The 72,089-nt window shown below is 42.8% G+C and overlaps 1 protein-coding gene across 1 annotated transcript; it reads right to left on the reverse strand.

Moving 5' to 3' along the window:
• Positions 1 to 17,411: 17,411 nt before the first annotated feature.
• LOC142759419 (retinoic acid receptor responder protein 1-like) lies at positions 17,412 to 44,249 on the reverse strand. Its single transcript, XM_075861551.1, has 6 exons — positions 43,961 to 44,249; positions 20,730 to 20,792; positions 20,336 to 20,510; positions 20,077 to 20,213; positions 17,673 to 17,735; positions 17,412 to 17,590 (listed from the first exon to the last, which is right to left on the reverse strand). The coding sequence occupies exons 1-6, from the start codon at positions 44,174 to 44,176 to the stop codon at positions 17,450 to 17,452; spliced, it is 795 nt and encodes a 264-aa protein (XP_075717666.1). The 5' UTR covers positions 44,177 to 44,249; the 3' UTR covers positions 17,412 to 17,449.
• Positions 44,250 to 72,089: the final 27,840 nt, after the last annotated feature.

A 72,089-nucleotide genomic window follows, 5' to 3' on the forward strand; every position in this document is an offset into this window, starting at 1 on the left:
GTCATAAATGGTTTTTCATTAGAAAGTAATTAACCCTTTCTGGAGTGATCCATTTTTTTCTTTTCCTTCTTAGTTTTTTCCTCCCCGCGTTCCAAGAGCCACAACGTTTTTATTTTTCAGTCAATAGAGCGGTATGAGGGCTTATTTATTGAGGGACGAGCGGTCGTTTTTATTGGTGCAACTTTTTGGTACATACAACTTTTTGAGCACTTTTTATTAAATTTTTAGGTAGAGCCAAGGTGACCAAAAAAACTGCGATTTTGCCGTTCTAAATTCTTTATTTTTTACGTGAGACGCTCCAAACATCACCCCCCACACTACGACATGCTATGTCATGGTGCGCGCAGGGGTTAATGCGCAGCGCATGGTGCGGAGTGAAAATTACAATTTTCCACTCATATGCAATTTTAGTGCACTACATGTTATGCCCAGTTTGTGCCACTGAAGACAAATAACTCAAAATAATAACCGGGTTCTCCCGGGTATGGCGATGCCATATCTGTGGACGTAAATTGGTGTTTAGGCACGCTGCAGGGCTCAGAAGGGAGGGACGCCATTTGGTTTTTGGGGCGCAGAGTTTGCTTGGTAGTTCTGTTTGGGGTTTTACTGGTGTTTCAGTTTATAATGTGGGGGCATATGTTATCTGTGCGGGGTACATCAGGGTACATGTTATCTGTGCGGGGTACATCAGGGTATATGTAATCTGTGCGGGGTACATGAGGGTATAATAATGCAGTAAATAAATAATAATCTGCAGATGTGTGGCTGGTGTCGCACTGATAAATGGCGCCCGATCTTATCTGCTTTTGGACACTCTGCACATTTTGCATCGCCATATTCTGGGAGCCAGAACTTTATTTTTTCACCACCGGAGCCGTGTGAGGGTTTATTCTTTGCGGGACAATCTGTAGTTTTCATTGGTACCATTTTGGGGTACCAGAAATTTTTTTGATCACGTTTTATTCCATTTTTTGGCAAGCAAGGTGACCAAAAACCATCAATTCTGACAATGTTTTTTATTTGTTTTTTTTATGGCCTTCACCCTGGGCTATAAATGACCATTATACTTTATTCTGCGGGTCGATACGATTACAGCGATACCAGATGTATATAATTTTTTTATGTTTTGCAGCGTTTGTGCAATAAAATCACTTATTTATAAAATAAATTAATTTTTGTGTCACCATATTCTTAGAGCCATAACGTTTTTATTTTTCAGTCAAAAAAGCGGTGTAAGGGCTTGTTTTTTGCGGGACGGGATGTAGTTTGTATTGGTACCATTTTGGCGTACATGCGACTTTTTGATCACTTTTTATTGTATATTTTGGGAGGGTTGGTAACCAAAAAATTGTGATTCGGGCACTGTTTTTCGTTTATTTTTTTCGCTGTGTTCACCGTGCGGGAAAAATAATATTACAGTTTTATAGTTGGGGTCGTTACGAACGCGGCGATACCAAATATGTGTACTTTTTTTAACGTGTTAATTTTTTTCCTATAATAAAAGTCTTATTATAGGAAAAAAAGCATTCTTTGTTTATGTCACTTCTAACTTTGATTTTTACACTTTTTCAAAACCTTTTTATTATCTTTTTTTTACTTTTTTTACTTGTCCCACTAGGGGACACTTAGACTTGCAGCTCTGATCGCTGCTGGAACACATTACACTACACACGTAGTGTAATGTGTTCTAACGGTCATTGTGACATAACTGTCACACTGACAGGAAGCAGAGGAGGAACGGCCGGAGGCTGATCCTCCGAGGCTTCCGTACATAACAACCCGGAGGTCATTGTCTGGCCTCTGGTTGCCATGATAAGGATCGCCAGCCCCCGCAATTACATGTGGGGGGCTGCCGCATCGAAGGGGTTAATTGCCGATTTCAGCGGCGACAGGCCGCTGATCGGCAACGGGGAGAGCAGGGCTGACACCCTGCACAGTTAACCGCCGCTGCGGTGTAGCGCCGCGCGGCGGTTAACTTTTAAAGCGCGGACGTAACTGTACGCCCAGGTGCGCGAAGTTACTGCTTATCTGGACGTACAGTTACGCCAAGGTGCGGGAAGGGGTTAACCTTATGCTGTCTGAAGTTGAACATCTGGTTGAAAGCTAGCTATATAGAATGAAAAAAGAATGATATAGCAGATTCATTATCTCGTTGTCAGTGGCGGAGGTTCAGAACACTGGCGCCAGAAGCGGAGCTTTGTGGAATTCCGTGTCCTCCTCATTTATAGAATCTGATTTGGGACTAATCTATGTTAATATTCAGAGATCCTTGGCTCCGAGAACATGGGCTGATTATTCAGCTGCTTGGAAGGAGTGGGTTAATTTCTGTGTTAATGAGAACTGTAATTTCTTTCATAATGAAGTAGGTCTAGTTTTGAAATTTGTATGTAGCCTGATTAGTAGGAGGCTGTCATTTGCCTCCATTTCTAAGTCTCTTGCAGGCATCTCTTTCTTTCTTAAATTAAACAGTTGTGCGGCTATTTCTTCGCTCTTCCCAGTTAAAGAGGCTCTGTCACCAGATTTTGCAACCCCTATCTGCTATTGCAGCAGATAGGCGCTGCAATGTAGATAAGAGTAACGTTTTTATTTTTTAAAAACGAGCATTTTTGGCCAAGTTATGACCATTTTTGTATTTATGCAAATGAGGCTTGCAAAAGTACAACTGGGCGTGTTTACAGTAAAAGTCCAAGTGGGCGTGTATTATGTGCGTACATCGGGGCGTGTTTACTACTTTTACTAGCTGGGCTTTCTGACGAGAAGTATCATCCACTTCTCTTCAGAACGCCCAGCTTCTGGCAGTGCAGACACAGCCGTGTTCTCGAGAGATCACGCTGTGACGTCACTTCCCCAGGTCCTGCATCGTGTCAGACGAGCGAGGACACATCGGCACCAGAGGCTACAGATGATTCTGCAGCAGCATCGGCGTTTGCAGGTAAGTCGATGTAGCTACTTACCCGCAAACGCTGATGCTGCTGCAGAATCAACTGTAGCCTCTGGTGCCGATGTGGCCGACACGATGCAGGACCTGTGAGTGACGTCACAGATCTGCACTGCCAGAAGCTGGGCGTTCTGAAGAGAAGTGGATGATACTTCTCATCAGAACGCCCAGCTAGTAAAAGTAGTAAACACGCCCCGATGTACGCACATAATACACGCCCAGTTGTACTTTTACTTTTCAACACGCCCAGTTGTACTTTTGCAAGCCTCATTTGCATAAATACAAAAATGGCCATAACTTGGCCAAAAATGCTCGTTTTTTAAAAATAAAAACGTTACTGTAATCTACATTGCAGCGCCGATCTGCTGCAATAGCAGATAGGGGTTGCAAAATCTGGTGACAGAGCCTCTTTAAGCAGCTTTTGAAAGGTTACCATAGGTCAGCACCGGTTGTGGAAAGGAGAAGGCCTATTTCATTAGATTTGTTGTTAAAATTATTCAATGTGTTTACATTTAGTTTGTTTTGATAATTTTGAAGTGTGTTTGTTTAGAACAGCATTTGTGTTAATGTTCTTTGCAGCCTTGAGAATAAGCGAACTGGTGGCAGAGAGTAAAGTTTCAGTCTCGGGCCTCCCATTTCAGGATGTTAGTTGCAAAGTTGACCATGTTTTGTTATTGTTAAAAAAATCTAAGACAGATCAATTAGGAAAAGGTCGTTTGGTTAGAATTAATCCGTTTTCGGGTTCTGTTCTTTGCCCAGTTTCTAATGTTAAACATTGGTTGTCAATCAGGCCGAGTCTTGGGGTTGCTTTTCTGATCCATCAGAATGGGGATCAGCTGTCCAGATTTCAGTTTAACTCTGTTTTGAAGAAATGTTTGAAGTCCCTGAAGTTGGAGCATTTAAAAATATCCTCCCATTCATTTAGAATAGGTGCAGCTACGGAAGCTGCACAGTTAGGAATTGATGAAGGGATTATAAAAAGAATTGGTAGGTGGGAGTCTAATAGATTTAAACTATGTTCGACCAGACTTGTTAGTAGTGTAATTATATATCCACAGGTAAGCGTTTGGTTGTTTGGATCCTTGGCCACTCTTTTATATTTTGGGCACAGAAGAGAGCCGCGAGAAGGTCCTATACAGAAAATTTGTCTATGGAGCCGCTAGTTTTTTCTGTTTTTTGGCATGGGGTAAGGGGTTTGCAATGGAAAAACGTGTTTTCTTTAGTTAAATCTCTGAGTTCTTATTGTCCGGATCCAAATTTAATTATCATCCATGCTGGAGGTAATGACCTAGGTAAAGAAAAGACTTTGGACCTACTTTGGGAAATGAGAAGGGATATAGCCTTGATAAAATGTTTTTTCCCTGACGCTACTATTTCCTTTTCAGAGATTATTCCAAGACTGCTATGGTCCTCTGGAAATTATAAGTTTTTGAATCGAATCCGTAAAAGGATTAATAGAGCCATGTCTAAATACATGTCGGTCCTCGGTGGTCTTTCTTATAGACACAGTGACCTTGAAGACCTCTCAGACGGGCTGTTCAGAAATGATTGTATACATCTTTCTGATGTGGGTATCAATTTTCAATTTGGGCCTGCAGAATTTAATTGAAGAATGGCTGCGGTGTTTTGGGGGGGGGCCATGTCTTGGTAATGTCATGGCTTGTGGGGTTTGTCACCCAGCTAATGCTGGGCAGACTTGGTTTTTATTGGTCAAAATATTTATATTTTATTATTTATTCGATTTATTTATGGTTATTCTCTTCTAATTATTTTATCTTAGGTTACCCTTAATAAACACCGTGGCCATTTTTATCCAAAGAAACTGTTGTCATGTGTTATTTCAGTTTGATTGAGTATTGTGGGGTTTGTGCTACCATGCCAGGGGCCCCCCAGGCTATTGCCTGGGGGACACATGGTCGCACGGCCCCCATAAGTTGTTAATAAAATGTGTTTTTTGCTTGGTATGTTTTTTTCTCTCCCCCTTTCCCTCTTTTCTCCATTATTATTTTTATATTAGAATGGTACTTACCATCCTGGTGTCCCCCGGGTAAGCTGTGCTGGTGGCACGAGCCGGTTTCCAGATGTTTCTGTCTCTGGGCAGTTTTGAGTTGGTCCCAGCTGATTGGACCTAGGTCAGCTGTGCAATTGCATGAGCAGGTTCTGGCAGATTCTATCTCCAGGCAGATTTGTTGAAGGCCAGCTGATTGGTCATTGATAAAATCCTAAAGGCGGGAAAATTGGACATAAAAGGAGCAGTTCATCGTGGTCAAGCAGCCAGTTTTGAAGATTGGACCGTCGCCCTCCCTCCTTATTGTTTTTTTTAATTCCTTCATGTCACGTTGTTTGTTAGAGGGGTTTGTCACCCAGCTAATGCTGTGCGGACTTGGTTTTTATTGGTCAAAATATTAATATTTTATTATTTATTCGATTATTTATGGTTATTCTCTTCTAATTATTTTATCTTAGGTTACCCTTAATAAACACCGTGGCCATTTTTATCCAAAGAAACTGTCATGTTTTATTTCAGTTTGATTGAGTATTGTGGGGTTTGTGCTACCATGCACTTTACATAACATGATAATTTTTCTTGTATTTAAAACCAGAATTGAAGGACCTATTAGGTGTACTTCCCATTGGCATACATTTTTTTTCCAGAAATCTGCGCCTGCTCGTCACTGGTGTAGATTTTACATGGTGGCGCACAGACCAGCTAAGATTTGTCAAACAAAGGCGTACACTCCTTAACCCCTTCACGTCCACCCCATGTAGATTAACGGGTTGCAAAGCTGGTCGTTGTGCCTGCAGCCCGTTAATCCACGTGTGCTCCTAACAGAGCACACAGACGCTCCCCGCAGCCCGGCATCTCCCAGTCCAGGCTGCTACTAGCAGCCTTAGTACTGGGGGAAAACATCGGGTCGGATCACAGCGGTGATCCGAACCGATTAACCCCTTAATTGCGGCAGTCAATAGTGACCGCCGCATTTAAGTTCTTATAGCAACATCGGCACCCCGCTACGCGATTGCGGGGGCCGATTGTTGCGGGGGGCGATTGCTATGGCAAATGGAAGCCTAACAAAGGCTTCCTATCTGCCATTACGTTAGCCGATTAGGCCCCGCCCGGAGGCGGAGCCTGATCGGCTTGCTGTCAGTGAACAACTGAAAGTTCTAATACATTGCACTACATGGGTAGTGCAATGTATTAGAACATCAAACAAACAGTTGGACCTTCAAGTCCCCTAGTGGGACTAAAGAAAAGTGTAAAAATAAGTTGTAAAAATACAATAAAAGTTTCAAATATTAACACAAAACACAATCGCCCTTTTTACTTTATCAAGTCATTTATTATTGAAAAAAATAATAAAGCCATACATATTTGGTATCGTAACGACCGTAACTATAAAAATATTATGTTATTTATTCCGCACAGTGAACGCCGTAAAAAAAATAAAAAAAAATACTGACATAATTGCTATTTTTTGGTCACTTTGTCTTCCAAAAATTGAAATAAAAAGTGATCAAAAAGTCGCATGTACCCAAAAATGGTACCTATAAAAACTATAACTCGTCTCGCTAAAAATAAGCCCTCATACAGCTCCGTCAACGAAAAAATTAAAACCGTTATGGCTCTCACATCTAACTTGGTGACAGAAAAAATCCATTCTCTTTACAAAGGTTATTTTATTGTGCAAAAAGTTGTAAAACATAAAAAAGTGCTATAAATTAGGTATCACCGGAATCGGACTGACCCGCAGAATAAAGCTAACACGTAATTTATAATGCGTGGTGAACGCTGTATAAAAAGAATTTAAAAAATAATGTCAGGATGGCTGTTTTTTGGTCACCTTGCCTCCCAAAAAAAAAAGGATAACAAGTGATCAAAAAGTCGCATGTACCCCAAAATGGTACCAATAAAAGCTACAGCTCGTCCTGCAAAAAAAAAACAGCCCTCATACCGCTACGTCTATGAAAAAATAAAATTAGTTAAGGCTCCAATAAGCCAGGAAATAAAAATATGCAGTTGTGCCGGCCCGAGGGAAACATTTCTTCTGTTTCAAGAGGCGATTTATCAAGGCCCTAAAATTAGGGATCCAGGAAGGGGAGGGCCCAAACATATCCGCTGGAAGCGACGGTGCCCGTATTATACCAGGACAATACTTCTCAGCAAAATTCCTCAAACTGCAAAGGTGCGGAGTGTGGACCAAAAGGGGGATAAGAAAGGACACCGTTTATCAGTGCGACACCGGCCTGTGCAGAAAGGATTGTGTCACAGCGTAACACACATCTATGGATTATTTTATTGTTTTTGTTTACCCCATTATTATACCACCTGACTATGCCCCTTATATACTCCGCCCGGCTTACATGTACCCCCACATTATAAACGGAAACACCAGTAAGACTCAATACAAGACTACTACAAGCAAAATCCACACTCCAAAAGCCAAATGGCGCCACCTCCCTTCTGAACCCTACAGTGCGCCCAAACAGCAGTTTACTTCCACATATATGGCATCGCCATACCCGGGAGAACCCTTTTAACAATTTTTGGGGTGTGTGTCTCCAGTGGCACAAGCTGGGCGCCTCATATTGGCATATCTATAGAAAAAAATCCCATTTTCACTCTGCAACATCGAGTGCACACCAATTTCTGCCAATCACCTGTGGTGTTAATATGCTCACTACACCCCTTAGTGAATACCTTGAGGGGTGTAGTTTCAAAAAATGGGGTCACTTCTGGGGGGATCCACTGTTTTGGTCCCACAGGGACTTTGAAAATGCGACATAGCGCCCAGAAACCAATCCAGCAAAATCTGTACTCCAAAAGCCAAATGGCGCTCCTTCCCTTCTGAGCCCTACTGTGTGCCCAAACAGCAGTTTATGACCACATATGTGGTATTGCCGTACACAGGAGAAGTTGCTTTACAAGTGTTGTGGTGCTTTTTTTCATTTATTTGTTGAGAAAATGAAACATTTTCAGCTAAAACTACGTCTTATTGAAGAAAAAGGATTTTTTTTAATTTTCACTGCCCAATTCTAATAAAATCTATGAAACACCTGTGGGGTCAAAATGCTCACTACACCCCTAGATGAATTCCTCAAGGGGTGTAGTTTTGTGAATGGAATCACTTTTGGGGAGTTTCGACTGTACTGACACCTTAGGAGCTTTGCAATAGTGACATGGTGTCAAGAAACCAATCCAGCAAAATCCGTGCTCCAAAAGCCAAATGGCGCTCCTTCTCTTCAGATCCTTGCCGTGTGCCCAAACAGCAGTTTATGACCACAAATGGGGTATTGCCGTACTCCAGAGAAGTTGCTTTACAAATGTTGGGGTTCTTTTATTCCTTTATTTGTTGAGAAAATGAAAAATTTAGAGCTAAAGCTACGTCTTATTGGAAAAAAAGTATTTTTTTTATCTTCACTGCCCAATTCTAATAAAATCTATGAAACCCCTGTGGGTTCAAAATGCTCACTACACCCCTAGATGGATTCTTCAAGGGGTGTAGTTTCCTAAATGGAGTCACTTTTTTGGTGTTTTCACTGTTTTGGTCCCTTAGGGGCTTTGCAAATGCGACGTGGTCTCCGCAAACCATTCCTGCTAAATTTCAGCTGCAAAAACCAAATGTCGCTCTTTCCCTTCTAAGCCCTGCCGTGTGTCCAAACAACTGTTTATTACCACATGTGGGGTACTGTTTTAATCGGGAGAAATTAATTTACAAATGTAGTGGTGCATTTTCTCCTTTTAGCCCTTGTGGAAATTAGAAAAAATTAGCTAAACCTACATTTTCTTTGAAAGAATGTAGATTTTCATTTTCACGGCCTACTTCCAATAATTTCTCCAAAAAACCTGCGGGGTCAAAATGCCCACTATACCCCTAGATAATTTCGTCAAGGGGTATAGTTTCCGAAATGGGGTCACTTTTGGGGGATTTCCACTGTTTTGGCGCCGCAAGAGCCTTTCAGACCCGACATGGTGCCTAAAATATTTTCTAATAAAAAAGGAGGCCCCAAAATCCTCTAGGTGTTCCTTTGCTTCTGAGGCCGGTGCTGCAGTCAATAAGTGCACTAGGGCCACATGTGGGGTATTTCTAAAAACTGCAGAATCTGGGCAATAGATATTGAGTTGCGTTTCTCTAGTAAAACTTTGTGTTACAAACAAAATAGATGAAAAATTAATTTCTGCAAAAAAAATAAAAATTTGAAAATTTCACATATACTTTGCCTTAATTCCTGTGAAACATCTAACGGGTTAAGAAACGTTCTAAATGCTGTTTTGAATACTTTGAGGGGTGAAGTTTTTAAAATGGGGTGACTTATCGAGGGTTTCTAATATATAAGGCCCTAAAATCCACTTCACAACTGAACTGGCCCCTGTAAAAATGGCCTTTTTAAATTTTCTTGAAAATGTGAGAAATTGCTGCTAAAGTTCTAAGCCTTGTGATGTCATAGAAAAATAAAAGGATGTTCAAAAAACAATGCCAATCTAAAGTAGACATTTGGGGAATGTTAATTAGCAACAATTTTGTGTGGTATTACTATCTGTCTTACAAGCAGATACATATAAATTTAGAAAAATTCTAATTTTTGCAATTTTTCGCTAAATTTTGGTGTTTTTCACAATTAAATACTTAATGTATCGAGCAAATTTTGCCAGTATCATAAAGTCCAATGTCTCACGAGAAAACAATCTCAGAATCGCTTGGATAGGTAAAAGCATTCCGAAGTTATTACCACATAAAGTGAAACATGTCAGATTTGAAAAAATTGGCTGCGTCCTGAAGGCCAAAACAGGCTGTGTCCTGAAGGGGTTAATAAATGCGTTGCATCTTACTCTAGCAGCCATCAGGCTAAAACTGGTGTATAAAAATGGCAGTCTTCGTAAACTGGGTTCAAATGGTTTTCATATTCTGATCACACTTGCTGCTGATGGTGGATTGGGGTCTGATGCTTACGCTCATGTTTTAGACCTAACTCTATTTACGTGTAAATCTTAATCTGTATACATTTTTTCTTCGTCACTGACATAACAGTTATTATTAGTAGCCCCAAGGAAATACATTTGGCAGCTGTAGGAGAGGTAAACATTTTATTACACAGTCAGCCTCCTCGGCATGTAGTGGTACCACAGTAAGGGGCCATTACTACGGGGGGGGGGGGGGGGGGGCTTCACATCCGTGTGCTACACAACCACAGAAGGTAAGTGTGATGACTGTTTGTTTATGGACCCAACAGCAGTTGCCTATACTAAACCTACCCTTTATTTATCTTACTATTGCCAACATATTCTGCAGCGCTGTACAGAATTTGTTATCCAGTGTGGATAACCATCTAAATTCCTTGTGTATGGGTTTGTTGTTTTTTTTTTGAGTGTGGGAGGAAACACACAGTGAACATACAAATGCCAATTACAGATGTTGTCCTTGGTTGGATTTGAACCCAGGACCCCAGTGCTGCAGGAGTTCTAAACACTGAGCCATCGTGCTGCCTGACACCCGTCAAGGGGGGGTGGGATAAGTTAGGCAGCAAGTAAACCGGAAAAGTGGATGAGTGTAAGGATCTGAGCGACAAGGGCCGAATTGTTATGGCTAGACTGGGTCATAGCATCTCCAAAACGGCAGGTCTTGTGGGGTATTCCTCATATGTACTGGTTAACATTTACCAAAAGTGGTCCAAGAACAGGTGAAAGGGTCATGGGCACACAGTGATCATTAATGTGCGTGAGGAGCAGTGGCGTATCTACCGCTATAGCAGCCGTAGCGGCTGCTACGGGCCCCGCGGCATGAGGGCGCCAGTGTCGCCCGCCGGCACGGGCCCCCACCATGGCCGGAGGCTCCGCTAGCAGCCGCTATGGCTGCTACAGCGGGACGCCACTGAACACTACGGCAGAGCAGGGAGGTATCTCCCCGCTCTGCCATTAAACAAAAGACATGTATCCCCTATCCACAGGACAGGGGATACATGTGTGATCGCTGGCATTGATCGGGAGAACGGGGGACTGAAAGTCCCCTGAAGTTCTCCATCACAAACCTCGGACTTCCGGGGTCTGTCGGCAGCTCCGTAGAAATGAATGGAGCGCCGGTCGCGCTTGTGCGCATGCGTGACCAGCGCTCCTTTCATTTTTATTGAGCTGCGCAGACGCCGGAAGTCAGAGGTTAGTCATGGAGAACTTGGGGGGACTTTCAGTCCCCCGTTCTCCATATCGCTGCCAGCGATCACACATGTATCCCCTATCCTGTCACAGGGGATACATGTCTTTTGTATAATGGCAGAGTGGGGAGATACCTCCCTGCTCTGCCGTAGTGTTCAGTGGCGTCGTGCTGTAGCAGCCATAGCGGCTGCTAGCGGAGCCTCCTGCCATGGTGGGGGCCCGTGCCGGCAGGCGACACGGGCGCCCTCATGCCGCGGGCCCCCTAGCATAGTGACAGAGTTAGGTGCCATTAAATACTTTAAAACAGAAAAACACCCAGAGCTAGCCTTGCTGTGATTTTGCACGTTTGTAGTTTTAGGTCTCCCCATTGAATTCAAGCTAGAAACTGTCCGCAGCAAAAGTGGTGTATTTCCATCCTAAACAATGTATAGTATAGGTGGAGGTCCTGATGTAGCTGCCCCTTTGCATGGTAATCCGGTACAGACGCCATCTACGGAGGGTGCACAGTATCCATTTGCTATAAAGACACAGACAATTTTACATATATAAAAGGACGACTTTATTTAAAATAGTAGACTTTTTATTTTGATATTTTTCCAGTCGCAGGTTTTACATGAATGGAAGCATCTGGGCAAAGAAACAGAAAATCAGGATATTGTGATAAAACGCTGTAATCTGACATTAAGTGCAAAACTACAGCTGGTTTTCGAAACACACATGCTGGTCTGTCGATATATATAAAGATTTCTGAATGTACAATATGCTCAGTCTAGGGGTAGCGCAGAATAACCGAATAGGTCAGATGGGGTTTGCTGCCATATTTCTCTCCAGGATATACAGCTACATGTAACCCTTATAAGTCTTCATCAATCTTTAGTACTTGTATCAGCATTCACGAGAGGTTTTGGTGCTGCCTGTACTTCTTGATTGAAATTCCAAGCTTTATAAGTCCAGGGCTATTATATGTGCCCAATAAACACCTGTGCAGGGGCCAGGAAAATGCATTGCGATATTGAATATAATGTATTCCTATGAGATCGCATGATGTCACATGTGCACAAACCAATCGATAATTGCACACAACCAATACTCCCCCCCCTTACTTATTACTGTCATGGATAGCAGATCATGCGAGATCACAGTGCAAAGCGGATGAGATATGGCGCTGTGGAGCTCCAGCCTTAGGCGTCTTTACATTCTGATCTTTTCCAGTTTGTGAATATTTGAGCTTTAATGAATCGGGGTGATTTCTGGAAGCGCCAACCGTAACTAAATAGTGTATCAGCTTATGCGAAATTTGCAGATAACACATGATGTCCAAAATTGCTTGTATGTATTGGCCAGTGTCAAAAAAGTTCATATCTGTAATATTATACTATTTTTAAACTGACATACAATTCCTAGGCTTTTTATGCAAGTAAAGTTGTGCTTGTATTCTGTGAGCTAGTCTCTACCATGGATAGGCAGGCTCAATATCACCAGCTTATTGCCCACATTCAGATACATTGACATTTTATATACAGTAGTGTTAAAAAAATTTTTGCAGTCCAACATCATTAACCTGAGAAATCAATGCTTTTGGTAGGAGTGATATTTCTACATCGCAAATAATTTACTTGTAAGGGTATGTTCACACGAGGTGTTTTCAGACGGAATTCGGGCCATTTACGCCTTGAATCACACCTGAAAAAATGGCACCATTACGCCTCCAAACATCTGCCCACTGCTTGCAATGGGGTTTACGGTGTTCTGTTCCCACGAGGTGTAATTTTTCACGTTTTCAAAATACAGCGCGTAAAAAGAAGTCCAGGTCATTTCTTGGGACGTTTTTGGAGCAGTTTTTCATTGACTCCATTGAAAAACAGCTCCAAAGACGGCCGTAAAATACGCCGCGAAAAACACGAGTTGCTACAAAAAGTCTGAAAATCAGGAGCGGTTTTCGCTTGAAAACAGCGCCGTATTTTCAGACGTATTGAACAGGCGTGTGAACATACCCTAAGTGTAGTAGAAAAAAACAGACCTAACAATTAGGACATGTGTGCTGCTCATTCTGTGGAATTGAATCATTAATTGAGGAGTTAAAAAGACTGTCATCAGTTTATAACTGCCCTATCTCCTACCTCATCTACTAGGTGCTTTCATGTAGAGAAGTTATGGTTTTTTTTTTGTTTTTTTTTGAAAATCATTTGTTTTTGACAAAGTTATGAAGATTTATGCAAATTTGTTCTTAATGCCCAACAGGGCGTTTTTTACTTTTGACCCAGTGGGCGTTGTAAAGAAAAGTGTATGACGCTGACCAATCAGTGTCATACACTTCTCTCCATTCATGTCCAGCTGTACTCACAGCACAGCATGCTCTCGCGAGGTCACGCTGTGCCGTCACTTACTCTCACAGTAACTTTACCGGCGTGTCGGGAGAACTCCAGCCAGGAGAAACAAATTTGCATAAATCTTCATAGCTTTGTCAAAAATAAAAGTTTAAAAAAAATATATCAAAGCGCCTATTACATTAGGTAGGAGATAGGGCAGTTAGAAACTGGTGACAGTCTTTAAATTGGTAAAGTCAATCATTCTGTGGAATAAGAGCTGTCAATTTTGGCCCTTATTTAAGGTAGTAGGGTGGTAAATGTTTCACATGTTGGTTATAGTGCATTTCCCTCTGAAATATGGGAAAATTGGTCGTTCTAGACATTGTCGTGGGGAAAAATATATAGAAGTGCAGCAAATTATAGGCTGCTCAGCTAAAATGATCTCAAATGCCTTGAAGTGGCAACCAAAACATGAAAGACACGGAAGGAAGCGGGAAACTACTGTTCAAATGGATTGAAGAATAGCCAAAATGGCAAAGGCTCAGCCAATTATCACCTCCAGAAAGACCAAAGAAGATCTGAAGTTACCAGTGAGTACTGCTACAATCAGAAGACGATTAAGTGAAGCCAAGTTACCAGCAAGAACTGTGCAAAGTTCGGTTATTGAGAGAAGAAAAAAAAAAAGCCACATCCTGAATAGGTTAAAATTTGCCAAGGAACACATTGACTGGTCCAAAGAGAAATGGTGCAACATTTTGTGGACTGATGAAAGCAAAATTGTTCTTTTTGTGTCTAGTGGCCACAAACCATATGTCAGATGACCCCCGAGCACTGACTTCAAGCCACAGTACGCTGTGAAGACAGTAAAGCATAGTGCTGCAAAAATCATGATATAGGGATGTTTCTCATACCGTGGTGTTGGGCCTATTTATCGCATACATGGGATCATGGATCAGTTTGAATATATCAAAGTACTTGCTCATGTTGCCCTGTGCCGAAGAAGAAATGACCTTGAAATGGGTGTTTCAACACGAAAATGACCCAAAACACATCAGTAAGTGAAAAACATCTTGGTTACAGGCAAACGGGATGGCAAGCCCAAACCCCTGACCTCAATCCCATAGAAAACTTGTGGGGTGACGTAAAAAATGTGGTTTGAGGCAAAACCCAAAAATGCGGAAGAACTGTGGAATGTCGTCCAATGTTCCTGGACTGGAATACCTGTTCAGAAGTGCCAGAAGTTGGTCGATCCATGTAACACAGATGTCCAGCAGTTCTCAGGAACAATGGTTGTGTCACTAAGATTTCACTTTACTGAACTAATATTTAACTTTTTTTTCAGTTTAAAAACTCAAAAATGTGATGTATAAAGAAAAATGGCGGCACTGCTATTTTTTTGAACAGCCTAATCAATTTTCTTTACTTTCTGTAAAGGATTAACACAAACTGGATATATTTTGTTATTGTTTTGATTTGGAATTGAATGTGTTGTATTTCCAGTGCATTTACATTTAGGAAATAAAAGTTGTTATGATTTTGCTCTTTATTTGCTTTTTTTAAACTCAATCCTTTTTTCTTTTTGAACAGTACTGATATATAAGCATCTCCAGTGTGCCCAAAAAAAAAAGAGGCAGAAACAGGATCTACAAATATGCCCACTGGCAGAGTGTTCCCGTTACCTACATGAAGTGGGGTCACATCATATTTAGAGGCCAAGCATTATGCATTCTTCTGAAGGTACACAATATGGCTTCTTGTACCACAAGTAATTGCCGGTTATGCTTTAAAGGGGTTGTCCAGTCCCTAAAAATCGATGGCCTATTCTCAGGATAGGCCATCAATACCTGATCAGTCAGGAATCCACTCCCGTTTTTGAGGGGGCACAGCGCTCATAGGATAAGCCATATGTTTTCAGGGACTGGACAACCTCTAACTATTTTTTATTTGGTTATTTACCCGAATACTTAAATGTAGCAATGGGTTGTGATAAAAGTAACAAGCATAAAAGGCAACTACTGAGGTAAAACCTAACTACATAAAAAAGGAGATGTGTCTACCCCAGTAGTTGCCGCTTTTTTTTTTCCTTCATGTGGAGATTTGGAGATACAATTTAAAGGCGGTGTCCAGCCTAACGAGGGCCATCTTCACTCCGATGAGGGGTGGGGTGGGGGGGGGAACGGACGGAGGGGAGACCACAATAATCCTAAGCTTTTCATTTCCCAATAGGGAAAGATTTTCGTATGGGTTTTGGATTAGATCTTGGAATGGGCCCTATGGATACTGGTTACACCCCTGGGTAAATATATATTACGCTTAGGGCTTATTCATACGAACGTATAATACATCCGTGCAACGCGCATGATTTTCGCACGGACCTATGTTAGTTAATGGGGCCATTTAGATGGTCCATGATTTTCACACAGCGTATGTCCGCTGCGTAAAACTCACGACATGTCCTATATTTGCCAGTTTTTCGCACATCACGCACGGAAGCACTTCCGTGTGATGCACGCTACAGTAGTCAAAACTATCAATGAAAACAGAAAAGCACCACATGCTTTTCGGTTTACAAACATACAACCAGAGTGTCATAATGATGGCGGCTGCACGAAACTCACGCAGCCGCGCATCATAGGCTGCTGACACACGGAGCTGTTATGGACCTTTTGCGCGTACAAAACGCCACTTTTTTGCACACGCTCGTGTGAATCCAGCCTTAGACTAATTTTTCCTTGAGGCCAGATTCACACGAGCGTGTGCGTTTTGCGCGTGCAAAAAATGCAGCCCTTTCCGCACGCAAAAGTACTGCTGTGTGATGCGTGGCTGCGTGATTTTCATGCAGCCCTCATTAGGACACTGTATACAGAAAAGCATGTGGTGCTTTTCTGTTTACATTCATAGTTTTTACTGCTGTTGCGCGAATCATGCGCGTCACACGGAAGTGCTTCCGTGTGCTGCGTGAAAAATGCACAAATATAGGACATGTCGTGAGTTTTACGCAGCAGACACACACTGCGTGAAACTCACGGACTGTTTGAACGGCCCCATTGACTAACGTAGGTCCGTGCAAGGCACGTGAAATTCACGGACGTATATCACGTTTGTCTGAATAAGCCCGGTGTTTTTTTTTTTTTTTTTTTTTACTGCTACTATCAAGCCTCCTTGGAGTAGTGATGTTCTAATACCAGTGACAATTAACAAGGTTGTTTTTTGCCCAGGACAGATAGAATTGTAGACAGCTGTTTACAGCAAATAGGCAGTGTCCATTTACAACCAATTATACCATGTTGCCTACCTAACACATTAATACAGCTAAAAAGACTGTCGAGAACATGGCAGGAGCCGCCGCGCCGACCCTGTATGTCACCCTAAAGCTGAAGTGTATGACATAATTCTCCTGGAAGTCTGAGCTGAGCAGTAGTAGCGGTCTTCATGGTGTACCTGACTAGTGTGGACTACATCATGGCCTGGCTGATATGAAGAGATTTTCCTACCTAAGGCCACTGTCACATGGCAGTATTCTGTCAGTATTTGGAAGCCAAAACCAGGAGTGCAACCTACACAGAGAAAAAGTCTAATGGAAAGATTTGCACCTCTTGCATCTGGCTCACAAATACTGACCAAAATACTGCTGTGTGAAAGTGGCCTAGGGGGTGCAGCCACACGCAGAAAATTTGTTTCATTCATCTGACTGGAACATGCGGTAATCCATACGCCTTCTACAGAAGAAACCCCATTCAGATAAATAGAACAAATTTTCTGCAGCAAAATCTGCCACGTGTGAATCCACCCTAACTATAATGCCATAGTCATAAACCTAAACCCAAATTTTTGTGACCAAATCCCATTATGCAGTTTTCATTTTATGGTTAGGTTATTGATTTTTCTAAAGACAAGAATATGAAAGGCAATATAATCTATATCTAATATTCAACTTGTTAAAAAAAAAAAAAGAGTAAATTACAGTGACGTGTGTAGTTTCCCAAAAAGGGAGCAGCCCTACCTTACACAATATAAATTCTCATAAATCAACCCTTTATTTTAGATAAAGTATTCTTATTTAAAATTCCCCAGGAAGGCAGATCCATCTTCTGATTTGTTTCCAGATCCATTTTCTGAATCTTCTGTACAACTATAGTCCACTTTGGGTGGCTTTCCAGGCATCCAGACAACATGGACACTACAGGACACCATTTCCTGGAAATAGCAGTAAAAGGTTAAATAACAGTGCAATGGAACACCTGACGTTTTATGCATTCTTCCAGTAGATGTCACATACCTCTGATGGTCTTTCATGAAGATACAGATCATAGTCAAAGGCAATTAAATTGTCCTTTCGGAGCTAAAAAACAAAACAAAAATTAAATACATTTTAGATTTTATTTATTTAGGACAACAGCGTTGTTCATCATTTCCATACTAATATTAGGATCTAACAGATTGCAAGCTTTCATGCCTCAACGCCCTCCTACTATTTAGAATTCTATAGCCTACAAGAAAGGTGCCCATTATAATCCACCATAGTGTGCTATTCTTGTACTAGCTGTATAGTAAAGACAATGACATTCCATCAGGTCTGCTAAAATTTCAGTGAAACCCATTGACCTGTGAAATATTCAAAAAGTTGAAAGAATCTCACTCAAGGAATGTGGCCAAAACACAAGTTGTGACCAGTCTATAGATTTAGAAAAATGCTCAAAAGACCCAAAAAGGCATGTGTACCATAGAGGCAGCCTAAGCAGATTCTCTGGGGCCAAGCAGATCCCACGGGGCCCAGGTTGGAGCCATCTCCTTTGCAATTAGGTGGTAATAGCCTGTGTAGGACACCCTTCTATAGGGGAACTGCATTGTTACCGAACAAGGGAGTGGGTAATCGGAGAAATGGTTACGAAAAGGTTGTGGAGGCGGAAATAAAAAACCAGGCTCTTCTGTCCTGGGTGGCAAAACCAGGCTTGATCACTATGTACACCATGGTAGGGGTAGGGAGGGGGACACACACACTAGACTATCAAAAAGTTAATATATTTCAGTAATGCAATTCAAAAACTTAAACTCATATATAGGATGCATTACACACAGAGTGATTTCCAGCATTTTTTCCTTTTAATGTTGATGATTATGGCAAACAGTTAATGAAAACCCAAAATTTAGTCTCATAAAATTTGAATAATATATAAGCCCAATTTAAAAAATTATTTTTAATACCAAAATGTAGGCCTACTGATAAGCATGTTCAGTATATGCCCTCAATACTTGGTCGGGGGTCCGACTCTGCATGAATTACTGCATCAATGCGATCAGCCTGTGGCACTGCTGAGGTGTTATGGAAGGCCAGGTTGCTTTGATATTGGCCTTCAGCTCGTCTGCATTGATGGGTCTGGTGTCTCTCATCTTCCCCTTGACAATACCCCATAGATGGTTATTAAACCAGGTATTGGTACTTTTGGCAGTGTGAGCAGGTGCCAAGTCCTGCTGGCAAATTAAATCAGCATCTCCATAAAGCTTGTCGGCAGAGGGAAGCATGAAGTGCTCGAAAAGGTGCTGGTAGACGCTGCGCTGACTCTGGACTTGATATAACACACTGGACCAATACTGTTGCTCAGTGGTCCAAAGTCCTGTATTCAGATGAAAGTAAATTTTGCATTTCATTTGGAAATCTCGGTCCCAGAGTCTGGAGGAAGAGTGGAGAGGCATCAATCCAAGCTGCTTGCGGTCCAGTGTGAGGTTTCCACAGTCAGTGATGGTTTGGGGAGTCATGTCATCTGCTGGTGTTGGTCCACTGTGTTATATCAAGTCCAGAGTCAATGCAGCAGTCTAGCAGGAAATTTTAGAGCACTTCATAAAGCTTATCAGCAGAGGGAAGCATGGAGATGCGGATTTCATTTTCCAGCAGGACTTGGCACCTGCTCACACTGCCAAAAGTACCAATACCTGGTTTAATAACCCCAGTATCACTGCGCTTGATTGGCCAGCAAACTCGCCTGCCCTAAACCCCGTGGAAAATCTATGGTGTATTGCCAAGAGGAAGATGAGACACCAGACCCAACATTGCAGACGAGCTGAAGGCCGCTATCAAAGCAACCTGGGCTTCCATAACACCTCAGCAGTGCCACAGGCTGATCGCCCCCATGCCACGCCGCATTGATGCAGGAATTCATGCAAAAGGACCCCCGACCAAGTATTGAGGGCAGATACTGGACATACTTTTCAGTAGGCAAAAACATTTCAGTATTAAAAATCATTTTTGAAATTGGGCTTATATAATATTCTCATTTTCTGAGACACTAAATTTGGGGTTTTCATTATCTGTTACCATAATCATCAACATTAAAATAAAATAATGCTGGAAATAGATCAGTGTGTGTAATGAATCTATATAATAAGAGTTTTACTTTTTGGATTGAATTACTGAAATAAAATTTACTTTTTGATGATATTCTAATTCATTGAGAAGGACTTGTTTTTTCCCCACTTGGTCCCAAGTTGGCATAATTGGTTGAATGTGTCAAAGACAAGTTGTCACCCATGCACAATAACAAAATGGTCACAAAAACATAAAAAGATTGTGATCATCTAAAATGGTAGAGAGTAGGTCAGTCACCACCCTATACTACAGTCAGCATGAACAACCCTTTTTGTCAAACCTTAATTTTTTTGAATAGTACATGTTATATTTTTCTTACCACTTGTTTTACAGATTTGATTTGTGCCATATTGTATTCATGGCCATCTGTGGTCTTATCCCATATAACATAGCTGCTTCCCAAATGTGCCAGATTCCACACAGGTTCTAGTTGTGGTTCAATGTAGCCAAAGCTGTCTGAGAAAGTAGAGAAGAGAAACATGGATTTATAATATGCCAATCCCATGTTACAATATGACCACACTGGAAGAACTGTGCCATACCAGACTGATGTTCCCACAACCCCACAATGGTCTCACCAGGAATGTTTTCTCCGGTTATAGGTGTCGTCTGTGACTTCATGAGCTTGTAGAAGTTGTAGTCATCATTACTTGCTTGCTTCTGGATCTTGGTGCTAGAACAGTTGACATTAATGGCTGGTCGCGGTTTCTCTTCTTGGAAAAAAACGGTTGCTGTGCATAGTCCGATATTTTCCTAAAGAAAAAGGTTGAACTATCGATTTCAGGCATCGCCATTCCCAAATCTGTAGCTATTGTGAAAGTACAAGTAATAGTAAGACTGTTCGTTCTACAATATTAAAACACCTGTGGTTGTCGGACAGTACTAAAACACAGAACAGTGGACACTAAACTGTGCCCGAGCTGTCGCAAAACTACAACTTCCAGCATCCCAGTAATAAGTATACTAGCTCACCATAGTTTGAGAGACTCGAGCAGTAAATTCCACATAGTATTTATGTCCAATTTCAGGAACTACCTGGGGGGGGGGGGGGGGAAATAAAAATAAATTATGTACAAACAGCAGGAGAAAAGATGTACATTTTTTAGTAATATATAATTACACTCAAATTGCATGGTGATAGAATTGCTCTACATTAAATAGTTGAGAGCCTTTGTATATACATTATGGGTGAAATTAATTAAGCACCCTGTGCAACTTTTGCATTTTTACTGCACCTCCTGTACTTTGAGAAAAATGGGTGGTGCTTAGTGAAAGGGGGCGTGGTATGTGATAAGCCAGCAAATGTACTATTAATTTGCACCCAAAAAAATGGCTCAAATTATAGTGAAAATCTATGTCAGCTCGTAGCTGGTGTAGATCTCCCTTTCAGATGCAGATGCGCCTAATTTATAACGAGAGAGGCTGATGGCCAGCATGTGCCTATTAAAAAAAGAGTAAGGCCCCATGCACACGAACGTGTTTTTGCGTCCGCAATTCCCCCGAAAAAACACGGGAGAATTGCGGACCCATTCATTTCTATGGGCCCATAACACGGATAGTGTGTTTCACGGGTCCCCGCATGTCCGCAAATCCGTGCCGCACAAACTCAGGACATGTCTTATTACGGCCCGCAAATTCGATGCGGACATGCCCATAAAAGTCAATGGGCCCGTGGAAAATGCGGGTACACCTCCGTGTGTCAACCGCAGTTTGCGGAAGTGTTGCTAGGCGACGACCGGGAAGGAGTTCTGTAGTCATCCTGTTTTACCTAGGCTTTTTTTTTTATCCGCATTTTGCAGATTACATACGGATGAACTGCAGATGACATTTCACGGAACACGGTCCTGGAATTTGCGGACCAGAAAAACACTACGGTCGTGTGCATGAGGCCTAACTAAACTTTCAGATGTCAGTGACATGTCAGGTTTTTTTTTTTAAATCGGTGAGGGTCAGAGCACTGAGACCCCCACCGATCGCTAAAACTAAGCAGCTGAAGCGGTCGGGTGAGTGCCGTACCGCTTCGTTTCTGATCAGCTTTTCTCAGAAAGCCGAGCAGTTGGTGTACGCGCTCACTGACTTTCTATTGAGTCCGTACACCATTACCTCGGCTTTCCGAGAAAAGCAGATCAGAAACCAAGCGACTCAGTGCTCGCCCGACCGCTTCAGCTGCTTAGTTTTAGCGATCAGTGGAGGTTCTCAGTGCTCGGACCCTCACCAATAAAAACTTCTGACATGTCACTATGACGTTAGAAGTTTGTTACGCTTTAATAAATTAGGCCCATTTTATTCCAGCGCTCTTGATTAATAAAACGCCAGTCTTAATAAATCTGCTCATGTATCGCTTGTTGTACTGATCCGAAGTTACAGCCTATTATAATCCTGAGCTGCATTCAAAATTCTGCTTCAGAGAGGAGAGATCCCCCGGCATTACTTACAGGCTCAGTGTCTGCAAAGAGGTTGATCTGGTGATTTGCATTCTGAATAGAGTAGCAGGCGGTCACGGTCCCAGTGCATTATAAAAGCTCAGCTGTTAGGGATGTGCCTGACAACAAACTGTCATCTGTTTCCAATGGCAACAAGCAGAACTGTGAACATAGCGTTGAGATATATAATAGGCTGTAATTCTGGATCAGTAGAATATATGCAATGCATTTACAAGGTTACGCCACATTTTCTACTGGCTATATTTAGAACTAAAAACGGTGGTAAAAAAAATATTCATATGTATGATGTACAGAGAAAGCTCTGAACTGAACTGCTTACCGACATATCCAGACTATTTAATAACATAAGGTCTACGATATAGTATATACTTGCTCTAAGGCCTTATTCACACGAGCGTATTTCACGTCCGTATTACGCGCGTTAAAACAACGGACGTCACACAGCCCTATGCAATTCAATGGGGCCATTCAGACATTGTGTTTTTCACGCAGTGTGTCCGCTGCATGTCCTATTCTTGTGCGTTTTTTGCGCGTCACACACCCACTGAAGTCAATAGGTGCGTGAAAATCACTGGCAGCACACGGATGTCATCAGTGTGCGGTCCGTGTTTTTCACGCACCAGTTGCTAAAGAGATGAGGGGAAAAAAACTCATTTTTTTTTGCTGACGTAAAAAAAACGCGTGAGATATGGATGACATACGCGCGTAAAACCGCAGACACGCTCCGTACACGGATGCCACACGGAACTGCAACGCAGGAAACACGCCGCATTTTTTTACGCACGCAAAACGGACACGCTCGTGTGAATGAGGCTTAAAGGGAAACGGTCACCAGCATTTCAGCTATTAAACCAGCAATACCAGGGGGTAGTGGGTGAGAAATCATTTCTATATAACCTATAATTGTCTTAGTCGGCTCTGTAGCTTTAGTGTTCTGATTTTTAGTGTTCCCACACCGTATGCTAATGAGTAGAAAAGTCATATCTTCATTCCTCAAGTCTTTCTGAGTTAACCCCTCCTCCTTACTTTTGATTGACAGCTCCTCGCCTTCCCCCAGCAAACAAGATCCCGCGCTTGTGCATTGATGTCCTCTTCTGGTGTGTGCGCATAAAGGGACACCGGATTATTACGATAAAAGGTGCGAAATGTTTGCAGACCGTTATTTACAGTCGGAGGAGGAGTTTAGGAGCGGGGATAACGGCAATGAACTTTTGATAGCAGCGGCCAGTGAGAGATAAGTAAAGATCAATAGGTGAAATGGTGGTGACAGGTTCCCTTTAAGGGCTAGCATCGGAGTCCGGGTACTACCACTAAGTGAAATAGTTCCCTGCTGACCACCCTACCTGGCATACAGACGTATGCTATTCTTTTAACGGTTATGGCAAGTACAACTAGTGTTGTAGTAGAACATTGTAATCGCAACTCAATATTCAAATACACGGTGCTCTGATAAAGGAGGCATCTGTAATATTGAAAGTATCATTTTCATTTACAACATTCACGCTTTTGTTTCAGCTCTTTTAGTGAGCAGGGGGTGCTGGCAGATATGTGGAATGTAATAAGCTCGGTTTCATTCTGGTTACCGTCTACGCAAGAAAAAGAACAATGACCGGTAGTGTTACGGTCCATTATACAGTGTATGTTACTACGCAGGTAACTGATGCAGCATCTAATGATCAGGTACAGTACCGGTCACTCTTCACACTGCATAGTGTATACAAGGGTTCTTTAATATTGCATTCTGGTGTCAGTCAGACAGTATTAGTAAATCTGCCCCAATGACTGAATTTGGCTCAGTATAAAACAAACTTTTACACAGAGTAAACTTCGACAAGGCAGTCAAAGTGGCGTATACTGTATAATAAATGTGGTGCATTTTGCTACACACTGAACTCTCCCTTATACCACCTATTAGTTGACTTAGTTCGTGTTTTTTAGCCCCAATTTTGGCGTATTCTTGGTGCACATTTTAAGCCACTCCTCTTCCCACAAGGAAACATCCCTTTCCTGCTAAGCCACACCCCCTTGTGGGCAGCACAACATGTTTGCCAGAATTCTGGCGGATTTTGAATAGTAAATCTGCCTACTAGGCTCCAAGTCATTGTAGAAATGTATGTCACTAAGATATGCCAGCACTTCATGATCGATGGGCGTCCCCCGCGGATCATGAGACGGAACGGGCAGAAGCCCTTCAACCATTTCTTCGCACACTGCTAGTCTCATCCACCCACATATGCAATACAGCACCATACAAGTAAATCCGACTTTGTTTCCCTGCACAGTGAGTGTATGGGAGTGCAGATAAGCAGGGACTCCCTCACAAGTGCTGCACCTCCTTTATTAGGAGAATCTGTCTGTGGGGGTCCCAGCTGTAGGACTCTCACTAATAAAGTAGTGATGGCATATCCTAGTGATATGCCATCACTTCTAAAAGGTGGGAAAACATTATATATATATAATTTTCGCCCAGTACAAACCAATTTGTCTTATATTAGTCAGAAGTTTGAGCAATGGCCAGTTTGGTTATTGTTTATTTAACTTAGAGACATTTTTTTTTTTTTTTTGCACAAGTCACTTTTGCAAGTGAAAATAGGAAGTGCAGCCCTATTGGTTTTCTATTTTGAGTTAATTTCTCAGCCATTGATGGTAAAATTGTTCCTCTGTTATTGGCAAACAACATTTTGTCAGCATTTTCCGTTTCTGAAAAGCCAAATTTAAAGTCACAAGCAATATGTCTGCACTTCCGGTTGTCACTATAGCAAAGATATCTGATGTGTCAGAGATATTGACATTTTTCTAAGTAAAAGAAACAAAAATGACCAAACCGTAGTTAAAGTTAGAGCTATAGCTAATTTACTAACATGGTATTTTTAGATTTTGGGTGGAAATCCACTTAAAGAGGCTCTGTCACCAGATTATCAAATCCCTATCTCCTATTGCATGTGATCGGCGCTGCAATGTAGATAACAGTAACGTTTTGGTTTTTTTGTCAGCATCATACACTTCTATTCACAACGCCCAGCTAGTAAAACAAGTAAAAACGCCCAGATGTACACACACAATACACGCCCAGTTGGCCATTAGAAAGGCTCATTTGCATAAATACAAAATTGCTCATAACTTGGCCAAAAATGATCGTTTTTCAAAAAAAACAAAAACGTTACTGTTATCTACATTGCAGCGCCGATCACATGCAATAGGAGATAGGGGTTTGAGAATCTGGTGACAGAGCCTCTTTGAAAAAGGGGTTTTTCCATCAGATCCATATACCCTTTACAGCATATGGATCTCAGAGCCGTTCCCCTGCTCATGTTCCCCCTCTATTAGCCAGAGTGGAGAGCCGCTGCAAAAAGTAGCTCTTACTCTGGAGGAATCTGCGTGACCAAATACTACAAGAATTGCGTAGGTAGTAGCATGCTCAGTAAACGATAGTCCGAGGGCTAAAGCAACAGTAAACCATTATACGAATTACTATTATTAACGCCTGTACAGACATGCATTAAAAACCACCCAAAACTCAACTTTTTCTTATGAATGGAATCAGTCAATACTCGAACGCATACTCCAAAGTGAATAGAATTGGATGGTTCTGTGGTGAGGAATGTCCATTGATGGTTTCCAAAACAGATGAATCAGACTATGATTGGTGGTGACCTGTGAGGACCACCAATCATAAAGAGCTCTTAGAACAAAAAAATAAATAAAAATTATATATATTTTTGTAATAAGAATAAATATATATATTTTATTACTGTAAAATGAATTGAGTAGGAAGGAGCTTATGTGTACACATGTGGTCTCGCCGTATATGTAGAGCAAGAGTCAGAAAGGTTGTAGGGAGCTCAGGAGTGGAGACTCCACATGCAGCGGGTGTTGGCTATAGATTGCAGCCGGACCGGCTCTAACGGCCAGGTTGAGAGACCGCTTTGATCCTAGGAGTAGGAGAAGGCTCAGCGTATTGCAGTATATTGTACAAACTATGAAAAGATTACATGTGCAAGTCCCCCAGTGGGACAAAAAAAAAAAAGCAGAATTGCTATTTTTCTAGGGTCATTTCGCCACCCAAATAAACACACACACACAGTTCGTTTTATAAATAAGAGAAGAAGTTTTATATATGTCCATGTCTAACCCTTGATCCTTTCTGACAATCAGTATATTAATAGCCAGAAACCTTGGCATCATTTCAGAACGTACATAGACTGGGACATTCGGTTTTGCTTTTCTCGAAGACTATTTAGACCGGTCTTGTTATACAGACACATTTCCAGCATTCTGCACAGTGACCTCTCCTCTTCTGCATTAGAGAGTGGATTGTAGGAAATAAGAATACAGAAACCACCATATCCAAGATACAGTGCCACTCTAGTCCATAGGATGTGCATTGCATTGTAACGTCCATCGTAGACCCAATTCACTTGATATGTTTATAGAGTTGGATCCCCCACTCCATAACAAAGGGCAGTGAGCCGCTTTAAAGAGCCTCTCATATTTGTATGACTTAAACATTGGCAGCCTCCCCCTTAAATGACCTCTTATTACCAAGGGGAAGCCCCTGATGTTTAAACATTTCCCCTGCAGTGGCAGCTTAAAGAAGCCACCAAATCAAGACCTGTAAAGTGTCAGTTCCTGTTTTTAGAAAATAGAAGCCATGTTTTTCTAATACTGCAGAACCCCTTTAAACTGCAATCTCTGATGTACCTCCCCTACACTGTCCACCTAAGGCCGCATTCACATGGGCGCGCGTCAAATGGGCCATGAAAAACTGTTGTTTTTCACAGCTGATTTGCATATGTGCGGGACCCGTTTTTCACAGATCCCTCATGGACTGGAGTCTATTGAGGAATCGGTGAAAACGGGCAAAAATAGAATATGTCCTATTTTTTCACGGGTCGTTCACACGGTCCGTTACAAAAAGAAAACAATCGGTGTGAATAGCCCCATATAAATACATAGATTTTTATGCAGCCGTGTGACGGCCGTTAAAAAAAATAATAATACAAGGTTTGCGTGAAAAAGGCCTAATACGTCTCAATTTTTTTTTTAGTCAACCCTAATTTCTCTAAATCTATTAAATGAAGGGGGAAGAGTTTCCTATGAACTGAGTTTTCCCCACCAGCCTTAATAGCATTATCATTTTTATACTATCGCTAATAGGATAAATAGGTGCATATTTCCTGAATAAACTATACCTGATGTTTGGTTCCCAGACCAACCGCTCCAAGTTTCTACTCAGTGGGTGGGCAATGCCCATGTGGTCTCATAACTGCATCTTCTGTGCGTGTACCCTGGCCCTTCATCTAAATGTATAACACAGTGTTCCAACGTGACAGCTCTGTGTTCTCACTTCTAGTGCAAAAGTTTGGCTGTATATTCATTACAGATAGTGACTGTGTCAAAGGATGTATCCCTAGTGACATATTAATACTACAAATGACATTAACCTTAACCCCTTCCCCCTGCTTGCATTCTGGGCCCTAATGACCAAGCCATTTTTTACGTTTTTCCATCGTCACAGTCGAAGAGCGATAACTTTTTTATTTTTGCATTGACATAGCTGTATAAGGTCTTGTTTTTTGCGGGACAAGTTGCATTTTTTAATAGCACCATTTTGGGGTTACATATGATTTATTTATTAGCTTTTATTAAAAAAAATTTTTTTTTGGGGGGGGGGGGGGGGGGGAATAGAAGAAAACCTGAAATTTCGCCACTCTTTTTTGCGTCCTAAATCTACGCCGTTTACCGTGTGGTATAAACAACAATAACTTTATTCAACGGGTTGTTACTTTTGCAAAGTTACCAAATTTGTATGTTTTACTACTTACACAGTAAAAACACTTTTTTTCAAAATTATTTGTTTTTGTGTCTCCATATTTGAAGAGCCATAACTTTATTGTTCCGCCAATGCAGTTGTATGTGGGAATACTTCTGTAACTGCAGCATATTACTGCCTGTCCGTTTAAAACGGACAGGCATCTGCTAGGCCATGCCTCTGGAATGACCTATCAGGCATTCACTACAGGCAGACCTGGGGCCTTTATTAGGCCCCCAGCTGCCATCGGAGACACAGACACTCGGCAATGTTATCGCTGGGTGCCGGTGGGATGAGAGGGAGCTCCCTCTCTCTCTCCAAAACCACTCAGATGCGGCGCTCGCTATTGAGCACCGCATCTGAGGGGTTAAAACGGGTGAGATCGATACGAATATCGATCTCACTTGTACGAGCAGGGATGCCCCCAGCCCTCAGCAACCTCTGATAGTGGAGAGAAGAGACATTTAACGGCTCCCTGCTCTGTTTATTTATCCTGATACAGCGCCGTGAAACGGCTATTGCATCAGAATAAAGCCCACTAATGACTGCCGTGAAAAGGCTGATCGGCGTTCATTAAGGGGTTAAAGAAGGGGTAGACAATCTTAGCGTGGTGAAGGTCTACTGTAGTAATTTGGGAGGGTCTTTAGATCTACTTGGTACAGAGCTGTAACAGGACCATGGGGTGTGTAAGATATCAGGGGCATTGCTAGGGTCTTAAGACATGGTACCTGGATAGATATTACTTTTTCAATTACGGTAAATGTAACGCTACAGAACATACAGGAGAATCCAGCACTAATCAGACAGTCACACTATACAAAAATTACATGTAGTGACTCACAGGTGATGTCTTCTCTGAATGGTGACATTTTCTCTTTTCTTAGCCGGCCAAGACTACAATGAACACTTCTTCCAGGCACAACTCGTCTCCACAGCATTTGTTCTCCGACAGCTTAGGCTGAGTTCACATGGCATTTGGAATTTTGAGGCAGATTTTGATCTGCCTGCACGCCATTTGCTGCATTTTGTTTTTCGCTCGCGCCCATTGAGCGCCACGGCCAAAAACGCCACGAAATACACTTTCTCTGCCATCCATTGAGGTCACTGGGAGGTCAGAGGCGTAAACGCCCGAAGATAGCGACAGGTTGCTTGTTTTTCCCACAAGCGTTTTTTAACCCTCGCGGGGAAAAAAAACGAGTCCGCCTCCTACTGAAATCAATGGGAGCCATTTTCTGATGTTTTTGGCGCATTTTAGGACACGGTTTCCGCATAAAAAAAACAAACAACTCTGTGTGAACTGGGCCTTGGTTTCCTCACTTTTCCATCATATTTCCCAACACAAACTCCCCATCCTGGTGTTCTAAGGCCCTGTTCACACGGAGTTTTGACACGTTTTTTGACGCGGAAAACGCGTCTGAAAACGCGCCAAAAACGACCCAAAATGACTCCCATTGATTTCAATGGGAGACGGAGGCGTTTTTTTACCGCGAGTAAAAAAAACGCCTCGCGGCAAAAAGAAGGGACATGACCCTTCTTGATGCGGTTTCCGCGTCCAAAACCACATTGAAAGCAATGGGGACACGTCAAAAAACACCTCGAACTAGTGAGGTGTTTTCTGACGAGTATATTGCCGAGTGTTTTGGAGGAGTTTCTTGCAGGAGTCGTCTCCTGCTGCTAGTCCAGTCCAGCAAGGGGCTGTCATTTCCAGTCTGCTCGTGGAGCCTGAAAAACATCGTGGACAGAACTCAGGGATACAGAAAACCGAAGTCCTGCATCCAAATCGAATACAAGTGCAATTGCTCCTATGCTCCATACATGCTATACATGTATGGAGCTGTGCATTTTTTTTTTTTAGATTTTTTTTTTTATTTTTTATTTTGTTATGCAGTTGTTCATGTATGTCATCTCTTTTTTATTTTTTTTTTTAACATTTCAGGAACAGAAATGACGACAGCAGAGGTGTACCACCGAATGGACATTGATGTTGGGAAATTGATTCAAGTAGTAAAGTATACTTTTTTTTTTTTTAATGTGGGCCTGTTCACATCAGCGTGGTTTCCGCTGAGGGGTTCCGTCGGTGCTTTTAGTCAGGGGAACCCCTCAACGGAAAGGCAAGTGTGAAGTGGTGACAGATCCGTTGCTAATGGTTTCTGTTTGTCCCCGTTGTGCAAAGGGTTCTGTCGTTTCGACTGAACCAATACCGCAGTGTAGGGAATCCCATTAGCAACGGATCCATCAGCATTGACGTCAATGATGATGCAAACTGAAAACAATGTTTTTTTTAAATGTGGGCCTGTTCACATCAGCGTGGTTTCTGCTGAGGGGTTCCGTCGGTGCTTTCAGTCAGGGGAACCCCTCAACGGAAAGGCAAGTGTGAAGTAAGTTCCGTTTGCATCACCATTCATTTAAATGGTGACAGATCCGTTGACAGAAGGATGTCAGGCTGGGTTCACACAACCATGTTACGTCCGTAATGTACGGAACGTATTTCAGCCGGAAGACCCGGACCGAAGACAGTGCAGGGAGCCGGGCTCCTAGCATCATAGTGATGTACGACGCTAGGAGTCCCTGCCTCGCTGCAGGACAACTGTCCCGTACTGTAATCATGATTACAGTACGGGACAGTAGTTCCACGCAGAGGCAGGGACTCCTAGCGTCGTACATCACTATGATGCTAGGAGCCCGGCTCCCTGCACTGTCTTCGGTCCGGGTCTTCCGGCCGAAATACGTTCCGTACATTATGGACGTAACATGGTTGTGTGAACCCAGCCTCATGCGTGTGAAAACCTCGGCAAAAACAGCCTGAAAAACCGCCTGGAAAACCGCCTCAAAAACCACATCAAACATGAAAACCTCCAGGGTCAGTTTTTACAGGAGGAATTTTCCTCCTGCAAAAAACTCTGTGTGAACAGGGCCTTACAGTGTCACTCTGCTGCTACCCTTGACACTGTTCTGCCGAGTGCCCCCAAATACTGTACTGCAGAAATAGTTGTGCCATACGGATATAGATAATGCCCCTGGCAGTAATAGTGCTCTAGCAGTACTTCCAAAAATCATCATGCTAGCAGATTCCCCCATTAGGAATAATGCTACCCCAGAGAGCCTCATTAGTAATTATTGCCCAATAGTAATAATGCTATGCCACAGTGCCCTCAATAGTACTCCCACATAGTAATACATTTTCCGCCACAATGCCCCCTTTGTAATACTGCTCCCCCCAGTGCCCCAAATTGTAATAATGCTTTACCAGAGTGCCCTTACTACTAGTGTTCGCCCATAGTAATAATGCTCCTCCACAGTGCCCCATTAGGAATAGTGCCCGCCCAGTGTCCCCATCAATAAAAGTGGTCACCCATTGTAGTAATGCTTCTGCAGAGTGCCCCCATAAGTGCAAATGCTACCCCATGGTGCCCCCCACAATTAGTCTAGCAAAGGGCTAGGAATAAAAAATAAATAAAAAAAATCCAGTACTCACCTAACACCCGTTTCATATTGATTTTCAGCGGTATAGACATCTATGGAGCCGTGTGATCCACACTGATGCTACAGCAGGGTAGCCCGCTTTCTTTCCACGCTCCTATGCTGCGGTGTCAGTGCGGCGATGCAGAAGTTTGCACCATCAGCTCCATGGACAGTCTAGTCAATACTGCAGACAAATTATTATTCTGAAGTACTGACTGATTCCTGGTCGCAATCCACTCAGCACCCATGGGCGATCAACCTGTGGATCACGATCGACGGGTTTGCCGATCGCTGCCTTAGAGATTCCAATGTTTGAGTCAGTTCTGAGCAGATCAATGTACCAACAATATTTTCTTAAGAGATTAGCAGCAGAAATGGAGAGTGATTTCAGAATATACTTTAGAAGACTACAGTGCTGCATTCTATAATACAGAACACCGATCCACTGTTTAGGTAAACTTAGTCGTATCCAGCTGTATGCAGATCCAACCCATAGTAATGGAGCAGCCAAACTTTTACACGTATTTATGTGGCGGAACAATTATCTGTACTAAATAAACTGGGCACTGTAGCCTTACCAAGTATATTAGGAAAGTGCCTCAAATCATTTATCCTGCTGGTTTCCTACAAAGAAAAATGTAACAGTAGGTGCACTTTAATTCTACCATGACAAATATCGCCTGTTACAGGATAAAAAGCACAGTGTTCAGAACGGGCAGAGCGTTCTCTGCCATGACGACTGGAACAGATAAATCCCAAACCTAAAATCACCAGCTGAAATCGGATTCCGAGAACCCAGGAGACTGAAACCCATAGTAACACCTTGCTGTACTCACTTAGGACTAAGCCATGTCAAAGTCTATAGATTTACAGAAAAATATGGTAATTGTTACTGCTCAAGAGATTTGTTTTTATTGTAGATACATTATAAAGAAAAACGTTGTTCATTTGTCAACAGATGCTGGTTTATCAAATATTCGGAATGATCAGAAGGTCTTGGGGGAAACAGTGGATAGGTGCATGGTACCTTACTGTCAGACTGGAAAACTTGTGGCATGCTCCACCGGATGCTGTAGGTACAGAGGGAGCCGCTGTACATTTCCACACAGACTCCATGAGGCCTACGTGTAAAAGACGAGATGGTAACCAAGTTACGGTACATACCGGTCTAGAAATCTGAATGGGTTACAAGTAGGAGCTATCCTAATATCCCGGTGTTGATAAAGGGGTCCTATACAGGAACGAAATGTCGCATATGGATTAAACAAACCACTTTTTTAATTTGAAGTGCTGCCTTTCCTTGATCACAAGATCCTTGGCCTGAATCTTGGGATTTGCACCCGCTGAGTGTATTTTTCAGAACTGCTTTGGACTTTTCTAGACTTCTGTTAAAAAGATACAATGGTTTTATAGTTATATCAAACGTCCAGCTGCATATTCCCCCCTCCTCCAGATGACCCTGGCTGCTCAAGCAATACACCCCCCCCCCCCCCACATGTCCAGTGAGAACATTACTGAAAAACCTCTTTAACACTTTCAGGACAAGACTAATTTTAGTCTTTATGCTTTTCTTTTTTCCTCCCCACCTTCAAAAAGTCATAACTTTATTTTTTCGTTGACACAGCCATATGAGCGCTTAATTTTTTACGGGACATGTTGTACTTTCTATTGGAACTATTTAATATTATGTGCGGTGCACTGGGAAGCTGAAAAAAAAATAAAAAATAAATAAAGGGGGGTTGAATTGGGGAAAAAAAAAAAAAAAAAAAAAAAGGCAGCAGTTCTGCCATTTTCTTATAGGTTTCTTTTTTACGGTGTTCAATGAAAAGGGAAAATGACACATCACCTTATTCTGCGGGTCAGTACGACCACGGTGATACCAAGTTTATATATAGTTTTTGTTATATTTTATTACCTTCTAAATTATTACTTTTTTTTTTAAAGTTTGAAAGAAACAAAAAATGTTTTTGCACCACCATATTGTGACCCCCATTACTTTTTTATATTTTTTGTGTACAGAGCGGTGTAAGGCATCCTTTTGTACGTGGAAAGATGTTGTTTTTATTAATACCATTTGGTCACTTTTTACTCAAATTTTTGTGGGTGTTGAAATGGCAAAATAAAACAAATCTGTGATTCGGCCATTTTAACCTTTTATTTCCCCCGCTACGACGCTCACGGATGGATATTTTTAGAGTTCAGGCATTTTTGGACGCAGGGTTACCTATATCTGATATAGGAAAAGGGGATTTGAATTTTTATATTTTTTACTTTTATTTAGGCCCCCTTAGAGGCCTTGAACCTGCGATCATTAGATCACTTATGCCATAGACTACAATATCACGATACTGCAGTCTATGGCAAAATTAGTGCATTTCTACTGAGACCCCCTACAGGTCTCAATAGCAATAGGCATATTAGCGATGGGAAAGGGTTAAGCCAACTCCCAAAATTGCACAGAAATATGTATATTTTTTTATATGGGTGGTCACCTCAAGGAAAAAAGTACAGGTTAAAATGTGTAACGCAGTCAGCAAACATGTACAGCACACAAATAAACAGGTCTCCCACTCTTAGTCCCAAGCATGTCTCCCCCGTCTTATTCCTGGTCCCCAGCATGGCAACTATCTAATGCTAAAGTCCCCAGCATGACTGCCTTCTCATTCCTGGTCCCCATTAGTGCCACACTGTCATAAACAGTCCCCAGCATGGCTCCACCTCCTATTCTTATAGAATGCAGTACACCAGTATAGATCCCCTCATTCTTAGACCCCCAATCTTTTACAGAAAAATTCTGTCTGGATTGCGGAGGCAGTCTTTTCACAGGGGAGGCCTTCTAGGAAGGTGTCACTGTATTTACATGGTTTACAGTATGGGTTGTGTCTGCTAGGGAGCCCCCTATGCTAGCAGTTGCTAGTCCCTACTTGGATTAGTACTCAGGGAAAGTGCGCAGAGATAGGAGCACCCACATAACCCCTAGAGTTGCAAACATCTCCACTTCTTTTCCATTAATATCAGCAACAGAAATCAGATACGAAATAAAAGATTTAAAAAGCGTTTTAGCTGGAAATGCACTTTAAATGTCCTGGTGTTCAAGTGCCCTGACCATGTCAAGCTGTGAAGGGAGATGCCAGTTTCTGAAATAGGGGAAAGGGGAGCACTTGGGAAACATGACTGTTATGACTGGAGGCTAGGATAACAATTCAGAGACACATGCCAGCCCTTGGAGTGAAGGCGCAGAGAAGTTATTGGGACAGTGACCTTTCTGTGGGAACAAGAATAAGTCTCATGTGTCTTTTTTTTTATTTTATCTAGGGCTGGCGTTGACAGATTGGCTCGCAGTGTGGGCTACCTACAATCCTTCCCTTTACTGGAACATTCTGCACTAAATGTCATCGTGATAAATAATCCCAGTGAATATGTTACTTGAAGAAAGCAATGTATAACTTGAACTCACTTATTCTAAATGTTCGCTGCCAGACAGTCATGTAGGAGAAAAATAAGTAAAACCAATAGGCCATGCAATAAGTTTCAGGCATGGGTGGATGATTTACCTTGATGTCGGCAGCAACACACGAAACAAAAATAAACTTCATCCACGTCCCCCTCATAACTTACACTGTATGTAAAATGTCCCATTAACACCAGATTTAGGCTCAGTCACATTAATTATTGCGGAATATCTCACTCGTCAAATGGAACGACATGGTTGAAAATCCTGTGGATTTGCTACACCTAGGTTCTCCACCTGGATGTAGCGGTCGCTTCACCAGGCGGATGGGGGGTCATGTTACCCCCGTTCTGATGATAGGTGCAGGTCCCAGAGCTGGAACCTGCACCTATCAGGTATTTATGGCATACCCCGAGGAAACATGTTGGGAACAGATAAGATAGTGTCAATAGATCTGGGGTCTCATACACATGGCCCGTGGGCCACATGCGGCCCCTAAGGCTGACATCTGCGGCCCGCAGGGCACAGTAGCTCCCTGAGGAGAGGAGGAAGCAGGCCGAAGGAGTGCGCCGGCGAATAACGGAGCCCCTGACGTCACTGTCCATATATGGACAGTGATGTCAGGCGCTTCCCCAGAGCAGAGTTTATGCTAGCGCTCTGCCCGGGACTCCAGCTCTGAGGTTGCCCATGACATCACTGTCTATATATGGACAGTGATGTCAAGGGCTGTCCCACAGTTCAATAGCAGAGCCTATACTAGTGTCTGCTCTGGGACTCCCTCTGGGGTTGCCCGACATCACGTTCTGGTCCAGAGGGATCCCCTGACGTCACGGTCTATGGACAGAGACGTCAGGGGCTCCTCCAGCAGAGGAATCCCCGGCCTAAGCGTCGGCAACTATCTGGCTGGGGATTCCATTCCTAGAGGGAGCCCCAATGGAGCTATGTACAGGGGAGGGGGGGTGTGGTACGATCTAGAGAGGGGCTACCCAATCTTTATAATCTTCTGTCTGCCAAATGAGCAGCCAGAGTGCATTTAGCGACACTTAAAAAGGCTCGATCACCAGATTATCACATCCCTATCTCCTATTGCATGTGATGGGCGCTGCAATGTAGACAATGGACAACTGGGCGTGTATTGTGTTTTTACCAACTGGGCGTTGTGAATAGAAGTGTATGACGCTGACAAATCAGCATCATACACTTCTCTTCGTTCCCACCCAGCTTCTTCCACTGCACAGAAACGCAGCGTGTTCTCGCGAGATCACGCTGTGACGTCACTTCCTCCCACAGGTCCTTCATCGCGTCGGACGAGCGAGGACACGCCGTGTGTCTGTGCAGTGGAAGAAGCTGGGTGGGAACGAAGAGAAGGGTATGATGCTGATTTGTCAGCGTCATACACTTCTATTCACAACGCCCAGTTGGTAAAAACACAATACACGCCCAGTTGGAAATACGAGAAAACACGCCCAGTTGGAAATACGAGAAAACACGCCCAGTTGTCCATTGAAAAGCTCATTTGCATAAATATAAAATTGCTCATAACTTAAAAAACCAAAACGTTACTGTTATCTACATTGCAGCGCCGATCACATGCAATAGGAGATAGGGATTTGATAAGCTGGTGACAGAGCCTCTTTAAACTGGATTGTTAAAATAAGCACGTGGAGTAAATTTGCAAATCTCCAGTAAGTTTAAACCTAGCGGTATTATTATAGTAATGTAGTATTATAGTTGTTCAAATAACTAATTGATTAACAATAATTTTGTATTGTATCAAATTTGAAAGTAATGCGGCCCGTCAACTTCACATTTTTTCTATGTGCAGCCCATTTACCCGGCCTAGTTTGAGACACCTGAAATAGATCCTCCTGCTCCCTGGAAACAGCAGTCTGTGTAAATCTCCATAGTCTGTCTGCTCTATCTCCTAGCAATACACAGTCACTGGGAGCACTACCTACAAAAGGGAAACTAACTACACTCAGGGCCGGAATAAGGTACTTTGGTTCACTAGGCAGATTAGGCAATTTGCACCCCTACCACGTAGAATCAATTCAAAACCAACATACCCAATACCACCATACAGTGACAATATAGTCGTCAGACACCAGTTCTACACAACACTTTGCAGAGTATTATCACGCTGCAGAATATACAAGTTAATGCAGTACTCAGACAGTCAGAATACACAGCGGTTACATCCAGTGACATCTTCTCTGATTGGAGTCATCACTTTCATTTTCTTCTCCATCTAGCCCAGACTGTCATAAAGTCTTCTCTTAATGACTGTAGTTCAACATCCTTTGGCTCCTGTCTTCTGCACCTATCCCCACTCTATGAAACCTCATGCCCCAAAATTAATTCAGACCCAGGACAAGACCTTAAAAACCTAAATTAATTTTAGACCCCAGAATTAATTCAGATCTCAAAATATATTTAAACCCCAGACCAGACCCCAAAACATTTAGAATGTCTGCCCCTCAGTTTGTAACTTAAAGCTCAAGCACAGTTGGGTTATGCAGCAGTACAAATGATCTGAAGCACACAAGCAAGTCCAACTCTGAATGCCTCAAAAGAAACAAAAATTAGGCCAGGTTCCCACGTAGCGTAAACTCTGCAGAATTTCCAGAATACAGTTCTGTGCGGAAATTCCGCAGCATTTACAGTAGAAACAAAGTGGATGAGATTTAGAAAATCTCACGCCCACGCTGCGAAAAAAAAACAAACAACGCAACGTAAACGTTAATAAATTGACCTGCGGTGCGGAATTTAATTCCGCAGAGTGTCAATTTATGCTGCGTTTTTTGTTGATTTTCCGTTACAGGTTTTCCCCGTATTGAATTCAATGGGGGAAAACCTGCAAAAGAAAGCCAATTGTTGCGACCTTTGTGGCGTATTCGCAGCGATTACGCCACAATAATCGCAACTACGGAAAAAATTTAAATAAATCATACTTACCCAGAACGCCCTCCTTCCTGCAGTCCAGCCTCCTGGGATGACATTTCACCTCATGTGACTGCTGCAGCCAATCACAGGCTGCAGCGTTACATGGCCTGCAACATCATCCCAGGAGGCCGGACTACGCTCAGAAAAGAGAGAGGGGGTAAGTATGAATGTTTTTTTCCGCTGCAGAAACTCCGTCCGAAAAATCGTACTGCGGGTTCCAGGTCGGATATAATAAAAATCATGCAGCAGATCCAACTCGTGGGAACCCGGCCTTAGAGCCGATTCAGACGTGCGTGGCGTTTTGCGCACGCAAAACACGCGCCGTTTTGCCTGCGCAAAAGCCACTTGCCTGCTTCGTGAGGCAGCATCATATTGTCACTTCCGGCCACAGGTCCTTCAGCACAGCGAGTCAGCGCTCATCCAGGAAGACGGTCACAGCTGCTGCTGTGAATGAGAGTCGTCCTGGCACGGTTGGAGGCGATGCAGAGACCCTCTTCCTGGATGAATGCGGAGTTGCTGTGTTGAAGGACCTGCGGCTCGAAGTGACAATACAGCGTGATCTTGCGATTGAAGCAGAGATCACGAAGGGCTGGGAAAAGTAGAACTATATGACGCTGATTGGGCGGTATAACATTTTCCGTAGGACGCTGTCCAGAGGGAAAAGAGTTACCTCCCATTTGGCTAGTATAGCCACATTAGCATATTTAGAAGTGTATGGCATGCTACGCGGTTTCCGTAACTGCCATTCTCTACTAGGGGAGTTACGGTAACATGTAGCTCAGCGAGCTACGCGGTTTTCATCTAACCTGGTCGGAAATCACACGCATCTTCGGGAACATAGATCATTAGAACGGGGTTTAGGGGACCCCGTTCTAGAGATAGGTGCGGGTATAGGTGTGGGACCCGCATCTGACATATCCTGCGGATGTGCCTGTTATTTAACAGGCTATTTGTCAGCCACGCTGAACATGGTGTCGGCGCAGTTGTTGGCCGCATCATGGCCGGGTCTTTCTGTGTGGTCTAGGACCTGGTTCCCACGAGTCGGATACGCTGTGTAAAAACCGCGCAGCGTATCCGACCTGAAATCTGCAGCACCTTCCGTACGGAAAATAAATAAATAAAAAAAAAAGACGGAATTTCCGCTGCGTAAAACAAGTGCTCACACTTACCCCCTCCCTCCTTTGAGGTCCTCTCCGGCCTCCTACGATAACGTTGCAGGCCATGTGACGCTGCAGCCTGTGATTGAAATCAACAAAAATGCAGCATAAACTGACATGCTGCAGATTTAAATTCCGTGCTGCAGGTCAATTAACGATGTTTACGCTGCAACAGAAAAACTGCAGCAGAATCTCAGGAAAAATGCTGGTAAATGTCACGAAAATCAGTACCAAATAGTGTGCTTTTCTTGCTCACGTCGCTGCAGAAACGTTTTTCTACAGCGGTTTTACCTGCGGATTTAGTGCTAAACATTGATTATTGCAAATTTATTTACCTGCAGACTCCCAGCAGTTTTTACTGCGTTTCCGCTGCATAAACCGCAACACAACAGATCTGTTGCGGAATTTATGCTCCCCATTGAAGTCTATGGGCCAAACACGCTGCATCTCTGCACAAAACCCACAGCATAAATGGACATGCTGCGAAATAGAAAGTCGCGCTGCAGAACACTTTCTGCACTACTTGTCTGCTTTTTTTACGCAGCGTGGGCAAGAGATTTTATAAATCGCATGCACTTTACTGCTACTGTAAATGGTGTGGAATTTCCGTACAGAATACCATTGCAGAAATGACGCACAGTTTACGCTATGTGGGAACTCGGCCTAAAAGTACACATCTCAATCAGTGAATTCAGGAGTTTCATTTAATCTACATATGCTCTTCTGGATGAACGGGGGGACTCCCAGACATGCTCAAATCTTGTAGAAATCCTTCTGAGAAGAGTGGAAGCTGTTTTAACTGCAAAGGGGACGGACAGCAACTGCATAATAATGCCCATGGATTTAAGGCCCATTTATTGCAGCAATAAATATTATCGTTGTCGGCAGCACATCTCCCTGTGTAAATAGGGAGATGTGCTGCCAACATGATGATGATAGATGGGGACGAACGATTGTAGCAACGATCACTCGTCCCCGTACAGAACCTCATTCACCTTTTGCAAGCAGCAAATCGAGAGCCACTCAACGAGCAGTCTTATTGATTGGTGCTAGTCTTCACAGCCCATATCGGGTCGTGTAGAAGGACCTTTGAATGGGGGTCGTAAAATCTCCTGTAGGTGCAATGTGTAGGTGTCCGAATACTTTTGGCCATATAGTGTATGTTCACAGGTGGTGCTTTCGTCATGTCCCCCCCCCCCCCTTCTCAATTACAGAAAAATAAAACAAGCAAAACAACAAAAAAAGCACAACGTGTGAACATGCCCTTGCTGTTTTTGAGTGTGTGTTTTTAATAGGATTAGCTGTCCTTACCGCCGGTGATAAGTCTCCTGAACCTGCCACAAGTACTCGGCTTCAGTGCGGCACGGTCTGTATGCAAATATTTTTTCTTTTGTAATAAAAATGCAAAGAAGAAAATAATTTGGTTAAGCAGAACCACGCAACCCAAACGGGAGCATCCGGCAGAAGAGCAATTGACTATTTGTTATGGCAACGTTCAGCTATGCAATGACCGCTATAGCAACCGGATAGATTGTCATTCATTCGCAGCTTTTTATTTTATGCCAATAGGAGGATTGTGTGTTTGGAACAACGGATACAAAAGAGTAGGAGAAATACGAACGAGGGATCCGGAGCAGTTTCTATAGCTGGAAACCGTGTTCACACGTGATGGATTAGCTGCGGATTCCAGACCGAAAATCCAAGCCCAGCGCAGCACAATGGACATGAATGTGGTTTTACTAAACCCTATTCACATGCTGTGGAAAAAAATCTGTGCGGATTCAAGGGCATGCCGCAGATTTTCAAGCCTGCGGCGCGCTCTATTCTGCCACAGAATTATACTGGATGTGAAATCCGCACAGATTCGCTGCCCTTTTCCAGGGGAAATTTCTGCTGCATGTAAACATGTCCTACAGGTGGATTCACACTTCCGGTTTTGTCTAAAGAAAATCTGCAACATATACGCAAAGTGCTTTAAAAAAATAAAATATGGGAAATATAAAAAGAACGTTTAGGCCAAATGCACACTATGCGTATTACGTGCGGATTTGCTGCGCATATTTTTCTGCGCCAAATCCACAGCGTATTACAGTACCAGAAAAGTAAATTTGATTTCAAGTCATCTCATCTGCTTGTTGTAAACATTTTCCGCATGTAAAGTGACCTGCGGTGCATACTTTAAAATCTGCAGAAAGTCAATTTAGCGTTTCCGCCTGCAAATTGTTTGAAAAGTTTGTAGAAAAAAAATTAAAAAATACAAAAAGCACCAAAATTCTCAGCATAAAACTGCACATATTTCCACATCAAAATCTAAAAACCGCACTATTAGGTGCAGAATTACCCGTGGTTTTGATGAAGATTTTCTGCACCAAATTACACGTGTGCAAGTAGCCTTAGGTATTGTTCACACAGGCATATTTTACACTTCGTAATATGCCCACCCCAAAAAAAACACACGCCTAGAAACTGCTCCCATAACCGGACGTTTTTTTAGACTGATTTGCCAAATGCTTTTGAAGTCCATAGAAGGTTATGAAAATCTGCCTCAAAAAACATTTCAAGAAGGGACATGCACTTTTTTTATGAGGCGCATTTTTACTCTGCGTTTTTTGAAACAGCGGCATAAAATTAGGTCTCGCATGCACTTCCCAGCTTTTACCAATTGAAAATAATGAGAAGCTGTTTTCAAGGCGTATTTCGGAGAGCAACTGCGAACGGTTTACACTCCGCCTGAAAAAACCCTCAGTGTAAACATACCATTAGGCCCCATGCACACGGCTGTCATTTTGATCCACAATTACGGACTATAATTGCGGCTCAAAGTATGGACCCATTCATTTCTATTGCCCACGGACATCTTCCCGTATATTTACGGGAAGGTGTCTGGGCCATTGAAATGACCCGCAAAAAAAAAATAGGACATGTTCTATTTGTTTGACTCTACGGACCGTGCTCCCATATTTTATAATGGGGGCACGGCCCGCAAATGCGGGTGACTGTCTGTGGCAGCCATAGCCGTAATCACCGGCCATAATTATGGGCACAGCTGTGTGCAGTGGGCCTTAGGGTATGTTGATACGGCGTATTTTGGAGCATAAAATGCTCATATTACTTTCCAAAATACCCTTCAAACACGCCTGCAAACAGTTTCCCCTTTATTTCAATGGGAAATACACGGGGTCGTTCACGAGAGACGTATTTTTATGCTGCTGAATTAAAAAAAAACACCTCAAAATATAAACGCCAAAAATTGTTGTGAAGATCAGCTCCAAAAGCGCCTGGATTCAGAGACTGTTTTGTTTTTTTCTTGAAACCCACTTCTGGCTTTGGCTCAAAAATCCATAACAAATGTGTAAATCCATCCTAAGACCTGGTTCACACAGTGTTTTTTTAAGCCAAAACCAGATTCGGATCCAGCGGAGCAGACCTATCAGGCCTGCCTTTATATATATTTTTTGTGTTTAGGTTCCATTCCCAGTTGTGGCTTTAGAAATACATGCGGAATCTGCAGTGTGTGAACAAGACGCGAGGCCTTCACACGCAGCAGATTTGTTGCAGAAATTCCCACTCATCTGACTGGAACTTGCAGAAATCCATGCCCCGGCTGCAGACACAACCTCATTCAGATGAATGGAGCAGATTTTCAGTCATAGAAATATTCTGCAATAAATCCGCCGCCGGTGAATAAACATCATTAGGTGTTTATTAGAAAGATTCAGTAACAATGTAAAGTCTACGGGGCTGAGAGACCGTCCTCCAGCACTTTACCCAGAACATAAATGTCACATTAGAATTCTTCAGTCAAATCTTATTGTGTCTCCTTCAGATAAGACTCAGTTCACACAACATCTGCCCATATTCCGACATGCCCAAAGACTAACAGCCAAACATGCGCTAAAACAGAGTCTTCCTGGCACACATCAAGATACCACGTCCTCAACGGTGTAAAAAAAGCGCAGTTGACTTCTCAATACACCTGTACGCAAATACCGTGCGGCTACAAGTTGTTGTTTTATATGGGAGTCAATGTCAGACGTTTCTTTGTGCATAAGAAAACTGGTGAATACGTTTTAGGGCATACGTCACCCCAAATGTGAACATAGCCTGTGAACTGCCAGGGGTGTCACGCAGCCACTTACTGCCCCCGACACTACCGAAATAAGACTGACCAGAAATGAAACTATTGCTTACAAGGCAAGAAAGGTCTTATTCACACAGTGCAGTTTTTGATGCCAGCAGTGGATTCAAGAAGAGAAGTAGAATCAGTCCTATATACTTTCCCTCCCTCTAGGATACTGCGGTGTGTGAATAAGGCCTAAGTGATCAGCTCCATTGACGTAAATCTTCCCCATCTATCATATTATGGCCGATATTATCCCCCCCCCATATAACAAATATAAGTGCGTGAATTTATCGTATGGTGCTGTAGGTTTCACTACTCATCATGTCCTTTTTTTTTACCTTATTGCGTAACATGGGTTAATTCATTTTCCGTTGTTTTACTGAATAGAATAGCGCTATGTGCCAGGCTACTCTTCCCTGACGGAAAATAACTAACACAAGTGTGAACAGAGACTAATCTCTATTTCTGGCAATGATGGGTAAAAGCCTATAGTCATCCAGATTGTCCAGGTACCTGAGCAGCACATGAATTACTAGGGACATTGCTGTGCAGAGCTGTAGGAAAGCTGGGTGACAACACGCGAGGGAGATATTAATGGTTACCCAGAAAAGAATAGGACAGGAAAACAATTGAAGGACTTAGATTACCTGGTTTTATATTCCAGGTTGTGTTTGAATGATTTCTATTCCCTGCACCTTGTGGATCATTCCGCCAGTATACCGTGTACATATAGCAGGATGGCCCGGGACTGGCCCGGGACTGGCACATTGAGGGTGGGCACCAGGAGGCCATGGATACGACGGTCACTTACCTTCAATGTTGCTTTCTTTACCTCCACAACTTCCAGCAGCTGATGCGGAGAGCCGGACAGGTAGTTCTGGTAAATAATGGCCAGTCGGGCAGTCTGCCTGGCTTCTCTGTTATTGGTGGGTATGTCCCGGGAGGACCAGGACCCCGGGTACACAGCAAAGGGAAGAGCTTGTAGGGCAAGAGGCAGAAACGCCAGGAAAACCACAGCTGTGTGCATAGCGCCCGAGTAATGCGCTGCCCAGTGCAAGACCAATGATAAGCAGAGCTCTGACCGCTCAGCACTGCGCTCTGATACTAATACCCAGCAGCCCCTCCCCCATGTTGGTGTCAGTACTGGGAAGATAGGCAGCCGCCTCCCCCTTACATGTCTGTGCCACCGCCCAGCAGGCTTATCTGTCATTACTGATCCTCCAGCTTCTCATCCAGAAACCATTGTGTGCCAGGCTGCCCTCTGCATCCCTCCTCTCGGGTTGCCTTTCATCTTGTAGGGTCCTTGTAAAGATGAATGCTGATACTTATTACTGCGTTATATCAGGACAATGTGACAGATTGTGAATCCTGGGGTGTCCTGCTGCGGATAATGTCTAGCAGCTCCACATACATGATCACAAAGATGTAAGAGAATGTTATTGCTCCAAGACCATTGTATCCTCAATCACAGATAATCCATGATCACTATCATCAGAGCAGTTTCCATCCATGCCCTCCGTTTGCGCTGACGTGTCTATCGTTTTGACAGACTTTACAATGGAGGCTCCTCCAAGGCTGATGTGAACATAGCCAGTTAGCAGCACTGATTGCTTAGCCGGCCCTGTTCACACTTGTGTCAGGGTTTCCGTTTATAACCAGGACATAAAGCCTGTTCCGTTGCATGAAGGACACCACCGGCACCTGCTGCACCCCATTAAATTACAATTGGGTCCATCATGATTCCCGTAGTTTTTATGGGAAGAATAGCCCACCATGCAGCGCTATTCTTCATGTCAAATCTGCCGGGACTGCCGATGAGGCTCCAAACAACCTCTGACAGCAGCGTAAACATTCCCTTAGGCCGTCACACGGACCTATGTAATTCAATGGGGCTATTCAACATGCGTTGTTTGTCACGCAGTGTGTGTCCGCTGCGTGAAATCCAATTTTTGTGCGTTTTTGCGCACCACGCAGCCCTTGAAGTCAATGTGTGCATGAAAACAACGGACAGCACACACACGTCATCCGTGTGCTGTCCATGTTTTTCACACACCAGTTGCTAAAGAAATGAGGGGGAAAAAACACCTCATTCAGATATTTTTGCTGACGTAAAAAACTCATGGCATACGTGCATAAAAAACGTACACAGATGCCACACGGAACTGCAACGCAAGAAAAACGATGCGTTTTTACACGCGCAAAACAGAAATGCTCATGTGAATCAGGCCTTAATGTAGGCAAATATACTGACCTGTGGTGGTAAGGTCCAGAGTGTAGTATCATAGTGGTACCAAGTGAGGAATTGAATGGGCAGAATCAAAACCTGTAAGGGTATGTTCACACGAGGTCATTGCGTCCGTAATTGACGGACGTATTTCGGCCGCAAGTACCGGACCGAACACAGTGCAGGGAGCCGGGCTCCTAGCATCATAGTTATGTACGGCGCTAGGAGTCCCTGCCTCGCTGCCGGACAACTGTCCCGTACTGTAATCATGTTTTCAGTATGGGACAGTTGTCCCGTGGCGAGGCAGGGACTCCTAGCATCGTACATAACTATGATGCTAGGAGCCTGGCTCCCTGCACTGTGTTCGGTCCGGGATTTGCGGCCGAAATATGGCCGTCAATTACGGACGTAATGACCTCGTGTGAACATACCCTAACAGGTCCCCCAGCTGTCATGGTCATTTATAATGCTGGTGTTTTTTATGTGGCAGAGGAGCCTTTAGGTCCGTTAGGCTTCTGGTTTTTTTGACGGAAAGAGTGGCGTAGTGTGCTACACTATTCTTTCCATCAAGAAAACCAGACCCCCTCAATATATTCAGACCCCAGACCAGATCCCCTAAATATATACAGACCAGACCCCATATATATATTCAGACCACACCCCCTAAATATATTCAGATCCCCTATATTAATATCAGACACCAGACCAGACTTCTCTATTAATACCAGACCCCAATATTAATGTCAGACCCCTAACTTAATTGGATTAATATAATAGATAATGACCAATTATTCTTATTATTTTTTTTAAATCTATAGGTGCTGCACCACCTTCCCGGCAACTGAATGGCTCTATATATCAGTGGGTGACCGGGTGAGGGAGGCTAGAAGTCATGTTTTACATGCAGATTTTTTTGCCGATTTGGATGCAGATTTGACCTGGACCACTGCGGGTTTCACCCAAAGCAATACTGCGGCAAATCTGCAAACAAAATCTGCATGTTTTGTGGATGTTTTGAATAGTCATACTGGCCAAATCCGTGGTGTAAAAATATGCCTTGTGTGAATCCATCCTAATATATCATACCCTGCCTTATTTGTAGTTCAATGGTGAAACATATCATACGGGTTTTAAGAGACTATTGCATGTCAGTGTCATACCTTATTTCTTAACCCCTTCCTGACGGCTGCCATATATATGTCTGGAAGGGATTCCCGTAAACCGCAGTACTATTGTGTCGCAGTGATGGTGCGGGCTCAGAAGCTGAGCCCGGACCATCACCAGCGGTTGTCAGGTGTATATCACAGCTGACACTCTGCAGTAATGGCCAGGATTGGAGAGGCATCTAAATGGTTTGAAGCCAGAGGCAGAGCCTAATAGGCTGCCTGTCAGTATAGGGGTAAGTCCACACGTAGCGTAAATACTGTGGATTTTTCAGAACAGATTTCATTGCAGAAAATCCACAGCATAATATAGTAGCAGCCCAAAAAACTTTAACGGTTATTTAATCTGCAGAATGTCAATTTATGTTGTGGAATCGCTGGTTTTATGTTGCGGGTTTATCCTATTAAATTCAATGGGGAGGTAAAATAAGTAGCAGATATTGCGATTCCTCTGCAAAAATTGCAATTTAGAAAAACAATAAACCTATACTTATCCAGATCTCTATGCTCGTGTCCAGGGATGATGTTTCATCCCATGTGACTGCTGCAGCCAATCACAGGCTGTATCGGTCACATGGGATGAAACGTCATTCCAGGAGGCCGGACTGCAGGACATCAGAGGGAGGCGTCACCATCGCTACAGGTAAGTACTGACCATAATTTTTCTTTTTACGTGCTGTTTTCCGCAGCGGACTATCTTACCGAAAAACTGGAAAACAATTTGGTGTGAGGTGCAGGGCGGATACGCTGTGTACTTTTACACAGCGTATCTGCATAGTTGCCAACATTTTTCTATTTTTTTTTCCAGGAACACTTAGGGTGTGGCTTCTTTGGTAGGTGTGTAATGGGCCTGGCTTTCTTCCCGGAATTTCTGCATAAAATTAACAAAAAAAATGTCTGCACTAGTTTGTCTAACAACTTCTATAGTGGCCAGTATATCTCTCTGGTTATCTGCTTGTTTACAGGCAGGTGATATCAGCTATCCCTAGTGATAAAGTGAGAAATTTGCTAACCACTACCGGTAGCGTAAAAACCAGCATAGATAGCGCCACACACTGCTCCCTGTAGATAATGCCACACACTGCTCCCTGTAGATAATGCCACACACTGCTCCCTGTAGATAATGCCACACACTGCTCCCTGTAGATAATGCCACACACTGCTCCCTGTAGATAATGCCACACACTGCTCCCTGTAGATAATGCCACACACTGCTCCCTGTAGATAATGCCACACACTGCTCCCTGTAGATAATGCCACACACTGCTCCCTGTAGATAATGCCGCACACTGCTCCCTGTAGATAATGCCGCACACTGCTCCCTGTAGATAATGCCACACACTGCTCCCTGTAGATAATGCCACACACTGCTCCCTGTAGATAATGCCACACACTGCTCCCTGTAGATAATGCCGCACACTGCTCCCTGTAGATAATGCCGCACACTGCTCCCTGTAGATAATGCCACACACTGCTCCCTGTAGATAATGCCACACACTGCTCCCTGTAGATAATGCCACACACTGCTCCCTGTAGATAATGCCACACACTGCTCCCTGTAGATAATGCCACACACTGCTCCCTGTAGATAATGCCACACACTGCTCCCTGTAGATAATGCCACACACTGCTCCCTGTAGATAATGCCACACACTGCTCCCTGTAGATAATGCCACACACTGCTCCCTGTAGATAATGCCACACACTACTCCCTGTAGATAATGTTTTTCACAGCTGCTGGCTCTCAGCACCCCATGGACTTCAGAGTCCGTGACCAGTCATGGCTCACACACCTAGATGAAATGTGTAAAGAAGACTCTAGTTTGCTTTTAAATACTAGTGGGAGGGATTGTAGGGAACTCAGCAGTAGACTACGTAATCTGTTTCACCAGAGAACCAAAATCTGGTGGAACAAGGCATTCCTAGAGAAGTACATCTCCAGGAAACTCATCCCGCGTGGATTGAGAGTTCAGGTATTTCCATCGTTTGATATTGAAAATGAAGACTTTAGAAAGAGGTGGGAGGATTTATCCGACTACTGTTCTAAGGGATATATGGAACTGTTGGTATCATCCAATGAATCCACCCTGGTTGAGATTGAGAAAAGTATTGAGGAGATTCAGGCCACATTGAAAATAGAACTCCCTAGTGCAGCTCTGGACAAAATATCAGAGGATCTGAATAAAGATCTAGAGAAATGGGAAAAGGAGATATGTACAGTCAAAGCTGGAAAATTTCAACGGGATGTGTTAGATTACCAGCAACAAAAGGTATACAGATGGCGCATGGGGAGAGGTTGGTCGAGATCTAAAATACGATCCCGATCATCCTCCATGTCATCCCATACATCTGCGGATGAATCCCTTAGACCAAGAGAGAACGGAACCACTGTGGAATCAACTAGTGCCTCTAAAAAGTTAAATTCACGAAGATTCTTCGATAGGCAAGTGAAACGAAAACAACCATCGTACGACCAGTGGGACAAGAAACCAAGGCGCAATCTGGAGGTAACGAATCTTTCTTCGCATGCCCTCTCTGATGCCCAATGTGATGTGCTAGGTAGATGGCTAACTTTTTCACCGACAAATTCTTTTAATTTTTTTACAGCTTTAAAAGACCTACATTTATTTGCAAGAAAACTGGTGCTCAAAAAACTACATAGTAGGGGAGATGCCCCTGCGGAGCTCAATAGCCCGATGGAGAGAGAGGCACTGCTAGCCTTAGAAGATCTTTTACGGGAGCAAAGTACTGATATTTCAGGTACGTTCCCAACGACTATTGTGCCAAAATCTACCAGATTTCCCCCTTTGTCCTTATGCCCTCAGGTAGAGATCTTTACAAAATTAGTCATTGATGATTTCAAAAAGCTGTCCGTATATAGGACAAATGACAATTTAACTTTTCAACAAAGGACCGCACTGAGGGAATTACAAGCACTGAATGATATTGTCATCAAACCTGCGGACAAAGGGGGAAATGTTGTAATTTGGCCAATAAATAAATATGAAAAGGAGGCATATAGGCAGTTGCGAGACAAAAAGACATATATGAAACTAACATTCAATCCCTTGGGCTCTTTCTCACGGGAACTCCTGATGATTTTGGATATAGCTCTTGAAAAAGGTATCATTCCCAAGAAGATATATGATGGGTTGGTGACTTCCGATCCAAAGATACCGACCCTGTATTTTTTGCCTAAAATACACAAAAATCCCACCGACACTCCTGGACGTCCGATTGTCTCCGGCATTGACGGACTCTGCGACCCGATATGTAAATTTATTGATTATTATTTGAAACCACTGGTCGCGGAGCTACCGTCATATGTCGGGGACACGACGGACGTCCTTAGGAGGATCGATGGGATTCAAATTGAACAAGACACGTACCTCGTGACTGCTGACATAGAGTCCCTATACACCAGTATTAAACATCAGGATGGGCTGGGGGCGGTCCGCTTCTTCCTGGGGACCAGTAACTGGGATGGCCAACTATGTGATCTGATTATGGACTTGTTACAATTTATTTTGAGTCATAACTTTTTTGTATTTAAAGATCTTTTTTATTTACAGAAACAGGGTACTGCAATGGGGGCGGCGTGCGCTCCGTCCTATGCAAACCTGTTTCTCGGTTCTTGGGAGAGGCAGGTTTTTCATGGGGACGGAGCCTGCGCCGCTGACCATGTACTCTCTTGGACACGTTATATTGACGATATTTTCTTTACCTGGCAAGGACCGGAGTCTGGGCTGATGACCTTTATGCAGCATTTGAATGACAATCAATTCAATATTAAGTTAACGTATAAACATCATCCTCATCGAGTGGAATTCCTAGACATACAGATATTCACCGATACTCTGGGTTTCCTACATACCGATGTGTTCCGCAAGACCACATCGGTCAATGCTCTGCTGCATGCGTCATCAGCCCACACCCCCTCCACTATTAAAGCCATCCCAGTTGGACAGTTCCTCAGGATGAAGCGGATATGCTCTTCAGATACCCTTTTTGAGCAGCAGTCTACTGATCTTACTAAAAGGTTTAGGGAAAGAGGATACAGTAACAGGAACATAAAATCAGGCTACAGGAGAGCGAGATCCACCCCCCGTACGGATCTCTTTAAACCAAAATCATGAGCCACTAATAATCTAAATGTACGGTTCATATCAACCTTTAATGGGCAATGGGATGCAATGAGGACCATCCTAACTAGGCACTGGCCAATTTTGAAATCCGAACCACAACTGGCACAGGGCTTATCAGCAAGACCATTAATGACAGCAAGAAGATCTAAAAATCTCAAGGATCTTCTTGTTTCTAGTCATTATGTACCTCAACAACCATGTCCATTTGGGTCGCGAGGACCGAGGAAAGGATGCTTCCCATGTGGAGATTGTAAATCATGTACCAATATCTGCCGTGCAACGCATTTTTCCACGGTAGATGGGAAAAGACAATTTCAAATTAGAGAATACATCTCATGTAGCACCACCCATGTGGTGTATTACGCGACGTGTGGGTGTCCAAAAGTCTACGTGGGACTCACCTCTAGAGAACTACGGGTCCGTACGAGGGAACACATACGTGACATCATAGGGGCAAGAGATTCTGTCGATATTACACAACTAAAAACACTACCGAGGCACTTCAAGACATATCATGATTGTAACCCTAAAACTTTATCAATACGAGGTATCGAAAGGGTTCACTGTGGCATCAGAGGGGGCAATGCGAAAAAGATTCTTGCACAAAAAGAGTGCAGGTGGATTGTCCTATTGGGGTCAATGAAACCTGACGGATTAAACGAAACTTTAAGTTTTGCCTCTTTTCTATAATGTCTACTGCTGATTTTATCTGTTATTAATTATGTGTTTTTTGTATTATAGTTATTTAGGTATCCTTCTTCTTGTCCCATGTGTTTGGTATCCCTGTGTGGTGTAGATCTGAAGTGATCCACCTGAATTCTTAGGAGAAGACAGGATCAAGAAAAGGAAGATATCTATTTGTTTCTATTGATTGTAATTATTACCCTGTAACAAAGCGTTATGAGACATAGATGGCGCTATTGATGTTTCTCCTGATATAGTTCCCCTATGAATGGCCTTTTATGAGATTAATCTAAATACAATGGGGTAGAAATATAATATTCTCTATACTAACATACTCAGGAATAATGTTTAGGTTGGTAGATCTCTAGAGTTATAGGTACTGATGCAATTGAGCTCGCAGATAATATCACCTGGGGCGAGAGCTCTTTAAAACGCTCTATACGCTTTACTTAGCACAAGTTTTTTGTTTTGATAGCACTCCTAAATTATGTCTTATACAATACAAAGTATATGCATAAACATATCATACATTATGGTATATTTTTGCCTGTGTTTCACTTTATTTATATGAATTTCTATTTTTCTTATTTTTATTTATATTTATTATTATTATTATTCTGTTTGTCTAGATCACATCAATTGTATATTATGTCCTTATTGACCACATCACTTATAATCATGTACCATGTATGTATATATATATTTAATCATCTATTCATCATTGATCACTGTCCTTCTTTATTTGCACCTTTTTGCAATTTTACATATGCCAACAATTCCTGTTGTAACCTGGGCGATCCTGTAACTATATTACTGCCATTGGAACTACTAAAATACGATGTATGGTATACATCTATGACTCTGGTACCATGATCCTGATATCTCCTTTTATCTTTCTCCTGTCGAATCCACTTACCTCCTTGATGACGTGCGCTTGCTCGGTGGGGCGGCCTGTGGTGACGCCTGCCCCCTTCGGCTTCGATACATGAACTGCGCATGTCCGGAACTCCCGTTACGCGTCGGGAGTCCGGATATGCGCTACAGCATGCGGGGCCGGATGTGGGGCATGCCTCTCTTCCGGTCACATCATCGTGCAAGCGCCGACTCCTATCTCGGCGCTAACATGGATTCACTTTCTTATATGCACACACTATAAAAGGATCACAAACACCATGGGCTTAATGTACCCCCTGAGGAAGCCAAAGATAGCGAAACGCGCGTTGGGGTTGTACCGTGGACCTTCCAGCACGGACATATCGTGAGACCTCCACTCTTTAATGGGTAAGACAACATCACTATAATTGATTACCACATAAGTACTGAGTCTCTCTATGTCACTATTTTTTGGCCAGGCACTGATCCACTTTTGCCATATAAACACTAGGACATCAAGAACTAGCAGTACATGACCCATTTGCTTGTGATATTATATATACTTTATTGTATGGGTAGTGAATGTGGGTCTGCCCTAACATACTACTTTTTTGTCGAATTAGTCCTGTGCTGTATTGTATACCACGGTATTAGTACTAGAGTCTTCTTATGATGTGTTTTTAAATGTATGTCATTTTTCTATTAATAAAATTCATATATTCTTGTATACTCAGACGTTGTAGCTCTCTTTCTCCGGTATGGTTATATAATTATGGAGCAGTCTACTTGATATAATATGGGGGGAAGTTGGTTCTCCAAACTTTACCTAGCCTGTAACCAACATATGCTTAGAGTTTATTTATCTTCCTGTAGATAGTGCCACATGATCCCCCTGTAGATAGTTCCACATGGCTCCCTTGTAGATAGTGCCAGTGTCCTCTGTAGATAGAGCCACACACACCCTTTTTAGATAGTCCCACACTGCCCTTTGTAGGTAGTGCCACACATCCCCCCTGTAGATAGTGCCACACATTTATACAGCACGGTGAACACCAAAAAAAGGATAAACTATTCCAGAATTGCTGTTTTTTGGTCACTCCCTCTCACAAAAAATAAAATGGAAAGTGATCAAAAAGTTGCACGTGTCCCAAAATGCTATCAATAAAAACTACAGCTTGTCCCGCAAAAAATCAACCCTCGCACAGCTTCATCGACTGAAAAATAAAAATTATGGCTCTAGTAATGCGGTGATGACAAAACATCCTGATGTGCAGGCCATAGAGGAACATACTTTCCAGTGGCGTAGCTATAGGGGTCGCAGCGGTCGAAATTGCGACTGTGCCCCCGAAGCCAGTGGGGCCCGCGGCCGCCCCCACCACATTTTCGTGAGGTTACTCATGTAAAAACGCTGCATAAGCAGCATTAAAGCTGGACAGATGCTGTTTGCTAAAGAACCTTTAATGACGTCATGCCCATGTGACCTGACTAGCCTTTGAGGAACAGAAGCCCCGCCCACCGATCAGGTCCTTCTACCACAGTATGGCAGCAGCAGAGTCGGCAGAAGAGAAAGCACGTCCACATCTCAGGTCCTGGTGAGCGCTTCCTTAACCCCCTCTCTCACTGCATCCCTCATTGTCTCTTCTGTAATTGTCTCTCCTGACCCCAGCTCCTGTAGGGTTTGTTACGTTTTTTAATTCACTGTGCGTTTTTGCCGCGATTTTCGTAATCGCGGCAACAATGGCGCGGTTTTGCCGCGATTATGAAAATTGCAAAAAACCACAGCATTCATATCACAAATTCGAAAATTGCTTAAAAAAAGTAGTACAAGATGCATAAAAACATTAGGCTTAATTCACACAGTGCGGTCAAATCACATCATGTGCTGCGGTTTTGTGAAAACCGTGGCAAAAAACGCAATTTGACCGCACTGTGAATACGGTACATCCTAATATCACGAGTAGCAAGAAAAAATAGGTATGATGAGCGCTGCAGAATGAAGCCAATATTTCTTTAAATGATTACTTGATTAATAACTACTAAGTGTCGCCTTTATCAATTATATGATTACGGTTCGGTGCCGTAATGTTTAGGGGGAGAAGACACAGTCTTTTGGCGCTCTTTTTGACGCAGAAACCGCGTTGGAAATTGTGCCAAAAAACTTCCAAAATTGCCTCCAATTGATTTCAATGGGGGGCGGAGGTGTTTTTTTCCCCCGCGAGCGGAAAAAAACGCTCACGGAAAAAAAGCATTCTGTCCTTTCTTCAGGCGTCTCAGTCTCCGACCTCACATTGACCTCAATGGGAGTCAGAGAAAGCGTTTTCCGCTGCGTTTTTGCCTCCAGCGCTCAATGGCTGCGGCTAAAAAATGCGGCAAGTGTTCTGCCGGCAAGTCAAGATCTTCCTCAAAATTCCTGAAGGAATTTTGAGGCAGATTTTTCTGCCTGCAAAAAACTCTGTGTGAACTAGGCCTTAGTATTTAACAATAAAGTAATTATTTAAATTAATCCACAAACTGCTGGCTTCCTCCTGTAGCGCTCATCATACCTGTGTTTTCTTCTTTTCTTCTTCTTGTGATATTACGATTTGAACAGTGGCATAGCTATTGGGGTCGCAGCGGTCGCAATTGAGACTGGGCCCCGAAGCCAGGGGGCCCCCGGCTCCCCGCACCACGTCTATTCATAGTTACTATAGTAACTGGGGCCTATGTAATAAACTACAAGGGCCTCTGTTACTATAATAACAGTATACTTACCCTCCTCGTTCCTGAGCGCAGCGCTGCTTTGGATGTCTTTCAGTGTCACAGTGCTATGACTCTGAATGGCATCAGGACCTACACTTGCCCCAGAGCTGAAGAGGAGGGTAAGTATAAGATTATTGTCTGCTGGTGCTAAGCCTACCAAGTGGTAGGCTTAGATGCAGGGCCCAGCAGACAGTATCTCATATGGTGTAATACTTTCGGCTGGGCTCTGTATCCAGGCCCGTATTTGCCACTAGGCACTAGCACTCTGCCTGGGGACTCCAGCACTGCTCCTGTCGTTACTGTCCATATATGGACAGTGATGTTGGGAGCTCCCTCTGAGATATAAATTTAACATACCTGTGACGGATGCCATACAATTGCATCCATCACCCATAGGGTCCAGGCCTAATTCACGTCTGCGTTGGAGGCTTTCTTAGGGGCCTCCAACGCAGATTCCGCCGAAAATACCGGAAACAAAAGCGCTACTGTTTCGGGTAAAACCACAGACACTGCAACGAAACCCATTAAATTCAACGGGTTCCGTTAGGCATCGGTTGTCTTTTGCACTTCCAGCATTTACGTTGTTCTGCTCCTCTGCCGAACGCAGATGTGAACAGGGCCTTACCTGGTTACTAGCGATCATTCACCTACTTTTGAAAGTAGGTGAATGGCCGCTATTTACTCCTATTGCAGGGACTCCTTTGTATCTGAAGGAGTCCACGCAATAGGTTTTTGTTTTAGTGGCGCACAGGCCCGTGATGTGCCCAAATTCTGGCACATGTCGGATGATCATGCCCTTCTCACAAGCCTCAGTAAACTAAGCAGTGACCGCTCTAAGCTCCCATTGGTAAGGCCTCATGCACACGACCGTAAAAACTCCCGTTATTACGGGTTGTAATTACGACCCATAATAACGGGCTCATAGACTTCTATTGGCGACGGGTGCCTTCCCGTTTTCTCATGGGAAGGTGCCCGTGCTGTTGAAAAAGATAGAACATGTCCTATTTCAGGCCGTAATAACGGCACGGACAGTCCATAGAAGTCTATGGAGCTCTCGTAATGACGGGTGGCTACATGTGTGCACCCGTCATTACGGCAGCGTTGCTAAGCGACGTCAGTAAATAGTCACTGTCCAGGGAGCTGAAAGAGTTAACTGATTGGCAGTAACTCTTTCAGCACCCTGGACAGTGACTACCGATCAGAATAAACCTGTAAAAAATAAAAATAAAAGACGTTCATACTTACCGAGAACTTCCTTCTTCCTCCAGTACGGTCTCCCGCCCGTTGCCTTGGTGACGCGTCCCTCTCGACATCCGGCCCGACGTCCTGGATGGCGTTTCAGGCCATGTGACCGCTGCAGCCAATCACAGGTCAATCACAGGCTGCAGCGGTCACATGGACTGCCGCGTCATCCAGGGATGTCGGGCTGGATGTGAAGAGAGGGACGCGTCACCAAGACAACGGCCGGGTAAGTATGAATTTCTTTAACTTTTATTACATAAAGGGCTGTCCCTTCTCTCTATCCTGCACTGATAGAGAGAAGGGGCTGCCGATTAGTGCAGTGCTATTTTTCCGCCAAAAACGTGCCCGTAAATACGGGTGGAATACGGGTGACACCGGACCCATATTTACGGGCACGGGTTCGTAAATACTGGTGCAAAACGGGTCGAATACGTGTGACACCGGACCCGTATTTACGCCAGTATTTACGGGTGGGAAAAAATACGGTCGTGTGCATGAGGCCTTAGTTTACATCATGTGGTGCCCGGCACCTTATTTCATTGTCCTACTTTTAAAAGTAGGACCCGGAGATAATCTGGGACCTTGTGATGTAAACTAACCAATGAGAGTTTAGAGCTGTCACTGCTTCGTTAACCGGCACGGACCCAGGAAGGTAAGTATAATAATTGTTTTGCTTTTTTAAATGTTACTAATGTTTTTTTTTGTGTTTGTGTTTTTTACAGGTTTGGTTGTTGGACTAAGTCGGATTCCAGGACTACTTCGATGGCAGCTTTTTTTATTTTCAATATAATGGTTAACGAGGGTTGTGTGCGGGGGTTTTATTTCAATAAAATATTTTTTCTATGTTGATATTACTGCCGCCTTAGTGATGGCCAATGACTGACAGCGTCCATTACTAAGGCGAGGCTTAATGTTAGCCAGTGAAAAGGCTAACACTAACCCTCATTATTACTCCGGCACCAGGGGTTTTGGGAAGTGCCGGGTACAATCCAGTACCCGGCCATCTCTAGTGATGGCCGGGCACTGGGGAGGCCGCAGGCTGGTACTATTAGTCTGGGAAAGGGCAGAAACCGTGGCCCTTCCCACCTTGGTAATACTAGCCTGCTGCTATGTTGTATTTGGCTGGTTATGAAAAATGAGGGGGACCGCACATCATTTAAAAAAAGAATAAACTACGTGGGGTCCCCCCCAATTTTTATAACCAGCCAGATACAACATAGCAGCAACAGGCTAGCATTTCCAGGGTGGGAAGGGTCACTGTTTCTGGCGTTTACCAGCCTAATAAAATGAGCCTGCAGCCGCCCCAGTGCCCGACCATCAGTACAGATGGTCGGGTACTGGATCGTACCCGGATCTTCCCGGTACCCCTGGTGACGAAGGATACCGGGGTAATAATGGGGGTTGCGTTAGCCTTTTCACCAGCTAACATTAAGCCCCGCCTTAGTAATGGACACTGTCAAACAGCCAGCGGCCATTACTATGGCGGTAGTAATAAAGTTTAAAAAAAATACGAAGACAGAAAAATTATTTTATTGAAATAAAAAAAGAACACACAACCCTTGTTAACCATTTTATTGAGAGTAAAAAACTGCCGTCATCTAAGTAGTCCTCGAATCTGATGTAGTCCAACAACTGAACCTGTAAAAAAAAACATAAACACACCAAAAAAATTTGTAACACATAAAAAAGCAGAACAATTCTTATACTTACCTTTCCTGGGTCCAGCACTGGAGCCGCAATGTCAGCATGCTGGGCCCTATATATAATCCTATCATGTGTGATACTGTCTGCTGAGCCACTGTATCTAATCCTATCCATAGCTATAGAATTATAATTATATATTTGTGTATATATATATATATATATATATATATAGATATATCTATATCTATATCTATATCTATATATATATATATATATACACACAAATTTTTTATGTGGGGCATATATATTGGGGCTATTGCCCCTGATGTTTTAAGACCTTAACTACGCCCCTGGCTGCTAGTACTGCATCGTTTTGTCACTTAGGGGACCCCGATCGATTTAGCTGAAAGCTGTGGGCCGTCAGCCATGAAGAGAACTGAGGGGGTGCCATGAAGGACTTTTGCACCGGGTCCGATGAGCCTTTAGCTACGCCCCTGATACTTTCCTGTCCTAAAACATAAAAAAACAATATACATTTGGTATCGCCGCAATCCTACTGACCCACCAAATAAAGTTAATAGTGCATGGTAAGCGCCATAAAAATATTTAATAAGAAACAATGCCAGAACGCAGTTTTTTGGTCACCTTGCCCCTGCCCAAAAAAAATGTAATAAATAAATAAAGTGATCAAAAAGCTGCATGTACTGCAAAATGGTACCAATTAAAACTACAATTCATCCCGCAGAATGGCTTATATGTCTACGTCAATGAAAAAAATAGTTATCACTCTAGTAAGGCAGAAATGAAAAAACAAATTGATGTGCAGGCCATAGTGGAATATTCCTTCAGTTTCAAGAAGTGGTTATCAAGGCCCTAATATTTCAGAACCAGGAAGGGGAGGGCCCAAACGCATCTGTTGTAAGCGGGGTGCCCGTATTATATCAGGGCAACACTTTTCCAGCAAATTTTCCCAAACTACAAAGGAGGAAAGGTCCCAAAAAATTTGCAGTGTTACAAAAGGGAGACACTGGCCTGTGCATAAAGGTTTGCTTCAAAGCGTACCACACATCTATGTATTAGGGATTTTATTTTTTACCCCATTATTATATCACCCTGATGTACTCCGCACAGATTGCATATGCCCCCACATTATAAACTGAAATACCAGTAAAATCCCAAACAAAACTACTACCGAGTGAAATCCGCGCTCTAAAAGCCAAATGGCACTCCCTCCATTCTAAGCTCTATAGTGTGCCAAAACAGCAGTTTATGTCCACATATATGGCATTGCCATACCCGGGAGAACTTGCTTAACAATTTATGGGGTATGATTCTCTAGTGGCACAAGCTGGGCATAACATATTGCACACTGTATTGGCATCAGTGGAAAAATGTTAATTTTCTCGTTAAATCATCCGCTGCGCATTAATTTCTGGAAGTACTAAAATAGAATGAAAAAAACACGGAGCCACATAGTGCAGATGAGTATAAAAAGGACAGGGGAACACATAATATAACGTGCTCACCTTGAGAATGTGAATACTGGCAAGTATCACAATTGGGAGTGTGAAATACACTTAACAAATTGACGAGAAGAAGCTGCTGCCCGGTTCCATAGGCAATAATCACAAGGAGTTGCCGAGATTAAGATAATGAATAAAGCAGAAAACTCCTTCCTGACAAACCTAAAATTACTTTTAGAAGAGCAAAAACTCTAAGGAATCTGATAGCACCGAGTAAACTGCGCAATATCCAACCAAATTCTGACAAAATGTTTACGTCCATGAAAGCCTCTGTTCGTTGTGGCCATGTAAGATGCCTTTGTTGTTCCAGTATTGCCAACAAAAAGGTCGATTTAATTTCCATGGTAACCAGATTTTCCCAATTAAAAGTTTTTTGAACTCTGGTAGCAGTTATGTTATTCACCTACTACAGTGTAAATGTGAGTTACAGTATGTGGGAGGCACAACTCAAACCCTCAGGAATAGAATTAATAAGCACAGATCCAACGTAAAAAATGGGTTTTTAAAACAAAGTGTTTCTAGACATTGTGCCCTCAAACACAATTGTAAGTTTGATGAAATCATCGTCACTCCTATAGAAAGTATACCTGCAGATTCCTCTGATAGATTTATTAGATCAAAACAGAGGGAAAACTTTTGGATCTATAAATTAGGGACTTTGCATAACCGAGTCCTCATTGGATTAGTATTGTAATAATGCTTTTTATTATATTTTATTATATTTATCCTATGTATTATCCATTTTTTTACATTTCCAATTGTTTATTGATTGTTACATATTTCAAAATTGCATATTATTTCCATTTTTAATCTTTTTCCTCTTATTTTCCTTCTCATCCAAATTAACTGTCTTTTTCGCGTATCATCTTGCGACTCATGTCCTCTTATTTTACTATCTCTTTTTACTATCTTGACTAGTGACCCATTCATACAAAGCTTCTTTTAGTCATATCTTAATTACTTTCATAACAGCTCACCTTTTTCTTTTCTTTTATCCCCCTTTTTTTTCCCTTTATTTCCTTCCCATCCAAACTGACTGTCTTTTTTCGTGTCTTCTCGCGGTTCATGCCCTCTGTTTTTAATGCATTTGGCTCCCGTATTTCCCGGAGGTTGCCTTGACTCTGATTAAACCCTGTCATATTAACTGTCATTCCTCTTTACTCGAGTTTTTTATATTTATATTTACAATAACCTTGTCCTTTTATTGCCGTTTTTGTATTGCAATTGTACTTTTTCACACACAATGTTTCATATTGCTAATGTTTTAATGGTTTAATGTTCACACACTTGTATTTATTTATTTTTTTCCATGGCCGCATACAACCAGCCTCGTGTTTGTTTGATCTTTGAACTCTGACCCGCCTCTTTTTGGCGTTTTTTTCGACGCGCTGTTGCAACGTATTCAATTCATTCAATCAACTAATTATTATATTCTTGATGTTTACCCCCTTATATATATACCTATGTCGATTGTATGTATTTCTCTTGCCTGACGAAGACACCAGTCCGGTGTGGAAACGCGTAGCATTCATTCGATTTAAATCATTATTAAACATGAACTTGGGTTCATTTTCATCCTAAGCAGCGCCACTGTGTTTCCTTTTTCTGCTTTATTCATTATCTTAATTTCTGGAAGTCACCTGTGGGGTGTAAATGCTCACTACACACCTTGATTAATGCCTTTTTAGGGGTGTAGTTTCTAAAATGGGGTCATTTCTAAGGGGAAACTTTTAATATTTCACATCAGAGCCTCTGCAATTGTGAGCCACCAATGCTGTGTAAATTGCCAAATTAGACCTCAAATGCACATGTTACTCTTTCACCCCTTAGCCCTGTCGTATGTTCAGGTAAAAGATAAGGGCCACTCATAAGGCGTTTATAAAACTTGGAAACACTGCTTAAACATTTGAGAGCTGTGCTTTCACAGTGGCACAAGTTGGGCACAACATATGAGGCACTGAAATGGCATATCTATGGAAAAATTGCTATATTCACTCTGCAACATCCACTGTAAACTCATTAAAACCTGTGGGGTCAAAATGCTCACTAGACCCCTAGATGAATGCCTTGGGAGGCGTGGTTTCTAAAATGCGGTCATTTCTGTTTTGGTACCTCTGGGGACTTGTAAATGCGACATGGTATCCACAAACCATTCCAGCAATATCCATTATAAAAGCCAAATGGCACTCCTTCCCTTCTGAGACCTACCGTGTACCCAAACAGTAGTTTATGACCACATATACCACATATGGGATATTGCCGTAATCAGGATAAATTGCTTTACAAATGTTGGCGTGCTTTTTCTACTTTATTACGTGTGGAAATTTAAAATGTTGAACCTAAACAATATCTTATTGGGAAAAAATATAGATATTTAATTTTCATGGCCCAATGCTAATAAATATTATAAAATACCTGTGGGGTCAAAATGCCCACTGCACCCCTAGATCAATTCTTTGGAGGTGTCGTTTTTAAAATGGTGTCTTTTTTGGGGTTGTTTTTTATGTTTTGGCACCTCAAGGCCTCTGCAAACTTATAGAGGTGCCTAGAAAACCTCCTAATAAAAAAGGGGCCCCCACTAAAAAAATCTACTAGGTGCTCCCTTATTTCTGAGGCCTGTGTTTCAGTCAAGTAGAAAACTAGGGCCTCATATGGGATATTTCTAAGAACTGCAGAGTAAGGGTAATAAATATTGTGTTGCGTTTCTCTGCAGGATCCACCTGTAATGAAACGCAACTCAATATTACAGGATCCACCTGTAATCTATCACATCTAAGGCTTCGTTCACATCTCCATCAGGGCTCAGTTCATGGGTTCCGTCTAAACTTTCCGTCAGGGGAACCCGTGAAAGGAACCCTGACTGAAACAAACGGAAACCATAGGTTTCCGTTTGCATCACCATTGATTTCAATGGTGACATATCCAGTGCCAATGGTTTCCATTTGTCACCGCTGTGCAAGGGTTCTGTCGTTTTGACAGAAGCAATACCGGTCGACGAAAGCTCAGATGGAACCTATGAACGGAGCCCTGACGCAGATATGAACGAAGTCTTAGTTATACTTAGATGTGATGGATAACAGGTGGATCCTGCGAGTCAGAGACACACAGCACCTACTTTCACTGAACAGGATTTAGTGAACAATACAGCTGCTCTGCATACAGGATACAAAGTAAAAATAATTTTTAATAAAAAGTAATTATAAGGTTTCACCAATTGCAAAATTAAATATCTGCAAAGTAAATTAAAAGCTCAAACTTCACCTTCAACTTGCTTTCATTCCTGCATGTAAAAATGCTGTTTTGAGAACTTTGAGGGTTGCCGTTTTTAAAATAGGGGTGATTTTTGGGGGATTCTGACGTAGACCCCTCAAAACCACTTGAGAACTGAACTGGTCCATAAACACATAATTTTTGGAAATGTTTTTTAAAATGTGAGAAATTGCTGCCAAAGTTATAAGCCATGTAACGTCCTAGAAAGCTAAAAAGGACGTTCAAAAAGTGATGCCAACATAAAATAGACATATGGGAAATATTAACTAGTAATTATTTTGTATGGTATAACTATCTGTCCTACAAGCTGATAAATGCAAATTTTACCAAATTTTACCACTAACATAAAGTACAATGTGTCACGAGGAAACATTCTCAGAATCGCTGGGATAAGTAAAAGCACTACAAAATTTTGACCACATAAAGTCACAGATGTCAGATTTGAAAAATGAGGCTCTGTCAGAAAGGCCAAAACTGGCTGCAGCGGCAAGGGTTTAAACACATACTGCACAGTTTTTCTGCTGCCTAAGGCAATATTTGTATCTCTCATTCTCCACATACCAAACATATTAAGGGGGTATTATGGTTTCTGCAAATAATAATGAAAAGTTATAAAAAATTTCAATATACTTTCCGATTCTATTCTTCACAGCCTACAAGATCCTTGCTTGAAATCATTCAATGGGAACCTTGTTTACCTTGTTTACTTCCAGAGAATACAAATTTGACCTGGTCATGTGATAATCACACAGGTTCTCAGTTTGTTAGTTTCACAGGACAGTTATTAGGCTTTTTTTGCAGTTTTTACACTGCAGTTTTGTTGCGGTTTTTTTACGCTATTACCGTAAAATATGAAAGCATGATCCAAATTAAATGGAGCTCCAGTCCATTCATCAGATGGCTGTCACTGAAAGTCATAAAATCATTACTTTTTTTTCTTTCCTTATTATACTACTGGAAAGATAACAAGGAACACACATGATACCATCTAAACCCAGGGACAGAGCTTAGCTTAAAGAGGCGCTGTCACCAGATTTTGCAACCCCTATCTGCTATTGCAGCAGATCGGCGCTGCAATGTAGATTACAGTAACATTTTTATTTTTAAAAAACGAGCATTTTTGGCCAAGTTATGACCATTTTTGTATTTATGCAAATGAGGCTTGCAAAAGTACAACTGGGCGTGTTGAAAAGTAAAAGTACAACTGGGCGTGTATTATGTGCGTACATCGGGGCGTGTTTACTACTTTTACTAGCTGGGCTTTCTGACGAGAAGTATCATCCACTTCTCTTCAGAACGCCCAGCTTCTGGCAGTGCAGACACAGCGTGTTCTCGAGAGATCACGCTGTGACGTCACTTCCCCAGGTCCTGCATCGTGTCAGACGAGCGAGGACACATCGGCACCAGAGGCTACAGATGATTCTGCAGCAGCATCGGCGTTTGCAGGTAAATCGATGTAGCTACTTACCTGCAAACGCTGATGCTGCTGCAGAATCAACTGTAGCCTCTGGTGCCGATGTGGCCGACACGATGCAGGACCTGTGAGTGACGTCACAGATCTGCACTGCCAGAAGCTGGGCGTTCTGAAGAGAAGTGGATGATACTTCTCATCAGAACGCCCAGCTAGTAAAAGTAGTAAAAACGCCCCGATGTACGCACATAATACACGCCCAGTTGTACTTTTACTTTTCAACACGCCCAGTTGTACTTTTGCAAGCCTCATTTGCATAAATACAAAAATGGCCATAACTTGGCCAAAAATGCTCGTTTTTTAAAAATAAAAATGTTACTGTAATCTACATTGCAGCGCCTATCTGCTGCAATAGCAGATAGGGGTTGCAAAATCTGGTGACAGAGCCTCTTTAAGGCTCATGGGCCCCGATGCAAAAGTTCTTGTTTGCCCCCCCCTTTCTCAACTTATCTTCAAGGCTGACGGCCATATCAGACCTGTAACTTTCAGTTGCATCGCTAGGTTTCTTAGGTGAACCGTCAATACTGCACTAGCATCCAGGGATGTTGCTAGGATCTTAAGGAATCAAGGGCACAAGCCTCAGGACATATGTACCCCTCCCAAAAAAAAAAAAAATTATATCGGAGACAGCATATCTATGAGACTACGACACCTATAGCTATGCCATTAGATAGGATTGAATACATTGAATTAGTATCACACATGATGGGCTTAAATACATAGCCCCAGCAGACAGTATCACACTTAATAGGCTTAGATAAAGGGTCACAGCAGTCATTATCACACATCAGAGGCTTAGATACAGGGCCCCAGCAGATAGTATTACACATTAGAGGCCTAGATACAGGGCCCCAACAGTCAGTATTTATATAGTCACACTCCTCACTCCTGTCAGGTCCTCTTCGGGTGCAGAGCTGAATCACTTTCACGCTCCTGTCATTTTCACCTCAAAAACATCTCCAGAATCCGCTCTTTTCTTACGGAGGAAACCGCTAAAACTCTCATTGTTGCTCTGATTCACTCTCGTCTTGACTACTGTAACTCATTACTAGTCGGTCTTCCCCTCACCAAACTCTCCCCTCTCCAATCTATCCTCAACGCAGCAGCCAGGCTCATCTTTATGACCAACCGCTACACCAACGCCTCTAATTTGTGCCAGTCACTGCACTGGATGCCCATCCCCTTCCGAATAAAATTCAAACTTATTACTCTCACCCACAAAGCTCTCCACAGTGCTGCACCTCCTTACATCTCCTCCCTCATCTCTGTCTACCACCCTACTCAGGCTCTACGTTCTGCCAACGACCTTAGATTAAAATCCTTGATAATCCGAACCTCCCACTCCCGTCTCCAAGATTTCTCTCGTGCTGCACCCGTCCTCTGGAATGTGCTACCCCAGACAATCCGATTAATTCCCAATATCCACAGTTTTAAAAGTGCCCTGAAAACACATCTATTTAGACAGGCCTATAACATTCCCTAATCTGACTCCTTTCCATGGCCCCCCTTTGAGATTAGTCATCAGAATTAGATTCCCTCACACTCCTTCTCTTCATGTCCGTCATACACGGATACTGGCTGGTGACCGGCTCATGCAGCTTTATGTTACCACCCCATGTGTATAAAAATGGCCAGACTATTGTACAGAACAAACACTGTTACACTTTGTGTCTCCCTTATTTCCTCATAGATTGTAAGCTCTTGCGAGCAGGGTCCTCACTCCCCAGGTTTGAATTGTAAATGAACTTTGTCACTATGTAATGTCTGATATTGTTTGTTTCATGTTCCCTCTAAATTTTAAAGTGCTGCGTAATATGTTGGCGCTATATAAATAAAGATTATTATTATTATCCTGATGCCATTCAGTATCACAATGTTATATGTGCCGCACATACCATGTTTTGGTGCTCAATGGCATCAGGACCCAGAACTGTGTCCCAAGCCGAAGAGTACCTGACTCAGGAGCGACACCACTGCCCTAACCCAAACCGAATTAGTTATGGTACAGCTTGACAGGCAGCAACAGTTTTGAATTATCAGTAGGGAATACCTGTGTCCCCAGATAAGCTTCCCTGTGTGGTTATCACTGTGTGTTAATTATGGTGTTACATAGGACTACAGGTAACACTATAACATTATCTGTACTCACATATCTATCCCTGTGTGTTATCTGTGGTGTTACATAGGACTGCAGGTAACATCTACACTATCTGTACTGTGTGTGTGTGTGTGTGTCTGTGTGTGTGTGTGTCTGTGTCTGTGTGTGTGTATACACTACCGTTCAAAAGTTTGGGGTCACCCAGACAATTTTGTGTTTTCCATGAAAAATTTGCTGAGGTAATCGGGAGAAATTTCACCCCATGCTTCCAGAAGCCCCTCCCACAAGTTGGATTGGCTTGATGGGCACTTCTTGCGTACCATACGGTCAAGCTGCTCCCACAACAGCTCTATGGGGTTGAGATCTGGTGACTGCGCTGGCCACTCCATTACAGATAGAATACCAGCTGCCTGCTTCTTCCCTAAATAGTTCTTGCATAATTTGGAGGTGTGCTTTGGGTCATTGTCCTGTTGTAGGATGAAATTGGCTCCAATCAAGCGCTGTCCACAGGGTATGGCATGGCGTTGCAAAATGGAGTTATAGCCTTCCTTATTCAAAATCCCTTTTACCTTGTACATATCTCCCACTTTACCAGCACCAAAGCAACCCCAGACCATCACATTACCTCCACCATGCTTGACAGATGGCGTCAGGCACTCTTCCAGCATCTTTTCAGTTGTTCTGCGTCTCACAAATGTTCTTCTGTGTGATCCAAACACCTCAAACTTCGATTCGTCTGTCCATAACACTTTTTTCCAATCTTCCTCTGTCCAATGTCTGTGTGCTTTTGCCCATATTAATCTTTTCCTTTTATTAGCCAGTCTCACATATGGCTTTTTCTTTGCCACTCTGCCCTGAAGGCCAGCATCCCGGAGTCGCCTCTTCACTGTAGACGTTGACACTGGCATTTTGCGGGTACTATTTAATGAAGCTGCCAGTTGAGGACCTGTGAGGCATCTATTTCTCAAACTAGAGACTCTAATGTACTTGTCTTGTTGCTCAGTTGTGCAGCGGGGCCTCCCACTTCCCTTTCTACTCTGGTTAGAGCCTGTGTGTGCTGTCCTCTGAAGGGAGTAGTACACAGTGTTGTAGGAAATCTTCAGTTTCTTGGCAATTTCTCGCATGGAATAGCCTTCATTTCTAAGAACAAGAATAGACTGTCGAGTTTCACATGAAAGCTCTCTTTTTCTAGCCATTTTGAGAGTTTAATCGAACCCACAAATGTAATGCTCCAGATTCTCAACTAGCTTAAAGGAAGGTCAGTTTTATAGCTCCTCTAAACAGCAAAACTGTTTACAGCGGTGCTAACATAATTGCACAAGGGTTTTCAAGTGTTTTCTAATCATCCATTAGCCTTCTAATACAGTTAGCAAACACAATGTACCATTAGAACACTGGAGTGATGGTTGCTGGAAATGGGCCTCTATACACCTATGTAGATATTGCATTAAAAACCAGACGTTTGCCGCTAGAATAGTCATTTAGCACAATAACAATGTATAGAGTGTATATCTGATTAATTTAATGTTATCTTCATTGAAAAAAACTGTGCTTTTCTTTCAAAAATAAGGAAATTTCTAAGTGACCCTAAACTTTTGAACGGTAGTGTATATGTGAAGGATTTGCCTGACACAGCTTCTGTGTCGACGCCCGTGGTTAATCAGCCTGCATCTGTTCCTAGGTCTGCTAGAGTGACTCGATCTGCTACCACTCAGGCTGGTAGGCTGAGGAGTGGGAGAGCCTATCGCAGACTGACCAGACGGTTCTAGCTCCCGCCCTTGGTCTACTTATACCTTCATTTGCTGCTTGTCCTTTGCCTGTGATTCTCTTGTTTCCTGGCTCTGCTGTTCCTGCTGTTACCATTGACCTCTACTTAATATTTACCCTGGCTTGACTGACTATTCTCCTGCTCTGCATTTGTTACCACATACTCTCCTGGTTTGTCTCGGCTCGTCCACTACTCTGTTGCTCACGGTGTCGCCGTGGGCAACTGCCCCACATTCCTTTGCTTTTGTGTTCCCTTGTCTTGTTTGTCTGTCGTGCACATATTGAGCTTAGGGACCGTCGCCCAGTTGTACGCCGTCGCCTAGGACGGGCTGTGCAAGTAGGCAGGGACTGAGTGGCGGGTAGATTAGGGCTCACCTGTCTGTCTCCCTATCCTGACATTACAGTATACATGTGTCTGATGGGATGACTTGTGGTATATTTTCGATACCATGTCTGTGTTTGTGACATATTATGTATTTCTCATTTTGTGATATACATACATATTATGGTGGAAGATTTTTTTGATACAGATCTGTATTCTTTCTACAGGTGTTAGAGTCTTATATGCTCTCTGTGACTGATTGATCTGCACGTGATGCTTATATGGTCTCTATTTGAAACGAACTCTTCTAGTTGCAGTTTTATCTAGTACATTCTGCTGGTTATATGTGGGTGTTGCATGTTATGAGGGTCATTTATATTTTTTTATCTGTACTGGTTCTGCTACGTTCTTCAGCTTTTTCAAGGTGTATGTATTGGCAAATTTTTGTTTATTTCATTTTCATTTACATATTCACTTTATTATGCTTATTCACATATTAATAATATGTTTAACATTTATATACATATGGTACTTATTGCTTATACGCAGTATTATTATTAATTATTATATTTTTTATCACATAATGATATTTATATTTATTTATATTCTTGTATTTATTACTTACACATAATATTATTATTATCAGCTATCTTCTACACATTCATTGTTCTAATGATTCTGCAATATTAAATTTGTTTATTAATATTAATTGGTGTTTTCTGATTAATAATGGTGCAGTCCTAATCACATTTTTTTCATTTATTTATATTATTTTTTATCACTACCATGCGCACGTGTGTTCACTCACCTCACTGATACGTTTCACTTTCATTATTATTTTTAATTTTTATTTATATTGTTTTATTTTATATTCTATTACATAGAATTCTTATATGTTTGTATTATGTGTAGGTATATATTGATAAACCTTCTGGGTTGTTTATATACACATGTGCATAGATATGCGGATGTGTTTGTAAACAACATGGAATATTTACACACCAATTTGTGCAACACTTCACGATATGTTATGTGGATAATGAACGTGCTTTGCCAGTTTATATTTATTAATTTCTAAATAGGCATGTTTATATGGTGCTTGAACGGTAGGGCACTTCCTCCACTCCTCTCTCCCCTAATTGTTTTGGGGTGATCTGTGGTGGCGGATCTGCCCCGGCGTCTTTTAGCATGTTCCTCTTGCTCCGATTCGAAACTCCCATTTTCTGGCATATATGGCAGTCTCCAAAATGGCCACAGAGAGAGACTCATACTGTATACACACACACACACACACACACACACACACACACACACACACACACACACACACACACACGAACACACACATATACACACAGATACTAACCCTCTCTTCATGCTGACAGGATCACAGGCTTTGTGCAGGACGGGCTGTGGGCAGAGCTTCCTCCTCTTCTCTTGCTCATCGGCTCCTGTTTACTCTGTGTGTGTAACGAGGAGCAGAGCACAGAGTAGAGGCAGGGCCCAGTGGCGCCACCTACAGGTTTGGATGGTGCAGCGCCCTGTGCGCTCGCACAGCTCGCACACCCCTAAGACCGGCCCTAACTGTTTGAGGCGGCTGAATGGTATCAAGTGATGTTTTACACATCAGACTGTATGTTGGAGGAAGATGAAGGAAGGGGAGTGATGTATTTTTTTTTAGGCTGAACTGTATGCTGGAAAGGGCTGAAGGGAGGGGAGTGATGTTTTGCACATGACAATGTTTGTCGGAGGGGGCTGAAGGGAAGGATGTTTTGTTTTACATGGGATTGTATTTTGGAGAGGGATGAAGGGAGTGGAGTGATGTTTTGCACATGGGACTGTATGTTGTAAAGGAAACACTGTTGCAACCTGTAGGGATTTTATCAGCCCTAGGTTAGATGAGCGCCGCTGTTCTGCTCCACTACATATTTATTACTTGGCTATCAGTCTGGCCCTGGTTGCAATATGTAAGAATGGACTGACTTTCATCATCACATCATCTAAAGCTCTTTGCACATCTTCTCATCTCCTCATTCTGGACCTCCATTGATCCTTTCAATAAGGAGAACATCTGCAGAGGTACTACAATGATCATCAGGCCAAGTGCCCCATCTCCAGTATTTCATCGTCCTTGACATTACATACCTCCAAGACTGGTGATATTTCGCAAGTGTCTTGATGCTCCAAAATGCTAGATCCTCCTGCCTCCAGGAATCAGAAAGAAGGCCTTAAAATAAATGACTCTGACAATGCTACAAATAAAGGAATGTTTTCTACACTTCAGAGTCTATTGTTTTGCCGGGTAACTCTGACTTTGAACTAAATTAAGTTAGGGAACCGCTAAAAGTAATTATCAATATCATACCTTAGACATGGGCATAGTTGCCAACATTTGAATTTTTTTCCCAGGGACACTTAGGGTGTGGTGTCTTTGGTGGGTGTGTCTTATGGGGATGTGGCTTATCTGGTGGGTGTGACTAGTGAGGCGTGACTGTCTTTCCAGAATTTCTGCATACAAATAAACAAACAATAATGTCTGCAATAGTTTGGCTGACAACTACTATGGTGGCCGGTATCTCCCTGGTTATTCGGGTGTATACAGGCAGCTGATGTCTCACTTTATCACTAGGGCTAGGCGATATGTGCTGACCACTACTGGCAGCGTAAAAACCAGCGTAGATAATGCCACACTTAGTGCCCCTTGTAGATGATGCTCCACACTGCCCCTAGTAGATATTGCCACACACTGCTCCCTGTATATAATGCCACACACTGCTCCCTGTATATATTGCCACACACTGCTCCCTATATATATTGCCACACACTGCTCCCTGTTGATATTGCCAGACACTGCTTCCTGTAGATAAGGCCACAGTGCACCCTGTAGATATTGCCACATGGCCACCTATAGATAGTGCCACAGTGCCCTCTTTATATAGTGCCACACATCTCCTTTTTAGATAGTGCCACAGTGCCCTCTATAGATAATACCACAGTGCCCTCTGTAGATAATATCACAGTGCCCTCTGTAGATATTGCAACACACTTCTCCCTGTAGATATTGCCACGCACTGCTTCCTGTAGATAATGGCACAGTGCTCCCTGTAGATTTTGCCAGATGGCCCCCTTTAGCTAGTGCCCCAGTGCCCTCTGTAGATAGTGCCACACATCTCATTTTTAGATAGAGCCACAGTCCCCCTGTAGATAATACCACAAGTGCCCTCTGTTGATAGTACCACACAGCCCCAATGTAGATAGAGCCACACAGCCCTGTGTAGATGATGCCACCCCCTATAGATGATGCCACACACACACACACACACACACACACACACACACACACACACATGCACTTTGTATATGATGCCATACACACCTCCTTGTGTATAGTGCCACACACCTCCCTGTAGATAGTGCCACATGCTCCCCCTGTAGGTAGTGCCACACACACCCCCTGCAGATAGCGCCATACCCCCTACCCTGTAGATAAAGCCATTGTGGCTTCCTCTAGGAGGGGAATCCCCAGCCAGAGCGTTGCCGATGGTCTGGTCGGGGATGCCTCTCCTGGAGGAGCCCCTGACCTCACTGTCAATATAGGGACAGTGACCCCCAAGGGCTCCTCCAGCAGCGAAATCCCCGGCCAGAGCACAATACTGTGGCTGGGGATTCCGGCACTCCAGGAGGAGCCCCTGACTTCACTATCCATATATGGACAATGACGTCGTCCGTCAGTAGCTCCCTGTATGAGCGGAATCCACGGCCAGAGCGATGGCAA

Source organism: Rhinoderma darwinii, chromosome 4, assembly GCF_050947455.1.
Source record: "Rhinoderma darwinii isolate aRhiDar2 chromosome 4, aRhiDar2.hap1, whole genome shotgun sequence".
NCBI classification, from domain to species: domain Eukaryota; kingdom Metazoa; phylum Chordata; class Amphibia; order Anura; family Rhinodermatidae; genus Rhinoderma; species Rhinoderma darwinii.

Bases quoted from the DNA above. Each gene is read 5' to 3' on its own strand.
- LOC142759419 (XM_075861551.1), bottom strand. From the start codon at position 44,176: ATGCACACAGCTGTGGTTTTCCTGGCGTTTCTGCCTCTTGCCCTACAA. The intron at 20,511-20,729 runs GTGAGCTAGTAT...CTTTTTCTTTAG, and splicing joins CTCGAGTCTCTCAAACTATG to GAAAATATCGGACTATGCAC. The intron at 17,736-20,076 runs GTAAGAAAAATA...TTTGTTTTTTAG, and splicing joins TCAAATCTGTAAAACAAGTG to CTCCGAAAGGACAATTTAAT.